Below are 72,089 nucleotides of genomic sequence, written 5' to 3'. Positions count from 1 at the left end.
TCTTGATGGAAAAGGTGGTTTTGTGTCTTTTTATGCCCTAAATTGGCAGATTTTTCACTTTTTAGCATCAGTGACCACTCTGATTTGGTCCCGGTATGTGACTGCATATGGTGAAATAAGCGTTTTCAGAGCGTAAAAAGCTCAAAAAGCACACTTTTCACAGCCAAGTGGCTGCAATCATCATCTTCTTGATGGAAAAGGTGGTTTTGTGTCTTTTTATGTCCTAAATTGGCAGATTTTTCACTTTTTAGCATCAGTGACCACTCTGATTTGGTCCCGGTATGTGACTGCATATGGTGAAATAAGCGTTTTCAGAGCGTAAAAAGCTCAAAAAGCACACTTTTCACAGCCAAGTGGCTGCAATCATCATCTTCTTGATGGAAAAGGTGGTTTTGTGTCTTTTTATGCCCTGTTTCTGCAGATTTTTCACTTTTTAGCATCAGTGACCACTCTGATTTGGTCCCGGTATGTGACTGCATATGGTGAAATAAGCGTTTTCAGAGCGTAAAAAGCTCAAAAAGCACACTTTTCACAGCCAAGTGGCTGCAATCATCATCTTCTTGATGGAAAAGGTGGTTTTGTGTCTTTTTATGTCCTAAATTGGCAGATTTTTCACTTTTTAGCATCAGTGACCACTCTGATTTGGTCCCGGTATGTGACTGCATATGGTGAAATAAGCGTTTTCAGAGCGTAAAAAGCTCAAAAAGCACACTTTTCACAGCCAAGTGGCTGTGGTGTGGCCACTTGGCTGTGGTGTATGCCCTGTTTCTGCAGATTTTTCACTTTTTAGCATCAGTGACCACTCTGATTTGGTCCCGGTATGTGACTGCATATGGTGAAATAAGCGTTTTCAGAGCGTAAAAAGCTCAAAAAGCACACTTTTCACAGCCAAGTGGCTGCAATCATCATCTTCTTGATGGAAAACGTGGTTTTGTGTCTTTTTATGCCCTGTTTGGGTAGATTTTTCACTTTTTAGCATCAGTGACCACTGTGATTTGGTCCCGGTATGTGACTGCATATGGTGAAATAAGCGTTTTCAGAGCGTAAAAAGCTCAAAAAGCACACTTTTCACAGCCAAGTGGCTGCAATCATCATCTTCTTGATGGAAAAGGTGGTTTTGTGTCTTTTTATGCCCTAAATTGGCAGATTTTTCACTTTTTAGCATCAGTGACCACTCTGATTTGGTCCCGGTATGTGACTGCATATGGTGAAATAAGCGTTTTCAGAGCGTAAAAAGCTCAAAAAGCACACTTTTCACAGCCAAGTGGCTGCAATCATCATCTTCTTGATGGAAAAGGTGGTTTTGTGTCTTTTTATGTCCTAAATTGGCAGATTTTTCACTTTTTAGCATCAGTGACCACTCTGATTTGGTCCCGGTATGTGACTGCATATGGTGAAATAAGCGTTTTCAGAGCGTAAAAAGCTCAAAAAGCACACTTTTCACAGCCAAGTGGCTGCAATCATCATCTTCTTGATGGAAAAGGTGGTTTTGTGTCTTTTTATGCCCTGTTTCTGCAGATTTTTCACTTTTTAGCATCAGTGACCACTCTGATTTGGTCCCGGTATGTGACTGCATATGGTGAAATAAGCGTTTTCAGAGCGTAAAAAGCTCAAAAAGCACACTTTTCACAGCCAAGTGGCTGCAATCATCATCTTCTTGATGGAAAAGGTGGTTTTGTGTCTTTTTATGTCCTAAATTGGCAGATTTTTCACTTTTTAGCATCAGTGACCACTCTGATTTGGTCCCGGTATGTGACTGCATATGGTGAAATAAGCGTTTTCAGAGCGTAAAAAGCTCAAAAAGCACACTTTTCACAGCCAAGTGGCTGCAATCATCATCTTCTTGATGGAAAAGGTGGTTTTGTGTCTTTTTATGCCCTGTTTTGGCAGATTTTTCACTTTTTAGCATCAGTGACCACTCTGATTTGGTCCCGGTATGTGACTGCATATGGTGAAATAAGCGTTTTCAGAGCGTAAAAAGCTTAAAAAGCACACTTTTCACAGCCAAGTGGCTGCAATCATCATCTTCTTGATGGAAAAGGTGGTTTTGTGTCTTTTTATGCCCTAAATTGCCAGATTTTTCACTTTTTAGCATCAGTGACCACTCTGATTTGGTCCCGGTATGTGACTGCATATGGTGAAATAAGCGTTTTCAGAGCGTAAAAAGGCCAAAAAGCAAACTTTTCACAGCCAAGTGGCTGCAATCATCATCTTCTTGATGGAAAAGGTGGTTTTGTGTCTTTTTATGTCCTAAATTGGCAGATTTTTCACTTTTTAGCATCAGTGACCACTGTGATTTGGTCCCGGTATGTGACTGCATATGGTGAAATAAGCGTTTTCAGAGCGTAAAAAGCTCAAAAAGCACACTTTTCACAGCCAAGTGGCTGCAATCATCATCTTCTTGATGGAAAAGGTGGTTTTGTGTCTTTTTATGTCCTAAATTGGCAGATTTTTCACTTTTTAGCATCAGTGACCACTCTGATTTGGTCCCGGTATGTGACTGCATATGGTGAAATAAGCGTTTTCAGAGCGTAAAAAGCTCAAAAAGCACACTTTTCACAGCCAAGTGGCTGCAATCATCATCTTCTTGATGGAAAAGGTGGTTTTGTGTCTTTTTATGTCCTAAATTGGCAGATTTTTCACTTTTTAGCATCAGTGACCACTCTGATTTGGTCCCGGTATGTGACTGCATATGGTGAAATAAGCGTTTTCAGAGCGTAAAAAGCTCAAAAAGCACACTTTTCACAGCCAAGTGGCTGCAATCATCATCTTCTTGATGGAAAACGTGGTTTTGTGTCTTTTTATGCCCTGTTTGGGTAGATTTTTCACTTTTTAGCATCAGTGACCACTGTGATTTGGTCCCGGTATGTGACTGCATATGGTGAAATAAGCGTTTTCAGAGCGTAAAAAGCTCAAAAAGCACACTTTTCACAGCCAAGTGGCTGCAATCATCATCTTCTTGATGGAAAAGGTGGTTTTGTGTCTTTTTATGTCCTAAATTGGCAGATTTTTCACTTTTTAGCATCAGTGACCACTCTGATTTGGTCCCGGTATGTGACTGCATATGGTGAAATAAGCGTTTTCAGAGCGTAAAAAGCTCAAAAAGCACACTTTTCACAGCCAAGTGGCTGCAATCATCATCTTCTTGATGGAAAACGTGGTTTTGTGTCTTTTTATGCCCTGTTTGGGTAGATTTTTCACTTTTTAGCATCAGTGACCACTGTGATTTGGTCCCGGTATGTGACTGCATATGGTGAAATAAGCGTTTTCAGAGCGTAAAAAGCTCAAAAAGCACACTTTTCACAGCCAAGTGGCTGCAATCATCATCTTCTTGATGGAAAACGTGGTTTTGTGTCTTTTTATGCCCTGTTTGGGTAGATTTTTCACTTTTTAGCATCAGTGACCACTGTGATTTGGTCCCGGTATGTGACTGCATATGGTGAAATAAGCGTTTTCAGAGCGTAAAAAGCTCAAAAAGCACACTTTTCACAGCCAAGTGGCTGCAATCATCATCTTCTTGATGGAAAAGGTGGTTTTGTGTCTTTTTATGCCCTGTTTCTGCAGATTTTTCACTTTTTAGCATCAGTGACCACTCTGTTTTGGTCCCGGTATGTGACTGCATATGGTGAAATAAGCGTTTTCAGAGCGTAAAAAGCTCAAAAAGCACACTTTTCACAGCCAAGTGGCTGCAATCATCATCTTCTTGATGGAAAAGGTGGTTTTGTGTCTTTTTATGTCCTAAATTGGCAGATTTTTCACTTTTTAGCATCAGTGACCACTGTGATTTGGTCCCGGTATGTGACTGCATATGGTGAAATAAGCGTTTTCAGAGCGTAAAAAGCTCAAAAAGCACACTTTTCACAGCCAAGTGGCTGCAATCATCATCTTCTTGATGGAAAAGGTGGTTTTGTGTCTTTTTATGCCCTGTTTCTGCAGATTTTTCACTTTTTAGCATCAGTGACCACTCTGATTTGGTCCCGGTATGTGACTGCATATGGTGAAATAAGCGTTTTCAGAGCGTAAAAAGCTCAAAAAGCACACTTTTCACAGCCAAGTGGCTGCAATCATCATCTTCTTGATGGAAAAGGTGGTTTTGTGTCTTTTTATGCCATGTTTTGTCAGATTTTTCACTTTTTAGCATCAGTGACCACTCTGATTTGGTACCGGTATGTGACTGCATATGGTGAAATAACCGTTTTCAGAGCGTAAAAAGCTCAAAAAGCACACTTTTCACAGCCAAGTGGCTGCAATCATCATCTTCTTGATGGAAAAGGTGGTTTTGTGTCTTTTTATGCCATGTTTTGTCAGATTTTTCACTTTTTAGCATCAGTGACCACTCTGATTTGGTCCCGGTATGTGACTGCATATGGTGAAATAAGTGTTTTCAGAGCGTAAAAAGCTCAAAAAGCACACTTTTCACAGCCAAGTGGCTGCAATCATCATCTTCTTGATGGAAAAGGTGGTTTTGTGTCTTTTTATGTCCTAAATTGGCAGATTTTTCACTTTTTAGCATCAGTGACCACTCTGATTTGGTCCCGGTATGTGACTGCATATGGTGAAATAAGCGTTTTCAGAGCGTAAAAAGATCAAAAAGCACACTTTTCACAGCCAAGTGGCTGCAATCATCATCTTCTTGATGGAAAAGGTGGTTTTGTGTCTTTTTATGTCCTAAATTGGCAGATTTTTCACTTTTTAGCATCAGTGACCACTCTGATTTGGTCCCGGTATGTGACTGCATATGGTGAAATAAGCGTTTTCAGAGCGTAAAAAGCTCAAAAAGCACACTTTTCACAGCCAAGTGGCTGCAATCATCATCTTCTTGATGGAAAAGGTGGTTTTGTGTCTTTTTATGTCCTAAATTGGCAGATTTTTCACTTTTTAGCATCAGTGACCACTCTGATTTGGTACCGGTATGTGACTGCATATGGTGAAATAAGCGTTTTCAGAGCGTAAAAAGCTCAAAAAGCACACTTTTCACAGCCAAGTGGCTGCAATCATCATCTTCTTGATGGAAAAGGTGGTTTTGTGTCTTTTTATGCCCTGTTTCTGCAGATTTTTCACTTTTTAGCATCAGTGACCACTCTGATTTGGTCCCGGTATGTGACTGCATATGGTGAAATAAGCGTTTTCAGAGCGTAAAAAGCTCAAAAAGCACACTTTTCACAGCCAAGTGGCTGCAATCATCATCTTCTTGATGGAAAAGGTGGTTTTGTGTCTTTTTATGCCATGTTTTGTCAGATTTTTCACTTTTTAGCATCAGTGACCACTCTGATTTGGTACCGGTATGTGACTGCATATGGTGAAATAACCGTTTTCAGAGCGTAAAAAGCTCAAAAAGCACACTTTTCACAGCCAAGTGGCTGCAATCATCATCTTCTTGATGGAAAAGGTGGTTTTGTGTCTTTTTATGCCATGTTTTGTCAGATTTTTCACTTTTTAGCATCAGTGACCACTCTGATTTGGTCCCGGTATGTGACTGCATATGGTGAAATAAGTGTTTTCAGAGCGTAAAAAGCTCAAAAAGCACACTTTTCACAGCCAAGTGGCTGCAATCATCATCTTCTTGATGGAAAAGGTGGTTTTGTGTCTTTTTATGTCCTAAATTGGCAGATTTTTCACTTTTTAGCATCAGTGACCACTCTGATTTGGTCCCGGTATGTGACTGCATATGGTGAAATAAGCGTTTTCAGAGCGTAAAAAGATCAAAAAGCACACTTTTCACAGCCAAGTGGCTGCAATCATCATCTTCTTGATGGAAAAGGTGGTTTTGTGTCTTTTTATGTCCTAAATTGGCAGATTTTTCACTTTTTAGCATCAGTGACCACTCTGATTTGGTCCCGGTATGTGACTGCATATGGTGAAATAAGCGTTTTCAGAGCGTAAAAAGCTCAAAAAGCACACTTTTCACAGCCAAGTGGCTGCAATCATCATCTTCTTGATGGAAAAGGTGGTTTTGTGTCTTTTTATGTCCTAAATTGGCAGATTTTTCACTTTTTAGCATCAGTGACCACTCTGATTTGGTACCGGTATGTGACTGCATATGGTGAAATAAGCGTTTTCAGAGCGTAAAAAGCTCAAAAAGCACACTTTTCACAGCCAAGTGGCTGCAATCATCATCTTCTTGATGGAAAAGGTGGTTTTGTGTCTTTTTATGTCCTAAATTGGCAGATTTTTCACTTTTTAGCATCAGTGACCACTCTGATTTGGTCCCGGTATGTGACTGCATATGGTGAAATAAGCGTTTTCAGAGCGTAAAAAGCTCAAAAAGCACACTTTTCACAGCCAAGTGGCTGCAATCATCATCTTCTTGATGGAAAACGTGGTTTTGTGTCTTTTTATGCCCTGTTTGGGTAGATTTTTCACTTTTTAGCATCAGTGACCACTGTGATTTGGTCCCGGTATGTGACTGCATATGGTGAAATAAGCGTTTTCAGAGCGTAAAAAGCTCAAAAAGCACACTTTTCACAGCCAAGTGGCTGCAATCATCATCTTCTTCATGGAAAAGGTGGTTTTGTGTCTTTTTATGCCCTAAATTGGCAGATTTTTCACTTTTTAGCATCAGTGACCACTCTGATTTGGTCCCGGTATGTGACTGCATATGGTGAAATAAGCGTTTTCAGAGCGTAAAAAGCTCAAAAAGCACACTTTTCACAGCCAAGTGGCTGCAATCATCATCTTCTTGATGGAAAAGGTGGTTTTGTGTCTTTTTATGTCCTAAATTGGCAGGTTTTTCACTTTTTAGCATCAGTGACCACTCTGATTTGGTCCCGGTATGTGACTGCATATGGTGAAATAAGCGTTTTCAGAGCGTAAAAAGCTCAAAAAGCACACTTTTCACAGCCAAGTGGCTGCAATCATCATCTTCTTGATGGAAAACGTGGTTTTGTGTCTTTTTATGCCCTGTTTGGGTAGATTTTTCACTTTTTAGCATCAGTGACCACTGTGATTTGGTCCCGGTATGTGACTGCATATGGTGAAATAAGCGTTTTCAGAGCGTAAAAAGCTCAAAAAGCACACTTTTCACAGCCAAGTGGCTGCAATCATCATCTTCTTGATGGAAAACGTGGTTTTGTGTCTTTTTATGCCCTGTTTGGGTAGATTTTTCACTTTTTAGCATCAGTGACCACTGTGATTTGGTCCCGGTATGTGACTGCATATGGTGAAATAAGCGTTTTCAGAGCGTAAAAAGCTCAAAAAGCACACTTTTCACAGCCAAGTGGCTGCAATCATCATCTTCTTGATGGAAAAGGTGGTTTTGTGTCTTTTTATGCCCTGTTTCTGCAGATTTTTCACTTTTTAGCATCAGTGACCACTCTGTTTTGGTCCCGGTATGTGACTGCATATGGTGAAATAAGCGTTTTCAGAGCGTAAAAAGCTCAAAAAGCACACTTTTCACAGCCAAGTGGCTGCAATCATCATCTTCTTGATGGAAAAGGTGGTTTTGTGTCTTTTTATGTCCTAAATTGGCAGATTTTTCACTTTTTAGCATCAGTGACCCCTCTGATTTGGTCCCGGTATGTGACTGCATATGGTGAAATAAGCGTTTTCAGAGCGTAAAAAGCTCAAAAAGCACACTTTTCACAGCCAAGTGGCTGCAATCATCATCTTCTTGATGGAAAAGGTGGTTTTGTGTCTTTTTATGTCCTAAATTGGCAGATTTTTCACTTTTTAGCATCAGTGACCACTGTGATTTGGTCCCGGTATGTGACTGCATATGGTGAAATAAGCGTTTTCAGAGCGTAAAAAGCTCAAAAAGCACACTTTTCACAGCCAAGTGGCTGCAATCATCATCTTCTTGATGGAAAAGGTGGTTTTGTGTCTTTTTATGCCCTGTTTCTGCAGATTTTTCACTTTTTAGCATCAGTGACCACTCTGATTTGGTCCCGGTATGTGACTGCATATGGTGAAATAAGCGTTTTCAGAGCGTAAAAAGCTCAAAAAGCACACTTTTCACAGCCAAGTGGCTGCAATCATCATCTTCTTGATGGAAAAGGTGGTTTTGTGTCTTTTTATGCCATGTTTTGTCAGATTTTTCACTTTTTAGCATCAGTGACCACTCTGATTTGGTACCGGTATGTGACTGCATATGGTGAAATAACCGTTTTCAGAGCGTAAAAAGCTCAAAAAGCACACTTTTCACAGCCAAGTGGCTGCAATCATCATCTTCTTGATGGAAAAGGTGGTTTTGTGTCTTTTTATGCCATGTTTTGTCAGATTTTTCACTTTTTAGCATCAGTGACCACTCTGATTTGGTCCCGGTATGTGACTGCATATGGTGAAATAAGCGTTTTCAGAGCGTAAAAAGCTCAAAAAGCACACTTTTCACAGCCAAGTGGCTGCAATCATCATCTTCTTGATGGAAAAGGTGGTTTTGTGTCTTTTTATGTCCTAAATTGGCAGATTTTTCACTTTTTAGCATCAGTGACCACTCTGATTTGGTCCCGGTATGTGACTGCATATGGTGAAATAAGCGTTTTCAGAGCGTAAAAAGATCAAAAAGCACACTTTTCACAGCCAAGTGGCTGCAATCATCATCTTCTTGATGGAAAAGGTGGTTTTGTGTCTTTTTATGTCCTAAATTGGCAGATTTTTCACTTTTTAGCATCAGTGACCACTCTGATTTGGTCCCGGTATGTGACTGCATATGGTGAAATAAGCGTTTTCAGAGCGTAAAAAGCTCAAAAAGCACACTTTTCACAGCCAAGTGGCTGCAATCATCATCTTCTTGATGGAAAAGGTGGTTTTGTGTCTTTTTATGTCCTAAATTGGCAGATTTTTCACTTTTTAGCATCAGTGACCACTCTGATTTGGTACCGGTATGTGACTGCATATGGTGAAATAAGCGTTTTCAGAGCGTAAAAAGCTCAAAAAGCACACTTTTCACAGCCAAGTGGCTGCAATCATCATCTTCTTGATGGAAAAGGTGGTTTTGTGTCTTTTTATGTCCTAAATTGGCAGATTTTTCACTTTTTAGCATCAGTGACCACTCTGATTTGGTCCCGGTATGTGACTGCATATGGTGAAATAAGCGTTTTCAGAGCGTAAAAAGCTCAAAAAGCACACTTTTCACAGCCAAGTGGCTGCAATCATCATCTTCTTGATGGAAAACGTGGTTTTGTGTCTTTTTATGCCCTGTTTGGGTAGATTTTTCACTTTTTAGCATCAGTGACCACTGTGATTTGGTCCCGGTATGTGACTGCATATGGTGAAATAAGCGTTTTCAGAGCGTAAAAAGCTCAAAAAGCACACTTTTCACAGCCAAGTGGCTGCAATCATCATCTTCTTCATGGAAAAGGTGGTTTTGTGTCTTTTTATGCCCTAAATTGGCAGATTTTTCACTTTTTAGCATCAGTGACCACTCTGATTTGGTCCCGGTATGTGACTGCATATGGTGAAATAAGCGTTTTCAGAGCGTAAAAAGCTCAAAAAGCACACTTTTCACAGCCAAGTGGCTGCAATCATCATCTTCTTGATGGAAAACGTGGTTTTGTGTCTTTTTATGCCCTGTTTGGGTAGATTTTTCACTTTTTAGCATCAGTGACCACTGTGATTTGGTCCCGGTATGTGACTGCATATGGTGAAATAAGCGTTTTCAGAGCGTAAAAAGCTCAAAAAGCACACTTTTCACAGCCAAGTGGCTGCAATCATCATCTTCTTGATGGAAAAGGTGGTTTTGTGTCTTTTTATGTCCTGTTTCTGCAGATTTTTCACTTTTTAGCATCAGTGACCACTCTGATTTGGTCCTGGTATGTGACTGCATATGGTGAAATAAGCGTTTTCAGAGCGTAAAAAGCTCAAAAAGCACACTTTTCACAGCCAAGTGGCTGCAATCATCATCTTCTTGATGGAAAAGGTGGTTTTGTGTCTTTTTATGCCCTGTTTTGGCAGATTTTTCACTTTTTAGCATCAGTGACCACTCTGATTTGGTCCCGGTATGTGACTGCATATGGTGAAATAAGCGTTTTCAGAGCGTAAAAAGCTCAAAAAGCACACTTTTCACAGCCAAGTGGCTGCAATCATCATCTTCTTGATGGAAAAGGTGGTTTTGTGTCTTTTTATGCCCTTTTTTGGCAGATTTTTCACTTTTTAGCATCAGTGACCACTCTGATTTGGTCCCGGTATGTGACTGCATATGGTGAAATAAGCGTTTTCAGAGCGTAAAAAGCTCAAAAAGCACACTTTTCACAGCCAAGTGGCTGCAATCATCATCTTCTTGATGGAAAAGGTGGTTTTGTGTCTTTTTATGCCCTGTTTCTGCAGATTTTTCACTTTTTAGCATCAGTGACCACTCTGATTTGGTCCCGGTATGTGACTGCATATGGTGAAATAAGCGTTTTCAGAGCGTAAAAAGCTCAAAAAGCACACTTTTCACAGCCAAGTGGCTGCAATCATCATCTTCTTGATGGAAAAGGTGGTTTTGTGTCTTTTTATGTCCTAAATTGGCAGATTTTTCACTTTTTAGCATCAGTGACCACTCTGATTTGGTCCCGGTATGTGACTGCATATTGGTGAAATAAGCGTTTTCAGAGCGTAAAAAGCTCAAAAAGCACACTTTTCACAGCCAAGTGGCTGCAATCATCATCTTCTTGATGGAAAACGTGGTTTTGTGTCTTTTTATGCCCTGTTTGGGTAGATTTTTCACTTTTTAGCATCAGTGACCACTGTGATTTGGTCCCGGTATGTGACTGCATATGGTGAAATAAGCGTTTTCAGAGCGTAAAAAGCTCAAAAAGCACACTTTTCACAGCCAAGTGGCTGCAATCATCATCTTCTTGATGGAAAAGGTGGTTTTGTGTCTTTTTATGCCCTAAATTGGCAGATTTTTCACTTTTTAGCATCAGTGACCACTCTGATTTGGTCCCGGTATGTGACTGCATATGGTGAAATAAGCGTTTTCAGAGCGTAAAAAGCTCAAAAAGCACACTTTTCACAGCCAAGTGGCTGCAATCATCATCTTCTTGATGGAAAAGGTGGTTTTGTGTCTTTTTATGTCCTAAATTGGCAGATTTTTCACTTTTTAGCATCAGTGACCACTCTGATTTGGTCCCGGTATGTGACTGCATATGGTGAAATAAGCGTTTTCAGAGCGTAAAAAGCTCAAAAAGCACACTTTTCACAGCCAAGTGGCTGCAATCATCATCTTCTTGATGGAAAAGGTGGTTTTGTGTCTTTTTATGCCCTGTTTCTGCAGATTTTTCACTTTTTAGCATCAGTGACCACTCTGATTTGGTCCCGGTATGTGACTGCATATGGTGAAATAAGCGTTTTCAGAGCGTAAAAAGCTCAAAAAGCACACTTTTCACAGCCAAGTGGCTGCAATCATCATCTTCTTGATGGAAAAGGTGGTTTTGTGTCTTTTTATGTCCTAAATTGGCAGATTTTTCACTTTTTAGCATCAGTGACCACTCTGATTTGGTCCCGGTATGTGACTGCATATGGTGAAATAAGCGTTTTCAGAGCGTAAAAAGCTCAAAAAGCACACTTTTCACAGCCAAGTGGCTGGAATCATCATCTTCTTGATGGAAAAGGTGATTTTGTGTCTTTTTATGCCCTGTTTTGGCAGATTTTTCACTTTTTAGCATCAGTGACCACTCTGATTTGGTACCGGTATGTGACTGCATATGGTGAAATAAGCGTTTTCAGAGCGTAAAAAGCTCAAAAAGCACACTTTTCACAGCCAAGTGGCTGCAATCATCATCTTCTTGATGGAAAAGGTGGTTTTGTGTCTTTTTATGCCCTGTTTCTGCAGATTTTTCACTTTTTAGCATCAGTGACCACTCTGATTTGGTACCGGTATGTGACTGCATATGGTGAAATAACCGTTTTCAGAGCGTAAAAAGCTCAAAAAGCACACTTTTCACAGCCAAGTGGCTGCAATCATCATCTTCTTGATGGAAAACGTGGTTTTGTGTCTTTTTATGCCCTGTTTGGGTAGATTTTTCACTTTTTAGCATCAGTGACCACTGTGATTTGGTCCCGGTATGTGACTGCATATGGTGAAATAAGCGTTTTCAGAGCGTAAAAAGCTCAAAAAGCACACTTTTCACAGCCAAGTGGCTGCAATCATCATCTTCTTGATGGAAAAGGTGGTTTTGTGTCTTTTTATGTCCTGTTTCTGCAGATTTTTCACTTTTTAGCATCAGTGACCACTCTGATTTGGTCCCGGTATGTGACTGCATATGGTGAAATAAGCGTTTTCAGAGCGTAAAAAGCTCAAAAAGCACACTTTTCACAGCCAAGTGGCTGCAATCATCATCTTCTTGATGGAAAAGGTGGTTTTGTGTCTTTTTATGCCCTGTTTTGGCAGATTTTTCACTTTTTAGCATCAGTGACCACTCTGATTTGGTCCCGGTATGTGACTGCATATGGTGAAATAAGCGTTTTCAGAGCGTAAAAAGCTCAAAAAGCACACTTTTCACAGCCAAGTGGCTGCAATCATCATCTTCTTGATGGAAAAGGTGGTTTTGTGTCTTTTTATGCCCTTTTTTGGCAGATTTTTCACTTTTTAGCATCAGTGACCACTCTGATTTGGTCCCGGTATGTGACTGCATATGGTGAAATAAGCGTTTTCAGAGCGTAAAAAGCTCAAAAAGCACACTTTTCACAGCCAAGTGGCTGCAATCATCATCTTCTTGATGGAAAAGGTGGTTTTGTGTCTTTTTATGTCCTAAATTGGCAGATTTTTCACTTTTTAGCATCAGTGACCACTCTGATTTGGTCCCGGTATGTGACTGCATATGGTGAAATAAGCGTTTTCAGAGCGTAAAAAGCTCAAAAAGCACACTTTTCACAGCCAAGTGGCTGCAATCATCATCTTCTTGATGGAAAAGGTGGTTTTGTGTCTTTTTATGTCCTAAATTGGCAGATTTTTCACTTTTTAGCATCAGTGACCACTCTGATTTGGTCCCGGTATGTGACTGCATATGGTGAAATAAGCGTTTTCAGAGCGTAAAAAGCTCAAAAAGCACACTTTTCACAGCCAAGTGGCTGGAATCATCATCTTCTTGATGGAAAAGGTGATTTTGTGTCTTTTTATGCCCTGTTTTGGCAGATTTTTCACTTTTTAGCATCAGTGACCACTCTGATTTGGTACCGGTATGTGACTGCATATGGTGAAATAAGCGTTTTCAGAGCGTAAAAAGCTCAAAAAGCACACTTTTCACAGCCAAGTGGCTGCAATCATCATCTTCTTGATGGAAAAGGTGGTTTTGTGTCTTTTTATGCCCTGTTTCTGCAGATTTTTCACTTTTTAGCATCAGTGACCACTCTGATTTGGTACCGGTATGTGACTGCATATGGTGAAATAAGCGTTTTCAGAGCGTAAAAAGCTCAAAAAGCACACTTTTCACAGCCAAGTGGCTGCAATCATCATCTTCTTGATGGAAAACGTGGTTTTGTGTCTTTTTATGCCCTGTTTGGGTAGATTTTTCACTTTTTAGCATCAGTGACCACTGTGATTTGGTCCCGGTATGTGACTGCATATGGTGAAATAAGCGTTTTCAGAGCGTAAAAAGCTCAAAAAGCACACTTTTCACAGCCAAGTGGCTGCAATCATCATCTTCTTGATGGAAAAGGTGGTTTTGTGTCTTTTTATGCCCTAAATTGGCAGATTTTTCACTTTTTAGCATCAGTGACCACTCTGATTTGGTCCCGGTATGTGACTGCATATGGTGAAATAAGCGTTTTCAGAGCGTAAAAAGCTCAAAAAGCACACTTTTCACAGCCAAGTGGCTGCAATCATCATCTTCTTGATGGAAAAGGTGGTTTTGTGTCTTTTTATGTCCTAAATTGGCAGATTTTTCACTTTTTAGCATCAGTGACCACTCTGATTTGGTCCCGGTATGTGACTGCATATGGTGAAATAAGCGTTTTCAGAGCGTAAAAAGCTCAAAAAGCACACTTTTCACAGCCAAGTGGCTGCAATCATCATCTTCTTGATGGAAAACGTGGTTTTGTGTCTTTTTATGCCCTGTTTGGGTAGATTTTTCACTTTTTAGCATCAGTGACCACTGTGATTTGGTCCCGGTATGTGACTGCATATGGTGAAATAAGCGTTTTCAGAGAGTAAAAAGCTCAAAAAGCACACTTTTCACAGCCAAGTGGCTGCAATCATCATCTTCTTGATGGAAAAGGTGGTTTTGTGTCTTTTTATGTCCTGTTTCTGCAGATTTTTCACTTTTTAGCATCAGTGACCACTCTGATTTGGTCCCGGTATGTGACTGCATATGGTGAAATAAGCGTTTTCAGAGCGTAAAAAGCTCAAAAAGCACACTTTTCACAGCCAAGTGGCTGCAATCATCATCTTCTTGATGGAAAAGGTGGTTTTGTGTCTTTTTATGCCCTGTTTTGGCAGATTTTTCACTTTTTAGCATCAGTGACCACTCTGATTTGGTCCCGGTATGTGACTGCATATGGTGAAATAAGCGTTTTCAGAGCGTAAAAAGCTCAAAAAGCACACTTTTCACAGCCAAGTGGCTGCAATCATCATCTTCTTGATGGAAAAGGTGGTTTTGTGTCTTTTTATGCCCTTTTTTGGCAGATTTTTCACTTTTTAGCATCAGTGACCACTCTGATTTGGTCCCGGTATGTGACTGCATATGGTGAAATAAGCGTTTTCAGAGCGTAAAAAGCTCAAAAAGCACACTTTTCACAGCCAAGTGGCTGCAATCATCATCTTCTTGATGGAAAAGGTGGTTTTGTGTCTTTTTATGTCCTAAATTGGCAGATTTTTCACTTTTTAGCATCAGTGACCACTCTGATTTGGTACCGGTATGTGACTGCATATGGTGAAATAAGCGTTTTCAGAGCGTAAAAAGCTCAAAAAGCACACTTTTCACAGCCAAGTGGCTGCAATCATCATCTTCTTGATGGAAAACGTGGTTTTGTGTCTTTTTATGCCCTTTTTGGGTAGATTTTTCACTTTTTAGCATCAGTGACCACTGTGATTTGGTCCCGGTATGTGACTGCATATGGTGAAATAAGCGTTTTCAGAGCGTAAAAAGCTCAAAAAGCACACTTTTCACAGCCAAGTGGCTGCAATCATCATCTTCTTGATGGAAAACGTGGTTTTGTGTCTTTTTATGCCCTGTTTCTGCAGATTTTTCACTTTTTAGCATCAGTGACCACTGTGATTTGGTCCCGGTATGTGACTGCATATGGTGAAATAAGCGTTTTCAGAGCGTAAAAAGCTCAAAAAGCACACTTTTCACAGCCAAGTGGCTGCAATCATCATCTTCTTGATGGAAAAGGTGGTTTTGTGTCTTTTTATGCCCTGTTTCTGCAGATTTTTCACTTTTTAGCATCAGTGACCACTCTGATTTGGTACCGGTATGTGACTGCATATGGTGAAATAAGCGTTTTCAGAGCGTAAAAAGCTCAAAAAGCACACTTTTCACAGCCAAGTGGCTGCAATCATCATCTACTTGATGGAAAAGGTGGTTTTGTGTCTTTTTATGCCCTGTTTTGTCAGATTTTTCACTTTTTAGCATCAGTGACCACTCTGATTTGGTCCCGGTATGTGACTGCATATGGTGAAATAAGCGTTTTCAGAGCGTAAAAAGCTCAAAAAGCACACTTTTCACAGCCAAGTGGCTGCAATCATCATCTTCTTGATGGAAAAGGTGGTTTTGTGTCTTTTTATGCCCTGTTTCTGCAGATTTTTCACTTTTTAGCATCAGTGACCACTCTGATTTGGTCCCGGTATGTGACTGCATATGGTGAAATAAGCGTTTTCAGAGCGTAAAAAGCTCAAAAAGCACACTTTTCACAGCCAAGTGGCTGCAATCATCATCTTCTTGATGGAAAAGGTGGTTTTGTGTCTTTTTATGTCCTGTTTCTGCAGATTTTTCACTTTTTAGCATCAGTGACCACTCTGATTTGGTCCCGGTATGTGACTGCATATGGTGAAATAAGCGTTTTCAGAGCGTAAAAAGCTCAAAAAGCACACTTTTCACAGCCAAGTGGCTGCAATCATCATCTTCTTGATGGAAAAGGTGGTTTTGTGTCTTTTTATGCCCTGTTTTGGCAGATTTTTCACTTTTTAGCATCAGTGACCACTCTGATTTGGTCCCGGTATGTGACTGCATATGGTGAAATAAGCGTTTTCAGAGCGTAAAAAGCTCAAAAAGCACACTTTTCACAGCCAAGTGGCTGCAATCATCATCTTCTTGATGGAAAAGGTGGTTTTGTGTCTTTTTATGTCCTAAATTGGCAGATTTTTCACTTTTTAGCATCAGTGACCACTCTGATTTGGTCCCGGTATGTGACTGCATATGGTGAAATAAGCGTTTTCAGAGCGTAAAAAGCTCAAAAAGCACACTTTTCACAGCCAAGTGGCTGGAATCATCATCTTCTTGATGGAAAAGGTGATTTTGTGTCTTTTTATGCCCTGTTTTGGCAGATTTTTCACTTTTTAGCATCAGTGACCACTCTGATTTGGTACCGGTATGTGACTGCATATGGTGAAATAAGCGTTTTCAGAGCGTAAAAAGCTCAAAAAGCACACTTTTCACAGCCAAGTGGCTGCAATCATCATCTTCTTGATGGAAAACGTGGTTTTGTGTCTTTTTATGCCCTGTTTGGGTAGATTTTTCACTTTTTAGCATCAGTGACCACTGTGATTTGGTCCCGGTATGTGACTGCATATGGTGAAATAAGCGTTTTCAGAGCGTAAAAAGCTCAAAAAGCACACTTTTCACAGCCAAGTGGCTGCAATCATCATCTTCTTGATGGAAAAGGTGGTTTTGTGTCTTTTTATGTCCTGTTTCTGCAGATTTTTCACTTTTTAGCATCAGTGACCACTCTGATTTGGTCCCGGTATGTGACTGCATATGGTGAAATAAGCGTTTTCAGAGCGTAAAAAGCTCAAAAAGCACACTTTTCACAGCCAAGTGGCTGCAATCATCATCTTCTTGATGGAAAAGGTGGTTTTGTGTCTTTTTATGCCCTGTTTTGGCAGATTTTTCACTTTTTAGCATCAGTGACCACTCTGATTTGGTCCCGGTATGTGACTGCATATGGTGAAATAAGCGTTTTCAGAGCGTAAAAAGCTCAAAAAGCACACTTTTCACAGCCAAGTGGCTGCAATCATCATCTTCTTGATGGAAAAGGTGGTTTTGTGTCTTTTTATGTCCTAAATTGGCAGATTTTTCACTTTTTAGCATCAGTGACCACTGTGATTTGGTCCCGGTATGTGACTGCATATGGTGAAATAAGCGTTTTCAGAGCGTAAAAAGCTCAAAAAGCACACTTTTCACAGCCAAGTGGCTGCAATCATCATCTTCTTGATGGAAAAGGTGGTTTTGTGTCTTTTTATGCCCTTTTTTGGCAGATTTTTCACTTTTTAGCATCAATGACCACTCTGATTTGGTCCCGGTATGTGACTGCATATTGGTGAAATAAGCGTTTTCAGAGCGTAAAAAGCTCAAAAAGCACACTTTTCACAGCCAAGTGGCTGCAATCATCATCTTCTTGATGGAAAAGGTGGTTTTGTGTCTTTTTATGCCCTGTTTCTGCAGATTTTTCACTTTTTAGCATCAGTGACCACTCTGATTTGGTACCGGTATGTGACTGCATATGGTGAAATAAGCGTTTTCAGAGCGTAAAAAGCTCAAAAAGCACACTTTTCACAGCCAAGTGGCTGCAATCATCATCTTCTTGATGGAAAAGGTGGTTTTGTGTCTTTTTATGTCCTAAATTGGCAGATTTTTCACTTTTTAGCATCAGTGACCACTCTGATTTGGTCCCGGTATGTGACTGCATATGGTGAAATAAGCGTTTTCAGAGCGTAAAAAGCTCAAAAAGCACACTTTTCACAGCCAAGTGGCTGCAATCATCATCTTCTTGATGGAAAAGGTGGTTTTGTGTCTTTTTATGTCCTAAATTGGCAGATTTTTCACTTTTTAGCATCAGTGACCACTCTGATTTGGTCCCGGTATGTGACTGCATATGGTGAAATAAGCGTTTTCAGAGCGTAAAAAGCTCAAAAAGCACACTTTTCACAGCCAAGTGGCTGCAATCATCATCTTCTTGATGGAAAAGGTGGTTTTGTGTCTTTTTATGTCCTAAATTGGCAGATTTTTCACTTTTTAGCATCAGTGACCACTGTGATTTGGTCCCGGTATGTGACTGCATATGGTGAAATAAGCGTTTTCAGAGCGTAAAAAGCTCAAAAAGCACACTTTTCACAGCCAAGTGGCTGCAATCATCATCTTCTTGATGGAAAACGTGGTTTTGTGTCTTTTTATGCCCTGTTTGGGTAGATTTTTCACTTTTTAGCATCAGTGACCACTGTGATTTGGTCCCGGTATGTGACTGCATATGGTGAAATAAGCGTTTTCAGAGCGTAAAAAGCTCAAAAAGCACACTTTTCACAGCCAAGTGGCTGCAATCATCATCTTCTTGATGGAAAAGGTGGTTTTGTGTCTTTTTATGTCCTAAATTGGCAGATTTTTCACTTTTTAGCATCAGTGACCACTCTGATTTGGTCCCGGTATGTGACTGCATATGGTGAAATAAGCGTTTTCAGAGCGTAAAAAGCTCAAAAAGCACACTTTTCACAGCCAAGTGGCTGCAATCATCATCTTCTTGATGGAAAACGTGGTTTTGTGTCTTTTTATGCCCTGTTTGGGTAGATTTTTCACTTTTTAGCATCAGTGACCACTCTGATTTGGTCCCGGTATGTGACTGCATATGGTGAAATAAGCGTTTTCAGAGCGTAAAAAGCTCAAAAAGCACACTTTTCACAGCCAAGTGGCTGCAATCATCATCTTCTTGATGGAAAAGGTGGTTTTGTGTCTTTTTATGCCCTGTTTCTGCAGATTTTTCACTTTTTAGCATCAGTGACCACTCTGATTTGGTCCCGGTATGTGACTGCATATGGTGAAATAAGCGTTTTCAGAGCGTAAAAAGCTCAAAAAGCACACTTTTCACAGCCAAGTGGCTGCAATCATCATCTTCTTGATGGAAAAGGTGGTTTTGTGTCTTTTTATGTCCTAAATTGGCAGATTTTTCACTTTTTAGCATCAGTGACCACTCTGATTTGGTCCCGGTATGTGACTGCATATGGTGAAATAAGCGTTTTCAGAGCGTAAAAAGCTCAAAAAGCACACTTTTCACAGCCAAGTGGCTGCAATCATCATCTTCTTGATGGAAAAGGTGGTTTTGTGTCTTTTTATGCCCTGTTTTGGCAGATTTTTCACTTTTTAGCATCAGTGACCACTCTGATTTGGTCCCGGTATGTGACTGCATATGGTGAAATAAGCGTTTTCAGAGCGTAAAAAGCTTAAAAAGCACACTTTTCACAGCCAAGTGGCTGCAATCATCATCTTCTTGATGGAAAAGGTGGTTTTGTGTCTTTTTATGCCCTAAATTGCCAGATTTTTCACTTTTTAGCATCAGTGACCACTCTGATTTGGTCCCGGTATGTGACTGCATATGGTGAAATAAGCGTTTTCAGAGCGTAAAAAGGCCAAAAAGCAAACTTTTCACAGCCAAGTGGCTGCAATCATCATCTTCTTGATGGAAAAGGTGGTTTTGTGTCTTTTTATGTCCTAAATTGGCAGATTTTTCACTTTTTAGCATCAGTGACCACTCTGATTTGGTCCCGGTATGTGACTGCATATGGTGAAATAAGCGTTTTCAGAGCGTAAAAAGCTCAAAAAGCACACTTTTCACAGCCAAGTGGCTGCAATCATCATCTTCTTGATGGAAAAGGTGGTTTTGTGGCTTTTTATGTCCTAAATTGGCAGATTTTTCACTTTTTAGCATCAGTGACCACTCTGATTTGGTCCCGGTATGTGACTGCATATGGTGAAATAAGCGTTTTCAGAGCGTAAAAAGCTCAAAAAGCACACTTTTCACAGCCAAGTGGCTGCAATCATCATCTTCTTGATGGAAAAGGTGGTTTTGTGTCTTTTTATGTCCTAAATTGGCAGATTTTTCACTTTTTAGCATCAGTGACCACTCTGATTTGGTCCCGGTATGTGACTGCATATGGTGAAATAAGCGTTTTCAGAGCGTAAAAAGCTCAAAAAGCACACTTTTCACAGCCAAGTGGCTGCAATCATCATCTTCTTGATGGAAAACGTGGTTTTGTGTCTTTTTATGCCCTGTTTGGGTAGATTTTTCACTTTTTAGCATCAGTGACCACTGTGATTTGGTCCCGGTATGTGACTGCATATGGTGAAATAAGCGTTTTCAGAGCGTAAAAAGCTCAAAAAGCACACTTTTCACAGCCAAGTGGCTGCAATCATCATCTTCTTGATGGAAAAGGTGGTTTTGTGTCTTTTTATGTCCTAAATTGGCAGATTTTTCACTTTTTAGCATCAGTGACCACTCTGATTTGGTCCCGGTATGTGACTGCATATGGTGAAATAAGCGTTTTCAGAGCGTAAAAAGCTCAAAAAGCACACTTTTCACAGCCAAGTGGCTGCAATCATCATCTTCTTGATGGAAAACGTGGTTTTGTGTCTTTTTATGCCCTGTTTGGGTAGATTTTTCACTTTTTAGCATCAGTGACCACTGTGATTTGGTCCCGGTATGTGACTGCATATGGTGAAATAAGCGTTTTCAGAGCGTAAAAAGCTCAAAAAGCACACTTTTCACAGCCAAGTGGCTGCAATCATCATCTTCTTGATGGAAAACGTGGTTTTGTGTCTTTTTATGCCCTGTTTGGGTAGATTTTTCACTTTTTAGCATCAGTGACCACTGTGATTTGGTCCCGGTATGTGACTGCATATGGTGAAATAAGCGTTTTCAGAGCGTAAAAAGCTCAAAAACCACACTTTTCACAGCCAAGTGGCTGCAATCATCATCTTCTTGATGGAAAAGGTGGTTTTGTGTCTTTTTATGCCCTGTTTCTGCAGATTTTTCACTTTTTAGCATCAGTGACCACTCTGTTTTGGTCCCGGTATGTGACTGCATATGGTGAAATAAGCGTTTTCAGAGCGTAAAAAGCTCAAAAAGCACACTTTTCACAGCCAAGTGGCTGCAATCATCATCTTCTTGATGGAAAAGGTGGTTTTGTGTCTTTTTATGTCCTAAATTGGCAGATTTTTCACTTTTTAGCATCAGTGACCCCTCTGATTTGGTCCCGGTATGTGACTGCATATGGTGAAATAAGCGTTTTCAGAGCGTAAAAAGCTCAAAAAGCACACTTTTCACAGCCAAGTGGCTGCAATCATCATCTTCTTGATGGAAAAGGTGGTTTTGTGTCTTTTTATGTCCTAAATTGGCAGATTTTTCACTTTTTAGCATCAGTGACCACTGTGATTTGGTCCCGGTATGTGACTGCATATGGTGAAATAAGCGTTTTCAGAGCGTAAAAAGCTCAAAAAGCACACTTTTCACAGCCAAGTGGCTGCAATCATCATCTTCTTGATGGAAAAGGTGGTTTTGTGTCTTTTTATGCCCTGTTTCTGCAGATTTTTCACTTTTTAGCATCAGTGACCACTCTGATTTGGTCCCGGTATGTGACTGCATATGGTGAAATAAGCGTTTTCAGAGCGTAAAAAGCTCAAAAAGCACACTTTTCACAGCCAAGTGGCTGCAATCATCATCTTCTTGATGGAAAAGGTGGTTTTGTGTCTTTTTATGCCATGTTTTGTCAGATTTTTCACTTTTTAGCATCAGTGACCACTCTGATTTGGTACCGGTATGTGACTGCATATGGTGAAATAACCGTTTTCAGAGCGTAAAAAGCTCAAAAAGCACACTTTTCACAGCCAAGTGGCTGCAATCATCATCTTCTTGATGGAAAAGGTGGTTTTGTGTCTTTTTATGCCATGTTTTGTCAGATTTTTCACTTTTTAGCATCAGTGACCACTCTGATTTGGTCCCGGTATGTGACTGCATATGGTGAAATAAGTGTTTTCAGAGCGTAAAAAGCTCAAAAAGCACACTTTTCACAGCCAAGTGGCTGCAATCATCATCTTCTTGATGGAAAAGGTGGTTTTGTGTCTTTTTATGTCCTAAATTGGCAGATTTTTCACTTTTTAGCATCAGTGACCACTCTGATTTGGTCCCGGTATGTGACTGCATATGGTGAAATAAGCGTTTTCAGAGCGTAAAAAGCTCAAAAAGCACACTTTTCACAGCCAAGTGGCTGCAATCATCATCTTCTTGATGGAAAAGGTGGTTTTGTGTCTTTTTTTGTCCTAAATTGGCAGATTTTTCACTTTTTAGCATCAGTGACCACTCTGATTTGGTACCGGTATGTGACTGCATATGGTGAAATAAGCGTTTTCAGAGCGTAAAAAGCTCAAAAAGCACACTTTTCACAGCCAAGTGGCTGCAATCATCATCTTCTTGATGGAAAAGGTGGTTTTGTGTCTTTTTATGTCCTAAATTGGCAGATTTTTCACTTTTTAGCATCAGTGACCACTCTGATTTGGTCCCGGTATGTGACTGCATATGGTGAAATAAGCGTTTTCAGAGCGTAAAAAGCTCAAAAAGCACACTTTTCACAGCCAAGTGGCTGCAATCATCATCTTCTTGATGGAAAACGTGGTTTTGTGTCTTTTTATGCCCTGTTTGGGTAGATTTTTCACTTTTTAGCATCAGTGACCACTGTGATTTGGTCCCGGTATGTGACTGCATATGGTGAAATAAGCGTTTTCAGAGCGTAAAAAGCTCAAAAAGCACACTTTTCACAGCCAAGTGGCTGCAATCATCATCTTCTTCATGGAAAAGGTGGTTTTGTGTCTTTTTATGCCCTAAATTGGCAGATTTTTCACTTTTTAGCATCAGTGACCACTCTGATTTGGTCCCGGTATGTGACTGCATATGGTGAAATAAGCGTTTTCAGAGCGTAAAAAGCTCAAAAAGCACACTTTTCACAGCCAAGTGGCTGCAATCATCATCTTCTTGATGGAAAAGGTGGTTTTGTGTCTTTTTATGTCCTAAATTGGCAGGTTTTTCACTTTTTAGCATCAGTGACCACTCTGATTTGGTCCCGGTATGTGACTGCATATGGTGAAATAAGCGTTTTCAGAGCGTAAAAAGCTCAAAAAGCACACTTTTCACAGCCAAGTGGCTGCAATCATCATCTTCTTGATGGAAAACGTGGTTTTGTGTCTTTTTATGCCCTGTTTGGGTAGATTTTTCACTTTTTAGCATCAGTGACCACTGTGATTTGGTCCCGGTATGTGACTGCATATGGTGAAATAAGCGTTTTCAGAGCGTAAAAAGCTCAAAAAGCACACTTTTCACAGCCAAGTGGCTGCAATCATCATCTTCTTGATGGAAAAGGTGGTTTTGTGTCTTTTTATGTCCTGTTTCTGCAGATTTTTCACTTTTTAGCATCAGTGACCACTCTGATTTGGTCCTGGTATGTGACTGCATATGGTGAAATAAGCGTTTTCAGAGCGTAAAAAGCTCAAAAAGCACACTTTTCACAGCCAAGTGGCTGCAATCATCATCTTCTTGATGGAAAAGGTGGTTTTGTGTCTTTTTATGCCCTGTTTTGGCAGATTTTTCACTTTTTAGCATCAGTGACCACTCTGATTTGGTCCCGGTATGTGACTGCATATGGTGAAATAAGCGTTTTCAGAGCGTAAAAAGCTCAAAAAGCACACTTTTCACAGCCAAGTGGCTGCAATCATCATCTTCTTGATGGAAAAGGTGGTTTTGTGTCTTTTTATGCCCTTTTTTGGCAGATTTTTCACTTTTTAGCATCAGTGACCACTCTGATTTGGTCCCGGTATGTGACTGCATATGGTGAAATAAGCGTTTTCAGAGCGTAAAAAGCTCAAAAAGCACACTTTTCACAGCCAAGTGGCTGCAATCATCATCTTCTTGATGGAAAAGGTGGTTTTGTGTCTTTTTATGCCCTGTTTCTGCAGATTTTTCACTTTTTAGCATCAGTGACCACTCTGATTTGGTCCCGGTATGTGACTGCATATGGTGAAATAAGCGTTTTCAGAGCGTAAAAAGCTCAAAAAGCACACTTTTCACAGCCAAGTGGCTGCAATCATCATCTTCTTGATGGAAAAGGTGGTTTTGTGTCTTTTTATGCCCTGTTTCTGCAGATTTTTCACTTTTTAGCATCAGTGACCACTCTGATTTGGTCCCGGTATGTGACTGCATATGGTGAAATAAGCGTTTTCAGAGCGTAAAAAGCTCAAAAAGCACACTTTTCACAGCCAAGTGGCTGCAATCATCATCTTCTTGATGGAAAAGGTGGTTTTGTGTCTTTTTATGTCCTAAATTGGCAGATTTTTCACTTTTTAGCATCAGTGACCACTCTGATTTGGTCCCGGTATGTGACTGCATATTGGTGAAATAAGCGTTTTCAGAGCGTAAAAAGCTCAAAAAGCACACTTTTCACAGCCAAGTGGCTGCAATCATCATCTTCTTGATGGAAAACGTGGTTTTGTGTCTTTTTATGCCCTGTTTGGGTAGATTTTTCACTTTTTAGCATCAGTGACCACTGTGATTTGGTCCCGGTATGTGACTGCATATGGTGAAATAAGCGTTTTCAGAGCGTAAAAAGCTCAAAAAGCACACTTTTCACAGCCAAGTGGCTGCAATCATCATCTTCTTGATGGAAAAGGTGGTTTTGTGTCTTTTTATGCCCTAAATTGGCAGATTTTTCACTTTTTAGCATCAGTGACCACTCTGATTTGGTCCCGGTATGTGACTGCATATGGTGAAATAAGCGTTTTCAGAGCGTAAAAAGCTCAAAAAGCACACTTTTCACAGCCAAGTGGCTGCAATCATCATCTTCTTGATGGAAAAGGTGGTTTTGTGTCTTTTTATGTCCTAAATTGGCAGATTTTTCACTTTTTAGCATCAGTGACCACTCTGATTTGGTCCCGGTATGTGACTGCATATGGTGAAATAAGCGTTTTCAGAGCGTAAAAAGCTCAAAAAGCACACTTTTCACAGCCAAGTGGCTGCAATCATCATCTTCTTGATGGAAAAGGTGGTTTTGTGTCTTTTTATGCCCTGTTTCTGCAGATTTTTCACTTTTTAGCATCAGTGACCACTCTGATTTGGTCCCGGTATGTGACTGCATATGGTGAAATAAGCGTTTTCAGAGCGTAAAAAGCTCAAAAAGCACACTTTTCACAGCCAAGTGGCTGCAATCATCATCTTCTTGATGGAAAAGGTGGTTTTGTGTCTTTTTATGTCCTAAATTGGCAGATTTTTCACTTTTTAGCATCAGTGACCACTCTGATTTGGTCCCGGTATGTGACTGCATATGGTGAAATAAGCGTTTTCAGAGCGTAAAAAGCTCAAAAAGCACACTTTTCACAGCCAAGTGGCTGGAATCATCATCTTCTTGATGGAAAAGGTGATTTTGTGTCTTTTTATGCCCTGTTTTGGCAGATTTTTCACTTTTTAGCATCAGTGACCACTCTGATTTGGTACCGGTATGTGACTGCATATGGTGAAATAAGCGTTTTCAGAGCGTAAAAAGCTCAAAAAGCACACTTTTCACAGCCAAGTGGCTGCAATCATCATCTTCTTGATGGAAAAGGTGGTTTTGTGTCTTTTTATGCCCTGTTTCTGCAGATTTTTCACTTTTTAGCATCAGTGACCACTCTGATTTGGTACCGGTATGTGACTGCATATGGTGAAATAACCGTTTTCAGAGCGTAAAAAGCTCAAAAAGCACACTTTTCACAGCCAAGTGGCTGCAATCATCATCTTCTTGATGGAAAACGTGGTTTTGTGTCTTTTTATGCCCTGTTTGGGTAGATTTTTCACTTTTTAGCATCAGTGACCACTGTGATTTGGTCCCGGTATGTGACTGCATATGGTGAAATAAGCGTTTTCAGAGCGTAAAAAGCTCAAAAAGCACACTTTTCACAGCCAAGTGGCTGCAATCATCATCTTCTTGATGGAAAAGGTGGTTTTGTGTCTTTTTATGCCCTAAATTGGCAGATTTTTCACTTTTTAGCATCAGTGACCACTCTGATTTGGTCCCGGTATGTGACTGCATATGGTGAAATAAGCGTTTTCAGAGCGTAAAAAGCTCAAAAAGCACACTTTTCACAGCCAAGTGGCTGCAATCATCATCTTCTTGATGGAAAAGGTGGTTTTGTGTCTTTTTATGCCCTGTTTTGGCAGATTTTTCACTTTTTAGCATCAGTGACCACTCTGATTTGGTCCCGGTATGTGACTGCATATGGTGAAATAAGCGTTTTCAGAGCGTAAAAAGCTCAAAAAGCACACTTTTCACAGCCAAGTGGCTGCAATCATCATCTTCTTGATGGAAAAGGTGGTTTTGTGTCTTTTTATGCCCTTTTTTGGCAGATTTTTCACTTTTTAGCATCAGTGACCACTCTGATTTGGTCCCGGTATGTGACTGCATATGGTGAAATAAGCGTTTTCAGAGCGTAAAAAGCTCAAAAAGCACACTTTTCACAGCCAAGTGGCTGCAATCATCATCTTCTTGATGGAAAAGGTGGTTTTGTGTCTTTTTATGTCCTAAATTGGCAGATTTTTCACTTTTTAGCATCAGTGACCACTCTGATTTGGTCCCGGTATGTGACTGCATATGGTGAAATAAGCGTTTTCAGAGCGTAAAAAGCTCAAAAAGCACACTTTTCACAGCCAAGTGGCTGCAATCATCATCTTCTTGATGGAAAAGGTGGTTTTGTGTCTTTTTATGTCCTAAATTGGCAGATTTTTCACTTTTTAGCATCAGTGACCACTCTGATTTGGTCCCGGTATGTGACTGCATATGGTGAAATAAGCGTTTTCAGAGCGTAAAAAGCTCAAAAAGCACACTTTTCACAGCCAAGTGGCTGGAATCATCATCTTCTTGATGGAAAAGGTGATTTTGTGTCTTTTTATGCCCTGTTTTGGCAGATTTTTCACTTTTTAGCATCAGTGACCACTCTGATTTGGTACCGGTATGTGACTGCATATGGTGAAATAAGCGTTTTCAGAGCGTAAAAAGCTCAAAAAGCACACTTTTCACAGCCAAGTGGCTGCAATCATCATCTTCTTGATGGAAAAGGTGGTTTTGTGTCTTTTTATGCCCTGTTTCTGCAGATTTTTCACTTTTTAGCATCAGTGACCACTCTGATTTGGTACCGGTATGTGACTGCATATGGTGAAATAACCGTTTTCAGAGCGTAAAAAGCTCAAAAAGCACACTTTTCACAGCCAAGTGGCTGCAATCATCATCTTCTTGATGGAAAACGTGGTTTTGTGTCTTTTTATGCCCTGTTTGGGTAGATTTTTCACTTTTTAGCATCAGTGACCACTGTGATTTGGTCCCGGTATGTGACTGCATATGGTGAAATAAGCGTTTTCAGAGCGTAAAAAGCTCAAAAAGCACACTTTTCACAGCCAAGTGGCTGCAATCATCATCTTCTTGATGGAAAAGGTGGTTTTGTGTCTTTTTATGCCCTAAATTGGCAGATTTTTCACTTTTTAGCATCAGTGACCACTCTGATTTGGTCCCGGTATGTGACTGCATATGGTGAAATAAGCGTTTTCAGAGCGTAAAAAGCTCAAAAAGCACACTTTTCACAGCCAAGTGGCTGCAATCATCATCTTCTTGATGGAAAAGGTGGTTTTGTGTCTTTTTATGTCCTAAATTGGCAGATTTTTCACTTTTTAGCATCAGTGACCACTCTGATTTGGTCCCGGTATGTGACTGCATATGGTGAAATAAGCGTTTTCAGAGCGTAAAAAGCTCAAAAAGCACACTTTTCACAGCCAAGTGGCTGCAATCATCATCTTCTTGATGGAAAACGTGGTTTTGTGTCTTTTTATGCCCTGTTTGGGTAGATTTTTCACTTTTTAGCATCAGTGACCACTGTGATTTGGTCCCGGTATGTGACTGCATATGGTGAAATAAGCGTTTTCAGAGAGTAAAAAGCTCAAAAAGCACACTTTTCACAGCCAAGTGGCTGCAATCATCATCTTCTTGATGGAAAAGGTGGTTTTGTGTCTTTTTATGTCCTGTTTCTGCAGATTTTTCACTTTTTAGCATCAGTGACCACTCTGATTTGGTCCCGGTATGTGACTGCATATGGTGAAATAAGCGTTTTCAGAGCGTAAAAAGCTCAAAAAGCACACTTTTCACAGCCAAGTGGCTGCAATCATCATCTTCTTGATGGAAAAGGTGGTTTTGTGTCTTTTTATGCCCTGTTTTGGCAGATTTTTCACTTTTTAGCATCAGTGACCACTCTGATTTGGTCCCGGTATGTGACTGCATATGGTGAAATAAGCGTTTTCAGAGCGTAAAAAGCTCAAAAAGCACACTTTTCACAGCCAAGTGGCTGCAATCATCATCTTCTTGATGGAAAAGGTGGTTTTGTGTCTTTTTATGCCCTTTTTTGGCAGATTTTTCACTTTTTAGCATCAGTGACCACTCTGATTTGGTCCCGGTATGTGACTGCATATGGTGAAATAAGCGTTTTCAGAGCGTAAAAAGCTCAAAAAGCACACTTTTCACAGCCAAGTGGCTGCAATCATCATCTTCTTGATGGAAAAGGTGGTTTTGTGTCTTTTTATGTCCTAAATTGGCAGATTTTTCACTTTTTAGCATCAGTGACCACTCTGATTTGGTACCGGTATGTGACTGCATATGGTGAAATAAGCGTTTTCAGAGCGTAAAAAGCTCAAAAAGCACACTTTTCACAGCCAAGTGGCTGCAATCATCATCTTCTTGATGGAAAACGTGGTTTTGTGTCTTTTTATGCCCTTTTTGGGTAGATTTTTCACTTTTTAGCATCAGTGACCACTGTGATTTGGTCCCGGTATGTGACTGCATATGGTGAAATAAGCGTTTTCAGAGCGTAAAAAGCTCAAAAAGCACACTTTTCACAGCCAAGTGGCTGCAATCATCATCTTCTTGATGGAAAACGTGGTTTTGTGTCTTTTTATGCCCTGTTTCTGCAGATTTTTCACTTTTTAGCATCAGTGACCACTGTGATTTGGTCCCGGTATGTGACTGCATATGGTGAAATAAGCGTTTTCAGAGCCTAAAAAGCTCAAAAAGCACACTTTTCACAGCCAAGTGGCTGCAATCATCATCTTCTTGATGGAAAAGGTGGTTTTGTGTCTTTTTATGCCCTGTTTCTGCAGATTTTTCACTTTTTAGCATCAGTGACCACTCTGATTTGGTACCGGTATGTGACTGCATATGGTGAAATAAGCGTTTTCAGAGCGTAAAAAGCTCAAAAAGCACACTTTTCACAGCCAAGTGGCTGCAATCATCATCTACTTGATGGAAAAGGTGGTTTTGTGTCTTTTTATGCCCTGTTTTGTCAGATTTTTCACTTTTTAGCATCAGTGACCACTCTGATTTGGTCCCGGTATGTGACTGCATATGGTGAAATAAGCGTTTTCAGAGCGTAAAAAGCTCAAAAAGCACACTTTTCACAGCCAAGTGGCTGCAATCATCATCTTCTTGATGGAAAAGGTGGTTTTGTGTCTTTTTATGCCCTGTTTCTGCAGATTTTTCACTTTTTAGCATCAGTGACCACTCTGATTTGGTCCCGGTATGTGACTGCATATGGTGAAATAAGCGTTTTCAGAGCGTAAAAAGCTCAAAAAGCACACTTTTCACAGCCAAGTGGCTGCAATCATCATCTTCTTGATGGAAAAGGTGGTTTTGTGTCTTTTTATGTCCTGTTTCTGCAGATTTTTCACTTTTTAGCATCAGTGACCACTCTGATTTGGTCCCGGTATGTGACTGCATATGGTGAAATAAGCGTTTTCAGAGCGTAAAAAGCTCAAAAAGCACACTTTTCACAGCCAAGTGGCTGCAATCATCATCTTCTTGATGGAAAAGGTGGTTTTGTGTCTTTTTATGCCCTGTTTTGGCAGATTTTTCACTTTTTAGCATCAGTGACCACTCTGATTTGGTCCCGGTATGTGACTGCATATGGTGAAATAAGCGTTTTCAGAGCGTAAAAAGCTCAAAAAGCACACTTTTCACAGCCAAGTGGCTGCAATCATCATCTTCTTGATGGAAAAGGTGGTTTTGTGTCTTTTTATGCCCTAAATTGGCAGATTTTTCACTTTTTAGCATCAGTGACCACTCTGATTTGGTCCCGGTATGTGACTGCATATGGTGAAATAAGCGTTTTCAGAGCGTAAAAAGCTCAAAAAGCACACTTTTCACAGCCAAGTGGCTGCAATCATCATCTTCTTGATGGAAAAGGTGGTTTTGTGTCTTTTTATGTCCTAAATTGGCAGATTTTTCACTTTTTAGCATCAGTGACCACTCTGATTTGGTCCCGGTATGTGACTGCATATGGTGAAATAAGCGTTTTCAGAGCGTAAAAAGCTCAAAAAGCACACTTTTCACAGCCAAGTGGCTGCAATCATCATCTTCTTGATGGAAAACGTGGTTTTGTGTCTTTTTATGCCCTGTTTGGGTAGATTTTTCACTTTTTAGCATCAGTGACCACTGTGATTTGGTCCCGGTATGTGACTGCATATGGTGAAATAAGCGTTTTCAGAGCGTAAAAAGCTCAAAAAGCACACTTTTCACAGCCAAGTGGCTGCAATCATCATCTTCTTGATGGAAAAGGTGGTTTTGTGTCTTTTTATGTCCTGTTTCTGCAGATTTTTCACTTTTTAGCATCAGTGACCACTCTGATTTGGTCCCGGTATGTGACTGCATATGGTGAAATAAGCGTTTTCAGAGCGTAAAAAGCTCAAAAAGCACACTTTTCACAGCCAAGTGGCTGCAATCATCATCTTCTTGATGGAAAAGGTGGTTTTGTGTCTTTTTATGCCCTGTTTTGGCAGATTTTTCACTTTTTAGCATCAGTGACCACTCTGATTTGGTCCCGGTATGTGACTGCATATGGTGAAATAAGCGTTTTCAGAGCGTAAAAAGCTCAAAAAGCACACTTTTCACAGCCAAGTGGCTGCAATCATCATCTTCTTGATGGAAAAGGTGGTTTTGTGTCTTTTTATGCCCTTTTTTGGCAGATTTTTCACTTTTTAGCATCAGTGACCACTCTGATTTGGTCCCGGTATGTGACTGCATATGGTGAAATAAGCGTTTTCAGAGCGTAAAAAGCTCAAAAAGCACACTTTTCACAGCCAAGTGGCTGCAATCATCATCTTCTTGATGGAAAAGGTGGTTTTGTGTCTTTTTATGTCCTAAATTGGCAGATTTTTCACTTTTTAGCATCAGTGACCACTCTGATTTGGTCCCGGTATGTGACTGCATATGGTGAAATAAGCGTTTTCAGAGCGTAAAAAGCTCAAAAAGCACACTTTTCACAGCCAAGTGGCTGCAATCATCATCTTCTTGATGGAAAAGGTGGTTTTGTGTCTTTTTATGCCCTGTTTAGTTAGATTTTTCACTTTTTAGCATCAGTGACCACTCTGATTTGGTCCCGGTATGTGACTGCATATGGTGAAATAAGCGTTTTCAGAGCGTAAAAAGCTCAAAAAGCACACTTTTCACAGCCAAGTGGCTGCAATCATCATCTTCTTGATGGAAAACGTGGTTTTGTGTCTTTTTATGCCCTGTTTGGGTAGATTTTTCACTTTTTAGCATCAGTGACCACTGTGATTTGGTCCCGGTATGTGACTGCATATGGTGAAATAAGCGTTTTCAGAGCGTAAAAAGCTCAAAAAGCACACTTTTCACAGCCAAGTGGCTGCAATCATCATCTTCTTGATGGAAAAGGTGGTTTTGTGTCTTTTTATGTCCTAAATTGGCAGATTTTTCACTTTTTAGCATCAGTGACCACTCTGATTTGGTCCCGGTATGTGACTGCATATGGTGAAATAAGCGTTTTCAGAGCGTAAAAAGCTCAAAAAGCACACTTTTCACAGCCAAGTGGCTGCAATCATCATCTTCTTGATGGAAAACGTGGTTTTGTGTCTTTTTATGCCCTGTTTGGGTAGATTTTTCACTTTTTAGCATCAGTGACCACTCTGATTTGGTCCCGGTATGTGACTGCATATGGTGAAATAAGCGTTTTCAGAGCGTAAAAAGCTCAAAAAGCACACTTTTCACAGCCAAGTGGCTGCAATCATCATCTTCTTGATGGAAAAGGTGGTTTTGTGTCTTTTTATGCCCTGTTTCTGCAGATTTTTCACTTTTTAGCATCAGTGACCACTCTGATTTGGTCCCGGTATGTGACTGCATATGGTGAAATAAGCGTTTTCAGAGCGTAAAAAGCTCAAAAAGCACACTTTTCACAGCCAAGTGGCTGCAATCATCATCTTCTTGATGGAAAAGGTGGTTTTGTGTCTTTTTATGTCCTAAATTGGCAGATTTTTCACTTTTTAGCATCAGTGACCACTCTGATTTGGTCCCGGTATGTGACTGCATATGGTGAAATAAGCGTTTTCAGAGCGTAAAAAGCTCAAAAAGCACACTTTTCACAGCCAAGTGGCTGCAATCATCATCTTCTTGATGGAAAAGGTGGTTTTGTGTCTTTTTATGTCCTAAATTGGCAGATTTTTCACTTTTTAGCATCAGTGACCACTCTGATTTGGTCCCGGTATGTGACTGCATATGGTGAAATAAGCGTTTTCAGAGCGTAAAAAGCTCAAAAAGCACACTTTTCACAGCCAAGTGGCTGCAATCATCATCTTCTTGATGGAAAACGTGGTTTTGTGTCTTTTTATGCCCTGTTTGGGTAGATTTTTCACTTTTTAGCATCAGTGACCACTGTGATTTGGTCCCGGTAAGTGACTGCATATGGTGAAATAAGCGTTTTCAGAGCGTAAAAAGCTCAAAAAGCACACTTTTCACAGCCAAGTGGCTGCAATCATCATCTTCTTGATGGAAAAGGTGGTTTTGTGTCTTTTTATGCCCTGTTTCTGCAGATTTTTCACTTTTTAGCATCAGTGACCACTCTGATTTGGTCCCGGTATGTGACTGCATATGGTGAAATAAGCGTTTTCAGAGCGTAAAAAGCTCAAAAAGCACACTTTTCACAGCCAAGTGGCTGCAATCATCATCTTCTTGATGGAAAAGGTGGTTTTGTGTCTTTTTATGCCCTGTTTCTGCAGATTTTTCACTTTTTAGCATCAGTGACCACTCTGATTTGGTCCCGGTATGTGACTGCATATGGTGAAATAAGCGTTTTCAGAGCGTAAAAAGCTCAAAAAGCACACTTTTCACAGCCAAGTGGCTGCAATCATCAACTTCTTGATGGAAAAGGTGGTTTTGTGTCTTTTTATGTCCTAAATTGGCAGATTTTTCACTTTTTAGCATCAGTGACCACTCTGATTTGGTCCCGGTATGTGACTGCATATGGTGAAATAAGCGTTTTCAGAGCGTAAAAAGCTCAAAAAGCACACTTTTCACAGCCAAGTGGCTGCAATCATCATCTTCTTGATGGAAAAGGTGGTTTTGTGTCTTTTTATGCCCTGTTTCTGCAGATTTTTCACTTTTTAGCATCAGTGACCACTCTGATTTGGTACCGGTATGTGACTGCATATGGTGAAATAAGCGTTTTCAGAGCGTAAAAAGCTCAAAAAGCACACTTTTCACAGCCAAGTGGCTGCAATCATCATCTTCTTGATGGAAACGGTGGTTTTGTGTCTTTTTATGCCCTGTTTCTGCAGATTTTTCACTTTTTAGCATCAGTGACCACTCTGATTTGGTCCCGGTATGTGACTGCATATGGTGAAAGAAGCGTTTTCAGAGCGTAAAAAGCTCAAAAAGCACACTTTTCACAGCCAAGTGGCTGCAATCATCATCTTCTTGATGGAAAAGGTGGTTTTGTGTCTTTTTATGTCCTAAATTGGCAGATTTTTCACTTTTTAGCATCAGTGACCACTCTGATTTGGTCCCGGTATGTGACTGCATATGGTGAAATAAGCGTTTTCAGAGCGTAAAAAGCTCAAAAAGCACACTTTTCACAGCCAAGTGGCTGCAATCATCATCTTCTTGATGGAAAAGGTGGTTTTGTGTCTTTTTATGCCCTAAATTGGCAGATGTTTCACTTTTTAGCATCAGTGACCACTCTGATTTGGTCCCGGTATGTGACTGCATATGGTGAAATAAGCGTTTTCAGAGCGTAAAAAGCTCAAAAAGCACACTTTTCACAGCCAAGTGGCTGCAATCATCATCTTCTTGATGGAAAAGGTGGTTTTGTGTCTTTTTATGCCCTGTTTCTGCAGATTTTTCACTTTTTAGCATCAGTGACCACTCTGATTTGGTCCCGGTATGTGACTGCATATGGTGAAATAAGCGTTTTCAGAGCGTAAAAAGCTCAAAAAGCACACTTTTCACAGCCAAGTGGCTGCAATCATCATCTTCTTGATGGAAAACGTGGTTTTGTGTCTTTTTATGCCCTGTTTGGGTAGATTTTTCACTTTTTAGCATCAGTGACCACTCTGATTTGGTCCCGGTATGTGACTGCATATGGTGAAATAAGCGTTTTCAGAGCGTAAAAAGCTCAAAAAGCACACTTTTCACAGCCAAGTGGCTGCAATCATCATCTTCTTGATGGAAAAGGTGGTTTTGTGTCTTTTTATGCCCTGTTTCTGCAGATTTTTCACTTTTTAGCATCAGTGACCACTCTGATTTGGTCCCGGTATGTGACTGCATATGGTGAAATAAGCGTTTTCAGAGCGTAAAAAGCTCAAAAAGCACACTTTTCACAGCCAAGTGGCTGCAATCATCATCTTCTTGATGGAAAAGGTGGTTTTGTGTCTTTTTATGTCCTAAATTGGCAGATTTTTCACTTTTTAGCATCAGTGACCACTCTGATTTGGTCCCGGTATGTGACTGCATATGGTGAAATAAGCGTTTTCAGAGCGTAAAAAGCTCAAAAAGCACACTTTTCACAGCCAAGTGGCTGCAATCATCATCTTCTTGATGGAAAAGGTGGTTTTGTGTCTTTTTATGTCCTAAATTGGCAGATTTTTCACTTTTTAGCATCAGTGACCACTCTGATTTGGTCCCGGTATGTGACTGCATATGGTGAAATAAGCGTTTTCAGAGCGTAAAAAGCTCAAAAAGCACACTTTTCACAGCCAAGTGGCTGCAATCATCATCTTCTTGATGGAAAAGGTGGTTTTGTGTCTTTTTATGCCCTGTTTTGGCAGATTTTTCACTTTTTAGCATCAGTGACCACTCTGATTTGGTCCCGGTATGTGACTGCATATGGTGAAATAAGCGTTTTCAGAGCGTAAAAAGCTTAAAAAGCACACTTTTCACAGCCAAGTGGCTGCAATCATCATCTTCTTGATGGAAAAGGTGGTTTTGTGTCTTTTTATGCCCTAAATTGCCAGATTTTTCACTTTTTAGCATCAGTGACCACTCTGATTTGGTCCCGGTATGTGACTGCATATGGTGAAATAAGCGTTTTCAGAGCGTAAAAAGGCCAAAAAGCAAACTTTTCACAGCCAAGTGGCTGCAATCATCATCTTCTTGATGGAAAAGGTGGTTTTGTGTCTTTTTATGTCCTAAATTGGCAGATTTTTCACTTTTTAGCATCAGTGACCACTCTGATTTGGTCCCGGTATGTGACTGCATATGGTGAAATAAGCGTTTTCAGAGCGTAAAAAGCTCAAAAAGCACACTTTTCACAGCCAAGTGGCTGCAATCATCATCTTCTTGATGGAAAAGGTGGTTTTGTGTCTTTTTATGTCCTAAATTGGCAGATTTTTCACTTTTTAGCATCAGTGACCACTCTGATTTGGTCCCGGTATGTGACTGCATATGGTGAAATAAGCGTTTTCAGAGCGTAAAAAGCTCAAAAAGCACACTTTTCACAGCCAAGTGGCTGCAATCATCATCTTCTTGATGGAAAAGGTGGTTTTGTGTCTTTTTATGTCCTAAATTGGCAGATTTTTCACTTTTTAGCATCAGTGACCACTCTGATTTGGTCCCGGTATGTGACTGCATATGGTGAAATAAGCGTTTTCAGAGCGTAAAAAGCTCAAAAAGCACACTTTTCACAGCCAAGTGGCTGCAATCATCATCTTCTTGATGGAAAACGTGGTTTTGTGTCTTTTTATGCCCTGTTTGGGTAGATTTTTCACTTTTTAGCATCAGTGACCACTGTGATTTGGTCCCGGTATGTGACTGCATATGGTGAAATAAGCGTTTTCAGAGCGTAAAAAGCTCAAAAAGCACACTTTTCACAGCCAAGTGGCTGCAATCATCATCTTCTTGATGGAAAAGGTGGTTTTGTGTCTTTTTATGCCCTGTTTCTGCAGATTTTTCACTTTTTAGCATCAGTGACCACTCTGATTTGGTCCCGGTATGTGACTGCATATGGTGAAATAAGCGTTTTCAGAGCGTAAAAAGCTCAAAAAGCACACTTTTCACAGCCAAGTGGCTGCAATCATCATCTTCTTGATGGAAAAGGTGGTTTTGTGTCTTTTTATGCCCTGTTTCTGCAGATTTTTCACTTTTTAGCATCAGTGACCACTCTGATTTGGTCCCGGTATGTGACTGCATATGGTGAAATAAGCGTTTTCAGAGCGTAAAAAGCTCAAAAAGCACACTTTTCACAGCCAAGTGGCTGCAATCATCAACTTCTTGATGGAAAAGGTGGTTTTGTGTCTTTTTATGTCCTAAATTGGCAGATTTTTCACTTTTTAGCATCAGTGACCACTCTGATTTGGTCCCGGTATGTGACTGCATATGGTGAAATAAGCGTTTTCAGAGCGTAAAAAGCTCAAAAAGCACACTTTTCACAGCCAAGTGGCTGCAATCATCATCTTCTTGATGGAAAAGGTGGTTTTGTGTCTTTTTATGCCCTGTTTCTGCAGATTTTTCACTTTTTCGCATCAGTGACCACTCTGATTTGGTACCGGTATGTGACTGCATATGGTGAAATAAGCGTTTTCAGAGCGTAAAAAGCTCAAAAAGCACACTTTTCACAGCCAAGTGGCTGCAATCATCATCTTCTTGATGGAAACGGTGGTTTTGTGTCTTTTTATGCCCTGTTTCTGCAGATTTTTCACTTTTTAGCATCAGTGACCACTCTGATTTGGTCCCGGTATGTGACTGCATATGGTGAAAGAAGCGTTTTCAGAGCGTAAAAAGCTCAAAAAGCACACTTTTCACAGCCAAGTGGCTGCAATCATCATCTTCTTGATGGAAAACGTGGTTTTGTGTCTTTTTATGCCCTGTTTGGGTAGATTTTTCACTTTTTAGCATCAGTGACCACTGTGATTTGGTCCCGGTATGTGACTGCATATGGTGAAATAAGCGTTTTCAGAGCGTAAAAAGCTCAAAAAGCACACTTTTCACAGCCAAGTGGCTGCAATCATCATCTTCTTGATGGAAAAGGTGGTTTTGTGTCTTTTTATGTCCTAAATTGGCAGATTTTTCACTTTTTAGCATCAGTGACCACTCTGATTTGGTCCCGGTATGTGACTGCATATGGTGAAATAAGCGTTTTCAGAGCGTAAAAAGCTCAAAAAGCACACTTTTCACAGCCAAGTGGCTGCAATCATCATCTTCTTGATGGAAAAGGTGGTTTTGTGTCTTTTTATGTCCTAAATTGGCAGATTTTTCACTTTTTAGCATCAGTGACCACTCTGATTTGGTCCCGGTATGTGACTGCATATGGTGAAATAAGCGTTTTCAGAGCGTAAAAAGCTCAAAAAGCACACTTTTCACAGCCAAGTGGCTGCAATCATCATCTTCTTGATGGAAAAGGTGGTTTTGTGTCTTTTTATGTCCTAAATTGGCAGATTTTTCACTTTTTAGCATCAGTGACCACTCTGATTTGGTCCCGGTATGTGACTGCATATGGTGAAATAAGCGTTTTCAGAGCGTAAAAAGCTCAAAAAGCACACTTTTCACAGCCAAGTGGCTGCAATCATCATCTTCTTGATGGAAAACGTGGTTTTGTGTCTTTTTATGCCCTGTTTGGGTAGATTTTTCACTTTTTAGCATCAGTGACCACTCTGATTTGGTCCCGGTATGTGACTGCATATGGTGAAATAAGCGTTTTCAGAGCGTAAAAAGCTCAAAAAGCACACTTTTCACAGCCAAGTGGCTGCAATCATCATCTTCTTGATGGAAAAGGTGGTTTTGTGTCTTTTTATGCCCTGTTTCTGCAGATTTTTCACTTTTTAGCATCAGTGACCACTCTGATTTGGTCCCGGTATGTGACTGCATATGGTGAAATAAGCGTTTTCAGAGCGTAAAAAGCTCAAAAAGCACACTTTTCACAGCCAAGTGGCTGCAATCATCATCTTCTTGATGGAAAAGGTGGTTTTGTGTCTTTTTATGTCCTAAATTGGCAGATTTTTCACTTTTTAGCATCAGTGACCACTCTGATTTGGTCCCGGTATGTGACTGCATATGGTGAAATAAGCGTTTTCAGAGCGTAAAAAGCTCAAAAAGCACACTTTTCACAGCCAAGTGGCTGCAATCATCATCTTCTTGATGGAAAAGGTGGTTTTGTGTCTTTTTATGTCCTAAATTGGCAGATTTTTCACTTTTTAGCATCAGTGACCACTCTGATTTGGTCCCGGTATGTGACTGCATATGGTGAAATAAGCGTTTTCAGAGCGTAAAAAGCTCAAAAAGCACACTTTTCACAGCCAAGTGGCTGGAATCATCATCTTCTTGATGGAAAAGGTGATTTTGTGTCTTTTTATGCCCTGTTTTGGCAGATTTTTCACTTTTTAGCATCAGTGACCACTCTGATTTGGTACCGGTATGTGACTGCATATGGTGAAATAAGCGTTTTCAGAGCGTAAAAAGCTCAAAAAGCACACTTTTCACAGCCAAGTGGCTGCAATCATCATCTTCTTGATGGAAAAGGTGGTTTTGTGTCTTTTTATGCCCTGTTTCTGCAGATTTTTCACTTTTTAGCATCAGTGACCACTCTGATTTGGTACCGGTATGTGACTGCATATGGTGAAATAACCGTTTTCAGAGCGTAAAAAGCTCAAAAAGCACACTTTTCACAGCCAAGTGGCTGCAATCATCATCTTCTTGATGGAAAAGGTGGTTTTGTGTCTTTTTATGCCCTGTTTTGTCAGATTTTTCACTTTTTAGCATCAGTGACCACTCTGATTTGGTACCGGTATGTGACTGCATATGGTGAAATAAGCGTTTTCAGAGCGTAAAAAGCTCAAAAAGCACACTTTTCACAGCCAAGTGGCTGCAATCATCATCTTCTTGATGGAAAAGGTGGTTTTGTGTCTTTTTATGTCCTAAATTGGCAGATTTTTCACTTTTTAGCATCAGTGACCACTCTGATTTGGTCCCGGTATGTGACTGCATATGGTGAAATAAGCGTTTTCAGAGCGTAAAAAGCTCAAAAAGCACACTTTTCACAGCCAAGTGGCTGCAATCATCATCTTCTTGATGGAAAAGGTGGTTTTGTGTCTTTTTATGCCCTAAATTGGCAGATGTTTCACTTTTTAGCATCAGTGACCACTCTGATTTGGTCCCGGTATGTGACTGCATATGGTGAAATAAGCGTTTTCAGAGCGTAAAAAGCTCAAAAAGCACACTTTTCACAGCCAAGTGGCTGCAATCATCATCTTCTTGATGGAAAAGGTGGTTTTGTGTCTTTTTATGTCCTAAATTGGCAGATTTTTCACTTTTTAGCATCAGTGACCACTCTGATTTGGTCCCGGTATGTGACTGCATATGGTGAAATAAGCGTTTTCAGAGCGTAAAAAGCTCAAAAAGCACACTTTTCACAGCCAAGTGGCTGCAATCATCATCTTCTTGATGGAAAACGTGGTTTTGTGTCTTTTTATGCCCTGTTTGGGTAGATTTTTCACTTTTTAGCATCAGTGACCACTGTGATTTGGTCCCGGTATGTGACTGCATATGGTGAAATAAGCGTTTTCAGAGCGTAAAAAGCTCAAAAAGCACACTTTTCACAGCCAAGTGGCTGCAATCATCATCTTCTTGATGGAAAAGGTGGTTTTGTGTCTTTTTATGCCCTGTTTCTGCAGATTTTTCACTTTTTAGCATCAGTGACCACTCTGATTTGGTACCGGTATTTGACTGCATATGGTGAAATAACCGTTTTCAGAGCGTAAAAAGCTCAAAAAGCACACTTTTCACAGCCAAGTGGCTGCAATCATCATCTTCTTGATGGAAAAGGTGGTTTTGTGTCTTTTTATGCCCTGTTTTGTCAGATTTTTCACTTTTTAGCATCAGTGACCACTCTGATTTGGTCCCGGTATGTGACTGCATATGGTGAAATAAGCGTTTTCAGAGCGTAAAAAGCTCAAAAAGCACACTTTTCACAGCCAAGTGGCTGCAATCATCATCTTCTTGATGGAAAAGGTGGTTTTGTCTCTTTTTATGTCCTAAATTGGCAGATTTTTCACTTTTTAGCATCAGTGACCACTCTGATTTGGTCCCGGTATGTGACTGCATATGGTGAAATAAGCGTTTTCAGAGCGTAAAAAGCTCAAAAAGCACACTTTTCACAGCCAAGTGGCTGCAATCATCATCTTCTTGATGGAAAAGGTGGTTTTGTGTCTTTTTATGGCCTAAATTGGCAGATTTTTCACTTTTTAGCATCAGTGACCACTCTGATTTGGTCCCGGTATGTGACTGCATATGGTGAAATAAGCGTTTTCAGAGCGTAAAAAGCTCAAAAAGCACACTTTTCACAGCCAAGTGGCTGCAATCATCATCTTCTTGATGGAAAAGGTGGTTTTGTGTCTTTTTATGCCCTTTTTTGGCAGATTTTTCACTTTTTAGCATCAGTGACCACTCTGATTTGGTCCCGGTATGTGACTGCATATTGGTGAAATAAGCGTTTTCAGAGCGTAAAAAGCTCAAAAAGCACACTTTTCACAGCCAAGTGGCTGCAATCATCATCTTCTTGATGGAAAAGGTGGTTTTGTGTCTTTTTATGCCCTGTTTCTGCAGATTTTTCACTTTTTAGCATCAGTGACCACTCTGATTTGGTACCGGTATGTGACTGCATATGGTGAAATAAGCGTTTTCAGAGCGTAAAAAGCTCAAAAAGCACACTTTTCACAGCCAAGTGGCTGCAATCATCATCTTCTTGATGGAAAAGGTGGTTTTGTGTCTTTTTATGTCCTAAATTGGCAGATTTTTCACTTTTTAGCATCAGTGACCACTCTGATTTGGTCCCGGTATGTGACTGCATATGGTGAAATAAGCGTTTTCAGAGCGTAAAAAGCTCAAAAAGCACACTTTTCACAGCCAAGTGGCTGCAATCATCATCTTCTTGATGGAAAAGGTGGTTTTGTGTCTTTTTATGTCCTAAATTGGCAGATTTTTCACTTTTTAGCATCAGTGACCACTCTGATTTGGTCCCGGTATGTGACTGCATATGGTGAAATAAGCGTTTTCAGAGCGTAAAAAGCTCAAAAAGCACACTTTTCACAGCCAAGTGGCTGCAATCATCATCTTCTTGATGGAAAACGTGGTTTTGTGTCTTTTTATGCCCTGTTTGGGTAGATTTTTCACTTTTTAGCATCAGTGACCACTGTGATTTGGTCCCGGTATGTGACTGCATATGGTGAAATAAGCGTTTTCAGAGCGTAAAAAGCTCAAAAAGCACACTTTTCACAGCCAAGTGGCTGCAATCATCATCTTCTTGATGGAAAAGGTGGTTTTGTGTCTTTTTATGCCCTGTTTCTGCAGATTTTTCACTTTTTAGCATCAGTGACCACTCTGATTTGGTCCCGGTATGTGACTGCATATGGTGAAATAAGCGTTTTCAGAGCGTAAAAAGCTCAAAAAGCACACTTTTCACAGCCAAGTGGCTGCAATCATCATCTTCTTGATGGAAAAGGTGGTTTTGTGTCTTTTTATGTCCTAAATTGGCAGATTTTTCACTTTTTAGCATCAGTGACCACTCTGATTTGGTCCCGGTATGTGACTGCATATGGTGAAATAAGCGTTTTCAGAGCGTAAAAAGCTCAAAAAGCACACTTTTCACAGCCAAGTGGCTGCAATCATCATCTTCTTGATGGAAAAGGTGGTTTTGTGTCTTTTTATGTCCTAAATTGGCAGATTTTTCACTTTTTAGCATCAGTGACCACTCTGATTTGGTCCCGGTATGTGACTGCATATGGTGAAATAAGCGTTTTCAGAGCGTAAAAAGCTCAAAAAGCACACTTTTCACAGCCAAGTGGCTGCAATCATCATCTTCTTGATGGAAAAGGTGGTTTTGTGTCTTTTTATGTCCTAAATTGGCAGATTTTTCACTTTTTAGCATCAGTGACCACTCTGATTTGGTCCCGGTATGTGACTGCATATGGTGAAATAAGCGTTTTCAGAGCGTAAAAAGCTCAAAAAGCACACTTTTCACAGCCAAGTGGCTGCAATCATCATCTTCTTGATGGAAAAGGTGGTTTTGTGTCTTTTTATGCCCTGTTTTGGCAGATTTTTCACTTTTTAGCATCAGTGACCACTCTGATTTGGTCCCGGTATGTGACTGCATATGGTGAAATAAGCGTTTTCAGAGCGTAAAAAGCTTAAAAAGCACACTTTTCACAGCCAAGTGGCTGCAATCATCATCTTCTTGATGGAAAAGGTGGTTTTGTGTCTTTTTATGCCCTAAATTGGCAGATTTTTCACTTTTTAGCATCAATGACCACTCTGATTTGGTCCCGGTATGTGACTGCATATGGTGAAATAAGCGTTTTCAGAGCGTAAAAAGGCCAAAAAGCAAACTTTTCACAGCCAAGTGGCTGCAATCATCATCTTCTTGATGGAAAAGGTGGTTTTGTGTCTTTTTATGTCCTAAATTGGCAGATTTTTCACTTTTTAGCATCAGTGACCACTCTGATTTGGTCCCGGTATGTGACTGCATATGGTGAAATAAGCGTTTTCAGAGCGTAAAAAGCTCAAAAAGCACACTTTTCACAGCCAAGTGGCTGCAATCATCATCTTCTTGATGGAAAAGGTGGTTTTGTGTCTTTTTATGTCCTAAATTGGCAGATTTTTCACTTTTTAGCATCAGTGACCACTCTGATTTGGTCCCGGTATGTGACTGCATATGGTGAAATAAGCGTTTTCAGAGCGTAAAAAGCTCAAAAAGCACACTTTTCACAGCCAAGTGGCTGCAATCATCATCTTCTTGATGGAAAAGGTGGTTTTGTGTCTTTTTATGTCCTAAATTGGCAGATTTTTCACTTTTTAGCATCAGTGACCACTCTGATTTGGTCCCGGTATGTGACTGCATATGGTGAAATAAGCGTTTTCAGAGCGTAAAAAGCTCAAAAAGCACACTTTTCACAGCCAAGTGGCTGCAATCATCATCTTCTTGATGGAAAACGTGGTTTTGTGTCTTTTTATGCCCTGTTTGGGTAGATTTTTCACTTTTTAGCATCAGTGACCACTGTGATTTGGTCCCGGTATGTGACTGCATATGGTGAAATAACCGTTTTCAGAGCGTAAAAAGCTCAAAAAGCACACTTTTCACAGCCAAGTGGCTGCAATCATCATCTTCTTGATGGAAAAGGTGGTTTTGTGTCTTTTTATGCCCTGTTTTGTCAGATTTTTCACTTTTTAGCATCAGTGACCACTCTGATTTGGTACCGGTATGTGACTGCATATGGTGAAATAAGCGTTTTCAGAGCGTAAAAAGCTCAAAAAGCACACTTTTCACAGCCAAGTGGCTGCAATCATCATCTTCTTGATGGAAAAGGTGGTTTTGTGTCTTTTTATGTCCTAAATTGGCAGATTTTTCACTTTTTAGCATCAGTGACCACTCTGATTTGGTCCCGGTATGTGACTGCATATGGTGAAATAAGCGTTTTCAGAGCGTAAAAAGCTCAAAAAGCACACTTTTCACAGCCAAGTGGCTGCAATCATCATCTTCTTGATGGAAAAGGTGGTTTTGTGTCTTTTTATGCCCTGTTTGGGTAGATTTTTCACTTTTTAGCATCAGTGACCACTGGGATTTGGTCCCGGTATGTGACTGCATATGGTGAAATAAGCGTTTTCAGAGCGTAAAAAGCTCAAAAAGCACACTTTTCACAGCCAAGTGGCTGCAATCATCATCTTCTTGATGGAAAAGGTGGTTTTGTGTCTTTTTATGTCCTAAATTGGCAGATTTTTCACTTTTTAGCATCAGTGACCACTCTGATTTGGTCCCGGTATGTGACTGCATATGGTGAAATAAGCGTTTTCAGAGCGTAAAAAGCTCAAAAAGCACACTTTTCACAGCCAAGTGGCTGCAATCATCATCTTCTTGATGGAAAAGGTGGTTTTGTGTCTTTTTATGTCCTAAATTGGCAGATTTTTCACTTTTTAGCATCAGTGACCACTCTGATTTGGTCCCGGTATGTGACTGCATATGGTGAAATAAGCGTTTTCAGAGCGTAAAAAGCTCAAAAAGCACACTTTTCACAGCCAAGTGGCTGCAATCATCATCTTCTTGATGGAAAACGTGGTTTTGTGTCTTTTTATGCCCTGTTTGGGTAGATTTTTCACTTTTTAGCATCAGTGACCACTGTGATTTGGTCCCGGTATGTGACTGCATATGGTGAAATAAGCGTTTTCAGAGCGTAAAAAGCTCAAAAAGCACACTTTTCACAGCCAAGTGGCTGCAATCATCATCTTCTTGATGGAAAAGGTGGTTTTGTGTCTTTTTATGCCCTGTTTCTGCAGATTTTTCACTTTTTAGCATCAGTGACCACTCTGATTTGGTACCGGTATTTGACTGCATATGGTGAAATAACCGTTTTCAGAGCGTAAAAAGCTCAAAAAGCACACTTTTCACAGCCAAGTGGCTGCAATCATCATCTTCTTGATGGAAAAGGTGGTTTTGTGTCTTTTTATGCCCTGTTTTGTCAGATTTTTCACTTTTTAGCATCAGTGACCACTCTGATTTGGTCCCGGTATGTGACTGCATATGGTGAAATAAGCGTTTTCAGAGCGTAAAAAGCTCAAAAAGCACACTTTTCACAGCCAAGTGGCTGCAATCATCATCTTCTTGATGGAAAAGGTGGTTTTGTCTCTTTTTATGTCCTAAATTGGCAGATTTTTCACTTTTTAGCATCAGTGACCACTCTGATTTGGTCCCGGTATGTGACTGCATATGGTGAAATAAGCGTTTTCAGAGCGTAAAAAGCTCAAAAAGCACACTTTTCACAGCCAAGTGGCTGCAATCATCATCTTCTTGATGGAAAAGGTGGTTTTGTGTCTTTTTATGGCCTAAATTGGCAGATTTTTCACTTTTTAGCATCAGTGACCACTCTGATTTGGTCCCGGTATGTGACTGCATATGGTGAAATAAGCGTTTTCAGAGCGTAAAAAGCTCAAAAAGCACACTTTTCACAGCCAAGTGGCTGCAATCATCATCTTCTTGATGGAAAAGGTGGTTTTGTGTCTTTTTATGCCCTTTTTTGGCAGATTTTTCACTTTTTAGCATCAGTGACCACTCTGATTTGGTCCCGGTATGTGACTGCATATTGGTGAAATAAGCGTTTTCAGAGCGTAAAAAGCTCAAAAAGCACACTTTTCACAGCCAAGTGGCTGCAATCATCATCTTCTTGATGGAAAAGGTGGTTTTGTGTCTTTTTATGCCCTGTTTCTGCAGATTTTTCACTTTTTAGCATCAGTGACCACTCTGATTTGGTACCGGTATGTGACTGCATATGGTGAAATAAGCGTTTTCAGAGCGTAAAAAGCTCAAAAAGCACACTTTTCACAGCCAAGTGGCTGCAATCATCATCTTCTTGATGGAAAAGGTGGTTTTGTGTCTTTTTATGTCCTAAATTGGCAGATTTTTCACTTTTTAGCATCAGTGACCACTCTGATTTGGTCCCGGTATGTGACTGCATATGGTGAAATAAGCGTTTTCAGAGCGTAAAAAGCTCAAAAAGCACACTTTTCACAGCCAAGTGGCTGCAATCATCATCTTCTTGATGGAAAAGGTGGTTTTGTGTCTTTTTATGTCCTAAATTGGCAGATTTTTCACTTTTTAGCATCAGTGACCACTCTGATTTGGTCCCGGTATGTGACTGCATATGGTGAAATAAGCGTTTTCAGAGCGTAAAAAGCTCAAAAAGCACACTTTTCACAGCCAAGTGGCTGCAATCATCATCTTCTTGATGGAAAACGTGGTTTTGTGTCTTTTTATGCCCTGTTTGGGTAGATTTTTCACTTTTTAGCATCAGTGACCACTGTGATTTGGTCCCGGTATGTGACTGCATATGGTGAAATAAGCGTTTTCAGAGCGTAAAAAGCTCAAAAAGCACACTTTTCACAGCCAAGTGGCTGCAATCATCATCTTCTTGATGGAAAAGGTGGTTTTGTGTCTTTTTATGCCCTGTTTCTGCAGATTTTTCACTTTTTAGCATCAGTGACCACTCTGATTTGGTCCCGGTATGTGACTGCATATGGTGAAATAAGCGTTTTCAGAGCGTAAAAAGCTCAAAAAGCACACTTTTCACAGCCAAGTGGCTGCAATCATCATCTTCTTGATGGAAAAGGTGGTTTTGTGTCTTTTTATGTCCTAAATTGGCAGATTTTTCACTTTTTAGCATCAGTGACCACTCTGATTTGGTCCCGGTATGTGACTGCATATGGTGAAATAAGCGTTTTCAGAGCGTAAAAAGCTCAAAAAGCACACTTTTCACAGCCAAGTGGCTGCAATCATCATCTTCTTGATGGAAAAGGTGGTTTTGTGTCTTTTTATGTCCTAAATTGGCAGATTTTTCACTTTTTAGCATCAGTGACCACTCTGATTTGGTCCCGGTATGTGACTGCATATGGTGAAATAAGCGTTTTCAGAGCGTAAAAAGCTCAAAAAGCACACTTTTCACAGCCAAGTGGCTGCAATCATCATCTTCTTGATGGAAAAGGTGGTTTTGTGTCTTTTTATGTCCTAAATTGGCAGATTTTTCACTTTTTAGCATCAGTGACCACTCTGATTTGGTCCCGGTATGTGACTGCATATGGTGAAATAAGCGTTTTCAGAGCGTAAAAAGCTCAAAAAGCACACTTTTCACAGCCAAGTGGCTGCAATCATCATCTTCTTGATGGAAAAGGTGGTTTTGTGTCTTTTTATGCCCTGTTTTGGCAGATTTTTCACTTTTTAGCATCAGTGACCACTCTGATTTGGTCCCCGTATGTGACTGCATATGGTGAAATAAGCGTTTTCAGAGCGTAAAAAGCTTAAAAAGCACACTTTTCACAGCCAAGTGGCTGCAATCATCATCTTCTTGATGGAAAAGGTGGTTTTGTGTCTTTTTATGCCCTAAATTGGCAGATTTTTCACTTTTTAGCATCAATGACCACTCTGATTTGGTCCCGGTATGTGACTGCATATGGTGAAATAAGCGTTTTCAGAGCGTAAAAAGGCCAAAAAGCAAACTTTTCACAGCCAAGTGGCTGCAATCATCATCTTCTTGATGGAAAAGGTGGTTTTGTGTCTTTTTATGTCCTAAATTGGCAGATTTTTCACTTTTTAGCATCAGTGACCACTCTGATTTGGTCCCGGTATGTGACTGCATATGGTGAAATAAGCGTTTTCAGAGCGTAAAAAGCTCAAAAAGCACACTTTTCACAGCCAAGTGGCTGCAATCATCATCTTCTTGATGGAAAAGGTGGTTTTGTGTCTTTTTATGTCCTAAATTGGCAGATTTTTCACTTTTTAGCATCAGTGACCACTCTGATTTGGTCCCGGTATGTGACTGCATATGGTGAAATAAGCGTTTTCAGAGCGTAAAAAGCTCAAAAAGCACACTTTTCACAGCCAAGTGGCTGCAATCATCATCTTCTTGATGGAAAAGGTGGTTTTGTGTCTTTTTATGTCCTAAATTGGCAGATTTTTCACTTTTTAGCATCAGTGACCACTCTGATTTGGTCCCGGTATGTGACTGCATATGGTGAAATAAGCGTTTTCAGAGCGTAAAAAGCTCAAAAAGCACACTTTTCACAGCCAAGTGGCTGCAATCATCATCTTCTTGATGGAAAACGTGGTTTTGTGTCTTTTTATGCCCTGTTTGGGTAGATTTTTCACTTTTTAGCATCAGTGACCACTGTGATTTGGTCCCGGTATGTGACTGCATATGGTGAAATAACCGTTTTCAGAGCGTAAAAAGCTCAAAAAGCACACTTTTCACAGCCAAGTGGCTGCAATCATCATCTTCTTGATGGAAAAGGTGGTTTTGTGTCTTTTTATGCCCTGTTTTGTCAGATTTTTCACTTTTTAGCATCAGTGACCACTCTGATTTGGTACCGGTATGTGACTGCATATGGTGAAATAAGCGTTTTCAGAGCGTAAAAAGCTCAAAAAGCACACTTTTCACAGCCAAGTGGCTGCAATCATCATCTTCTTGATGGAAAAGGTGGTTTTGTGTCTTTTTATGTCCTAAATTGGCAGATTTTTCACTTTTTAGCATCAGTGACCACTCTGATTTGGTCCCGGTATGTGACTGCATATGGTGAAATAAGCGTTTTCAGAGCGTAAAAAGCTCAAAAAGCACACTTTTCACAGCCAAGTGGCTGCAATCATCATCTTCTTGATGGAAAAGGTGGTTTTGTGTCTTTTTATGCCCTGTTTGGGTAGATTTTTCACTTTTTAGCATCAGTGACCACTGGGATTTGGTCCCGGTATGTGACTGCATATGGTGAAATAAGCGTTTTCAGAGCGTAAAAAGCTCAAAAAGCACACTTTTCACAGCCAAGTGGCTGCAATCATCATCTTCTTGATGGAAAAGGTGGTTTTGTGTCTTTTTATGCCCTGTTTCTGCAGATTTTTCACTTTTTAGCATCAGTGACCACTCTGATTTGGTCCCGGTATGTGACTGCATATGGTGAAATAAGCGTTTTCAGAGCGTAAAAAGCTCAAAAAGCACACTTTTCACAGCCAAGTGGCTGCAATCATCATCTTCTTGATGGAAAAGGTGGTTTTGTGTCTTTTTATGTCCTAAATTGGCAGATTTTTCACTTTTTAGCATCAGTGACCACTCTGATTTGGTCCCGGTATGTGACTGCATATGGTGAAATAAGCGTTTTCAGAGCGTAAAAAGCTCAAAAAGCACACTTTTCACAGCCAAGTGGCTGCAATCATCATCTTCTTGATGGAAAAGGTGGTTTTGTGTCTTTTTATGTCCTAAATTGGCAGATTTTTCACTTTTTAGCATCAGTGACCACTCTGATTTGGTCCCGGTATGTGACTGCATATGGTGAAATAAGCGTTTTCAGAGCGTAAAAAGCTCAAAAAGCACACTTTTCACAGCCAAGTGGCTGCAATCATCATCTTCTTGATGGAAAAGGTGGTTTTGTGTCTTTTTATGCCCTGTTTAGTTAGATTTTTCACTTTTTAGCATCAGTGACCACTCTGATTTGGTCCCGGTATGTGACTGCATATGGTGAAATAAGCGTTTTCAGAGCGTAAAAAGCTCAAAAAGCACACTTTTCACAGCCAAGTGGCTGGAATCATCATCTTCTTGATGGAAAAGGTGATTTTGTGTCTTTTTATGCCCTGTTTTGGCAGATTTTTCACTTTTTAGCATCAGTGACCACTCTGATTTGGTACCGGTATGTGACTGCATATGGTGAAATAAGCGTTTTCAGAGCGTAAAAAGCTCAAAAAGCACACTTTTCACAGCCAAGTGGCTGCAATCATCATCTTCTTGATGGAAAAGGTGGTTTTGTGTCTTTTTATGCCCTGTTTCTGCAGATTTTTCACTTTTTAGCATCAGTGACCACTCTGATTTGGTACCGGTATGTGACTGCATATGGTGAAATAACCGTTTTCAGAGCGTAAAAAGCTCAAAAAGCACACTTTTCACAGCCAAGTGGCTGCAATCATCATCTTCTTGATGGAAAACGTGGTTTTGTGTCTTTTTATGCCCTGTTTGGGTAGATTTTTCACTTTTTAGCATCAGTGACCACTGTGATTTGGTCCCGGTATGTGACTGCATATGGTGAAATAAGCGTTTTCAGAGCGTAAAAAGCTCAAAAAGCACACTTTTCACAGCCAAGTGGCTGCAATCATCATCTTCTTGATGGAAAAGGTGGTTTTGTGTCTTTTTATGTCCTAAATTGGCAGATTTTTCACTTTTTAGCATCAGTGACCACTCTGATTTGGTCCCGGTATGTGACTGCATATGGTGAAATAAGCGTTTTCAGAGCGTAAAAAGCTCAAAAAGCACACTTTTCACAGCCAAGTGGCTGCAATCATCATCTTCTTGATGGAAAAGGTGGTTTTGTGTCTTTTTATGCCCTGTTTTGGCAGATTTTTCACTTTTTAGCATCAGTGACCACTCTGATTTGGTCCCGGTATGTGACTGCATATGGTGAAATAAGCGTTTTCAGAGCGTAAAAAGCTCAAAAAGCACACTTTTCACAGCCAAGTGGCTGCAATCATCATCTTCTTGATGGAAAAGGTGGTTTTGTGTCTTTTTATGCCCTGTTTTGGCAGATTTTTCACTTTTTAGCATCAGTGACCACTCTGATTTGGTCCCGGTATGTGACTGCATATGGTGAAATAAGCGTTTTCAGAGCGTAAAAAGCTCAAAAAGCACACTTTTCACAGCCAAGTGGCTGCAATCATCATCTTCTTGATGGAAAAGGTGGTTTTGTGTCTTTTTATGCCCTTTTTTGGCAGATTTTTCACTTTTTAGCATCAGTGACCACTCTGATTTGGTACCGGTATGTGACTGCATATGGTGAAATAAGCGTTTTCAGAGCGTAAAAAGCTCAAAAAGCACACTTTTCACAGCCAAGTGGCTGCAATCATCATCTTCTTGATGGAAAAGGTGGTTTTGTGTCTTTTTATGCCCTGTTTCTGCAGATTTTTCACTTTTTAGCATCAGTGACCACTCTGATTTGGTACCGGTATGTGACTGCATATGGTGAAATAACCGTTTTCAGAGCGTAAAAAGCTCAAAAAGCACACTTTTCACAGCCAAGTGGCTGCAATCATCATCTTCTTGATGGAAAAGGTGGTTTTGTGTCTTTTTATGTCCTAAATTGGCAGATTTTTCACTTTTTAGCATCAGTGACCACTCTGATTTGGTCCCGGTATGTGACTGCATATGGTGAAATAAGCGTTTTCAGAGCGTAAAAAGCTCAAAAAGCACACTTTTCACAGCCAAGTGGCTGCAATCATCATCTTCTTGATGGAAAAGGTGGTTTTGTGTCTTTTTATGTCCTAAATTGGCAGATTTTTCACTTTTTAGCATCAGTGACCACTCTGATTTGGTCCCGGTATGTGACTGCATATGGTGAAATAAGCGTTTTCAGAGCGTAAAAAGCTCAAAAAGCACACTTTTCACAGCCAAGTGGCTGCAATCATCATCTTCTTGATGGAAAACGTGGTTTTGTGTCTTTTTATGCCCTGTTTGGGTAGATTTTTCACTTTTTAGCATCAGTGACCACTGTGATTTGGTCCCGGTATGTGACTGCATATGGTGAAATAAGCGTTTTCAGAGCGTAAAAAGCTCAAAAAGCACACTTTTCACAGCCAAGTGGCTGCAATCATCATCTTCTTGATGGAAAAGGTGGTTTTGTGTCTTTTTATGCCCTGTTTTGGCAGATTTTTCACTTTTTAGCATCAGTGACCACTCTGATTTGGTCCCGGTATGTGACTGCATATGGTGAAATAAGCGTTTTCAGAGCGTAAAAAGCTTAAAAAGCACACTTTTCACAGCCAAGTGGCTGCAATCATCATCTTCTTGATGGAAAAGGTGGTTTTGTGTCTTTTTATGCCCTAAATTGGCAGATTTTTCACTTTTTAGCATCAATGACCACTCTGATTTGGTCCCGGTATGTGACTGCATATGGTGAAATAAGCGTTTTCAGAGCGTAAAAAGGCCAAAAAGCAAACTTTTCACAGCCAAGTGGCTGCAATCATCATCTTCTTGATGGAAAAGGTGGTTTTGTGTCTTTTTATGTCCTAAATTGGCAGATTTTTCACTTTTTAGCATCAGTGACCACTCTGATTTGGTCCCGGTATGTGACTGCATATGGTGAAATAAGCGTTTTCAGAGCGTAAAAAGCTCAAAAAGCACACTTTTCACAGCCAAGTGGCTGCAATCATCATCTTCTTGATGGAAAAGGTGGTTTTGTGTCTTTTTATGTCCTAAATTGGCAGATTTTTCACTTTTTAGCATCAGTGACCACTCTGATTTGGTCCCGGTATGTGACTGCATATGGTGAAATAAGCGTTTTCAGAGCGTAAAAAGCTCAAAAAGCACACTTTTCACAGCCAAGTGGCTGCAATCATCATCTTCTTGATGGAAAAGGTGGTTTTGTGTCTTTTTATGTCCTAAATTGGCAGATTTTTCACTTTTTAGCATCAGTGACCACTCTGATTTGGTCCCGGTATGTGACTGCATATGGTGAAATAAGCGTTTTCAGAGCGTAAAAAGCTCAAAAAGCACACTTTTCACAGCCAAGTGGCTGCAATCATCATCTTCTTGATGGAAAAGGTGGTTTTGTGTCTTTTTATGCCCTGTTTCTGCAGATTTTTCACTTTTTAGCATCAGTGACCACTCTGATTTGGTCCCGGTATGTGACTGCATATGGTGAAATAAGCGTTTTCAGAGCGTAAAAAGCTCAAAAAGCACACTTTTCACAGCCAAGTGGCTGCAATCATCATCTTCTTGATGGAAAAGGTGGTTTTGTGTCTTTTTATGCCCTGTTTCTGCAGATTTTTCACTTTTTAGCATCAGTGACCACTCTGATTTGGTCCCGGTATGTGACAGCATATGGTGAAATAAGCGTTTTCAGAGCGTAAAAAGCTCAAAAAGCACACTTTTCACAGCCAAGTGGCTACAATCATCATCTTCTTGATGGAAAAGGTGGTTTTGTGTCTTTTTATGTCCTAAATTGGCAGATTTTTCACTTTTTAGCATCAGTGACCACTCTGATTTGGTCCCGGTATGTGACTGCATATGGTGAAATAAGCGTTTTCAGAGCGTAAAAAGCTCAAAAAGCACACTTTTCACAGCCAAGTGGCTGCAATCATCATCTTCTTGATGGAAAACGTGGTTTTGTGTCTTTTTATGCCCTGTTTGGGTAGATTTTTCACTTTTTAGCATCAGTGACCACTCTGATTTGGTCCCGGTATGTGACTGCATATGGTGAAATAAGCGTTTTCAGAGCGTAAAAAGCTCAAAAAGCACACTTTTCACAGCCAAGTGGCTGCAATCATCATCTTCTTGATGGAAAAGGTGGTTTTGTGTCTTTTTATGCCCTGTTTCTGCAGATTTTTCACTTTTTAGCATCAGTGACCACTCTGATTTGGTCCCGGTATGTGACTGCATATGGTGAAATAAGCGTTTTCAGAGCGTAAAAAGCTCAAAAAGCACACTTTTCACAGCCAAGTGGCTGCAATCATCATCTTCTTGATGGAAAAGGTGGTTTTGTGTCTTTTTATGTCCTAAATTGGCAGATTTTTCACTTTTTAGCATCAGTGACCACTCTGATTTGGTCCCGGTATGTGACTGCATATGGTGAAATAAGCGTTTTCAGAGCGTAAAAAGCTCAAAAAGCACACTTTTCACAGCCAAGTGGCTGCAATCATCATCTTCTTGATGGAAAAGGTGGTTTTGTGTCTTTTTATGTCCTAAATTGGCAGATTTTTCACTTTTTAGCATCAGTGACCACTCTGATTTGGTCCCGGTATGTGACTGCATATGGTGAAATAAGCGTTTTCAGAGCGTAAAAAGCTCAAAAAGCACACTTTTCACAGCCAAGTGGCTGGAATCATCATCTTCTTGATGGAAAAGGTGATTTTGTGTCTTTTTATGCCCTGTTTTGGCAGATTTTTCACTTTTTAGCATCAGTGACCACTCTGATTTGGTACCGGTATGTGACTGCATATGGTGAAATAAGCGTTTTCAGAGCGTAAAAAGCTCAAAAAGCACACTTTTCACAGCCAAGTGGCTGCAATCATCATCTTCTTGATGGAAAAGGTGGTTTTGTGTCTTTTTATGCCCTGTTTCTGCAGATTTTTCACTTTTTAGCATCAGTGACCACTCTGATTTGGTACCGGTATGTGACTGCATATGGTGAAATAACCGTTTTCAGAGCGTAAAATGCTCAAAAAGCACACTTTTCACAGCCAAGTGGCTGCAATCATCATCTTCTTGATGGAAAAGGTGGTTTTGTGTCTTTTTATGCCCTGTTTTGTCAGATTTTTCACTTTTTAGCATCAGTGACCACTCTGATTTGGTACCGGTATGTGACTGCATATGGTGAAATAAGCGTTTTCAGAGCGTAAAAAGCTCAAAAAGCACACTTTTCACAGCCAAGTGGCTGCAATCATCATCTTCTTGATGGAAAAGGTGGTTTTGTGTCTTTTTATGTCCTAAATTGGCAGATTTTTCACTTTTTAGCATCAGTGACCACTCTGATTTGGTCCCGGTATGTGACTGCATATGGTGAAATAAGCGTTTTCAGAGCGTAAAAAGCTCAAAAAGCACACTTTTCACAGCCAAGTGGCTGCAATCATCATCTTCTTGATGGAAAAGGTGGTTTTGTGTCTTTTTATGCCCTAAATTGGCAGATGTTTCACTTTTTAGCATCAGTGACCACTCTGATTTGGTCCCGGTATGTGACTGCATATGGTGAAATAAGCGTTTTCAGAGCGTAAAAAGCTCAAAAAGCACACTTTTCACAGCCAAGTGGCTGCAATCATCATCTTCTTGATGGAAAAGGTGGTTTTGTGTCTTTTTATGTCCTAAATTGGCAGATTTTTCACTTTTTAGCATCAGTGACCACTCTGATTTGGTCCCGGTATGTGACTGCATATGGTGAAATAAGCGTTTTCAGAGCGTAAAAAGCTCAAAAAGCACACTTTTCACAGCCAAGTGGCTGCAATCATCATCTTCTTGATGGAAAACGTGGTTTTGTGTCTTTTTATGCCCTGTTTGGGTAGATTTTTCACTTTTTAGCATCAGTGACCACTGTGATTTGGTCCCGGTATGTGACTGCATATGGTGAAATAAGCGTTTTCAGAGCGTAAAAAGCTCAAAAAGCACACTTTTCACAGCCAAGTGGCTGCAATCATCATCTTCTTGATGGAAAAGGTGGTTTTGTGTCTTTTTATGCCCTGTTTCTGCAGATTTTTCACTTTTTAGCATCAGTGACCACTCTGATTTGGTACCGGTATTTGACTGCATATGGTGAAATAACCGTTTTCAGAGCGTAAAAAGCTCAAAAAGCACACTTTTCACAGCCAAGTGGCTGCAATCATCATCTTCTTGATGGAAAAGGTGGTTTTGTGTCTTTTTATGCCCTGTTTTGTCAGATTTTTCACTTTTTAGCATCAGTGACCACTCTGATTTGGTCCCGGTATGTGACTGCATATGGTGAAATAAGCGTTTTCAGAGCGTAAAAAGCTCAAAAAGCACACTTTTCACAGCCAAGTGGCTGCAATCATCATCTTCTTGATGGAAAAGGTGGTTTTGTCTCTTTTTATGTCCTAAATTGGCAGATTTTTCACTTTTTAGCATCAGTGACCACTCTGATTTGGTCCCGGTATGTGACTGCATATGGTGAAATAAGCGTTTTCAGAGCGTAAAAAGCTCAAAAAGCACACTTTTCACAGCCAAGTGGCTGCAATCATCATCTTCTTGATGGAAAAGGTGGTTTTGTGTCTTTTTATGGCCTAAATTGGCAGATTTTTCACTTTTTAGCATCAGTGACCACTCTGATTTGGTCCCGGTATGTGACTGCATATGGTGAAATAAGCGTTTTCAGAGCGTAAAAAGCTCAAAAAGCACACTTTTCACAGCCAAGTGGCTGCAATCATCATCTTCTTGATGGAAAAGGTGGTTTTGTGTCTTTTTATGCCCTTTTTTGGCAGATTTTTCACTTTTTAGCATCAGTGACCACTCTGATTTGGTCCCGGTATGTGACTGCATATTGGTGAAATAAGCGTTTTCAGAGCGTAAAAAGCTCAAAAAGCACACTTTTCACAGCCAAGTGGCTGCAATCATCATCTTCTTGATGGAAAAGGTGGTTTTGTGTCTTTTTATGCCCTGTTTCTGCAGATTTTTCACTTTTTAGCATCAGTGACCACTCTGATTTGGTACCGGTATGTGACTGCATATGGTGAAATAAGCGTTTTCAGAGCGTAAAAAGCTCAAAAAGCACACTTTTCACAGCCAAGTGGCTGCAATCATCATCTTCTTGATGGAAAAGGTGGTTTTGTGTCTTTTTATGTCCTAAATTGGCAGATTTTTCACTTTTTAGCATCAGTGACCACTCTGATTTGGTCCCGGTATGTGACTGCATATGGTGAAATAAGCGTTTTCAGAGCGTAAAAAGCTCAAAAAGCACACTTTTCACAGCCAAGTGGCTGCAATCATCATCTTCTTGATGGAAAAGGTGGTTTTGTGTCTTTTTATGTCCTAAATTGGCAGATTTTTCACTTTTTAGCATCAGTGACCACTCTGATTTGGTCCCGGTATGTGACTGCATATGGTGAAATAAGCGTTTTCAGAGCGTAAAAAGCTCAAAAAGCACACTTTTCACAGCCAAGTGGCTGCAATCATCATCTTCTTGATGGAAAACGTGGTTTTGTGTCTTTTTATGCCCTGTTTGGGTAGATTTTTCACTTTTTAGCATCAGTGACCACTGTGATTTGGTCCCGGTATGTGACTGCATATGGTGAAATAAGCGTTTTCAGAGCGTAAAAAGCTCAAAAAGCACACTTTTCACAGCCAAGTGGCTGCAATCATCATCTTCTTGATGGAAAAGGTGGTTTTGTGTCTTTTTATGCCCTGTTTCTGCAGATTTTTCACTTTTTAGCATCAGTGACCACTCTGATTTGGTCCCGGTATGTGACTGCATATGGTGAAATAAGCGTTTTCAGAGCGTAAAAAGCTCAAAAAGCACACTTTTCACAGCCAAGTGGCTGCAATCATCATCTTCTTGATGGAAAAGGTGGTTTTGTGTCTTTTTATGCCCTGTTTCTGCAGATTTTTCACTTTTTAGCATCAGTGACCACTCTGATTTGGTACCGGTATGTGACTGCATATGGTGAAATAACCGTTTTCAGAGCGTAAAATGCTCAAAAAGCACACTTTTCACAGCCAAGTGGCTGCAATCATCATCTTCTTGATGGAAAAGGTGGTTTTGTGTCTTTTTATGCCCTGTTTTGTCAGATTTTTCACTTTTTAGCATCAGTGACCACTCTGATTTGGTACCGGTATGTGACTGCATATGGTGAAATAAGCGTTTTCAGAGCGTAAAAAGCTCAAAAAGCACACTTTTCACAGCCAAGTGGCTGCAATCATCATCTTCTTGATGGAAAAGGTGGTTTTGTGTCTTTTTATGTCCTAAATTGGCAGATTTTTCACTTTTTAGCATCAGTGACCACTCTGATTTGGTCCCGGTATGTGACTGCATATGGTGAAATAAGCGTTTTCAGAGCGTAAAAAGCTCAAAAAGCACACTTTTCACAGCCAAGTGGCTGCAATCATCATCTTCTTGATGGAAAAGGTGGTTTTGTGTCTTTTTATGCCCTAAATTGGCAGATGTTTCACTTTTTAGCATCAGTGACCACTCTGATTTGGTCCCGGTATGTGACTGCATATGGTGAAATAAGCGTTTTCAGAGCGTAAAAAGCTCAAAAAGCACACTTTTCACAGCCAAGTGGCTGCAATCATCATCTTCTTGATGGAAAAGGTGGTTTTGTGTCTTTTTATGTCCTAAATTGGCAGATTTTTCACTTTTTAGCATCAGTGACCACTCTGATTTGGTCCCGGTATGTGACTGCATATGGTGAAATAAGCGTTTTCAGAGCGTAAAAAGCTCAAAAAGCACACTTTTCACAGCCAAGTGGCTGCAATCATCATCTTCTTGATGGAAAACGTGGTTTTGTGTCTTTTTATGCCCTGTTTGGGTAGATTTTTCACTTTTTAGCATCAGTGACCACTGTGATTTGGTCCCGGTATGTGACTGCATATGGTGAAATAAGCGTTTTCAGAGCGTAAAAAGCTCAAAAAGCACACTTTTCACAGCCAAGTGGCTGCAATCATCATCTTCTTGATGGAAAAGGTGGTTTTGTGTCTTTTTATGCCCTGTTTCTGCAGATTTTTCACTTTTTAGCATCAGTGACCACTCTGATTTGGTACCGGTATTTGACTGCATATGGTGAAATAACCGTTTTCAGAGCGTAAAAAGCTCAAAAAGCACACTTTTCACAGCCAAGTGGCTGCAATCATCATCTTCTTGATGGAAAAGGTGGTTTTGTGTCTTTTTATGCCCTGTTTTGTCAGATTTTTCACTTTTTAGCATCAGTGACCACTCTGATTTGGTCCCGGTATGTGACTGCATATGGTGAAATAAGCGTTTTCAGAGCGTAAAAAGCTCAAAAAGCACACTTTTCACAGCCAAGTGGCTGCAATCATCATCTTCTTGATGGAAAAGGTGGTTTTGTCTCTTTTTATGTCCTAAATTGGCAGATTTTTCACTTTTTAGCATCAGTGACCACTCTGATTTGGTCCCGGTATGTGACTGCATATGGTGAAATAAGCGTTTTCAGAGCGTAAAAAGCTCAAAAAGCACACTTTTCACAGCCAAGTGGCTGCAATCATCATCTTCTTGATGGAAAAGGTGGTTTTGTGTCTTTTTATGGCCTAAATTGGCAGATTTTTCACTTTTTAGCATCAGTGACCACTCTGATTTGGTCCCGGTATGTGACTGCATATGGTGAAATAAGCGTTTTCAGAGCGTAAAAAGCTCAAAAAGCACACTTTTCACAGCCAAGTGGCTGCAATCATCATCTTCTTGATGGAAAAGGTGGTTTTGTGTCTTTTTATGTCCTAAATTGGCAGATTTTTCACTTTTTAGCATCAGTGACCACTCTGATTTGGTCCCGGTATGTGACTGCATATGGTGAAATAAGCGTTTTCAGAGCGTAAAAAGCTCAAAAAGCACACTTTTCACAGCCAAGTGGCTGCAATCATCATCTTCTTGATGGAAAAGGTGGTTTTGTGTCTTTTTATGTCCTAAATTGGCAGATTTTTCACTTTTTAGCATCAGTGACCACTCTGATTTGGTCCCGGTATGTGACTGCATATGGTGAAATAAGCGTTTTCAGAGCGTAAAAAGCTCAAAAAGCACACTTTTCACAGCCAAGTGGCTGCAATCATCATCTTCTTGATGGAAAACGTGGTTTTGTGTCTTTTTATGCCCTGTTTGGGTAGATTTTTCACTTTTTAGCATCAGTGACCACTGTGATTTGGTCCCGGTATGTGACTGCATATGGTGAAATAAGCGTTTTCAGAGCGTAAAAAGCTCAAAAAGCACACTTTTCACAGCCAAGTGGCTGCAATCATCATCTTCTTGATGGAAAAGGTGGTTTTGTGTCTTTTTATGCCCTGTTTCTGCAGATTTTTCACTTTTTAGCATCAGTGACCACTCTGATTTGGTCCCGGTATGTGACTGCATATGGTGAAATAAGCGTTTTCAGAGCGTAAAAAGCTCAAAAAGCACACTTTTCACAGCCAAGTGGCTGCAATCATCATCTTCTTGATGGAAAAGGTGGTTTTGTGTCTTTTTATGTCCTAAATTGGCAGATTTTTCACTTTTTAGCATCAGTGACCACTCTGATTTGGTCCCGGTATGTGACTGCATATGGTGAAATAAGCGTTTTCAGAGCGTAAAAAGCTCAAAAAGCACACTTTTCACAGCCAAGTGGCTGCAATCATCATCTTCTTGATGGAAAAGGTGGTTTTGTGTCTTTTTATGTCCTAAATTGGCAGATTTTTCACTTTTTAGCATCAGTGACCACTCTGATTTGGTCCCGGTATGTGACTGCATATGGTGAAATAAGCGTTTTCAGAGCGTAAAAAGCTCAAAAAGCACACTTTTCACAGCCAAGTGGCTGCAATCATCATCTTCTTGATGGAAAAGGTGGTTTTGTGTCTTTTTATGCCCTGTTTCTGCAGATTTTTCACTTTTTAGCATCAGTGACCACTCTGATTTGGTCCCGGTATGTGACTGCATATGGTGAAATAAGCGTTTTCAGAGCGTAAAAAGCTCAAAAAGCACACTTTTCACAGCCAAGTGGCTGCAATCATCATCTTCTTGATGGAAAAGGTGGTTTTGTGTCTTTTTATGTCCTAAATTGGCAGATTTTTCACTTTTTAGCATCAGTGACCACTCTGATTTGGTCCCGGTATGTGACTGCATATGGTGAAATAAGCGTTTTCAGAGCGTAAAAAGCTCAAAAAGCACACTTTTCACAGCCAAGTGGCTGCAATCATCATCTTCTTGATGGAAAAGGTGGTTTTGTGTCTTTTTATGGCCTAAATTGGCAGATTTTTCACTTTTTAGCATCAGTGACCACTCTGATTTGGTCCCGGTATGTGACTGCATATGGTGAAATAAGCGTTTTCAGAGCGTAAAAAGCTCAAAAAGCACACTTTTCACAGCCAAGTGGCTGCAATCATCATCTTCTTGATGGAAAAGGTGGTTTTGTGTCTTTTTATGCCCTTTTTTGGCAGATTTTTCACTTTTTAGCATCAGTGACCACTCTGATTTGGTCCCGGTATGTGACTGCATATTGGTGAAATAAGCGTTTTCAGAGCGTAAAAAGCTCAAAAAGCACACTTTTCACAGCCAAGTGGCTGCAATCATCATCTTCTTGATGGAAAAGGTGGTTTTGTGTCTTTTTATGCCCTGTTTCTGCAGATTTTTCACTTTTTAGCATCAGTGACCACTCTGATTTGGTACCGGTATGTGACTGCATATGGTGAAATAAGCGTTTTCAGAGCGTAAAAAGCTCAAAAAGCACACTTTTCACAGCCAAGTGGCTGCAATCATCATCTTCTTGATGGAAAAGGTGGTTTTGTGTCTTTTTATGTCCTAAATTGGCAGATTTTTCACTTTTTAGCATCAGTGACCACTCTGATTTGGTCCCGGTATGTGACTGCATATGGTGAAATAAGCGTTTTCAGAGCGTAAAAAGCTCAAAAAGCACACTTTTCACAGCCAAGTGGCTGCAATCATCATCTTCTTGATGGAAAAGGTGGTTTTGTGTCTTTTTATGTCCTAAATTGGCAGATTTTTCACTTTTTAGCATCAGTGACCACTCTGATTTGGTCCCGGTATGTGACTGCATATGGTGAAATAAGCGTTTTCAGAGCGTAAAAAGCTCAAAAAGCACACTTTTCACAGCCAAGTGGCTGCAATCATCATCTTCTTGATGGAAAACGTGGTTTTGTGTCTTTTTATGCCCTGTTTGGGTAGATTTTTCACTTTTTAGCATCAGTGACCACTGTGATTTGGTCCCGGTATGTGACTGCATATGGTGAAATAAGCGTTTTCAGAGCGTAAAAAGCTCAAAAAGCACACTTTTCACAGCCAAGTGGCTGCAATCATCATCTTCTTGATGGAAAAGGTGGTTTTGTGTCTTTTTATGCCCTGTTTCTGCAGATTTTTCACTTTTTAGCATCAGTGACCACTCTGATTTGGTCCCGGTATGTGACTGCATATGGTGAAATAAGCGTTTTCAGAGCGTAAAAAGCTCAAAAAGCACACTTTTCACAGCCAAGTGGCTGCAATCATCATCTTCTTGATGGAAAAGGTGGTTTTGTGTCTTTTTATGTCCTAAATTGGCAGATTTTTCACTTTTTAGCATCAGTGACCACTCTGATTTGGTCCCGGTATGTGACTGCATATGGTGAAATAAGCGTTTTCAGAGCGTAAAAAGCTCAAAAAGCACACTTTTCACAGCCAAGTGGCTGCAATCATCATCTTCTTGATGGAAAAGGTGGTTTTGTGTCTTTTTATGTCCTAAATTGGCAGATTTTTCACTTTTTAGCATCAGTGACCACTCTGATTTGGTCCCGGTATGTGACTGCATATGGTGAAATAAGCGTTTTCAGAGCGTAAAAAGCTCAAAAAGCACACTTTTCACAGCCAAGTGGCTGCAATCATCATCTTCTTGATGGAAAAGGTGGTTTTGTGTCTTTTTATGCCCTGTTTCTGCAGATTTTTCACTTTTTAGCATCAGTGACCACTCTGATTTGGTCCCGGTATGTGACTGCATATGGTGAAATAAGCGTTTTCAGAGCGTAAAAAGCTCAAAAAGCACACTTTTCACAGCCAAGTGGCTGCAATCATCATCTTCTTGATGGAAAAGGTGGTTTTGTGTCTTTTTATGTCCTAAATTGGCAGATTTTTCACTTTTTAGCATCAGTGACCACTCTGATTTGGTCCCGGTATGTGACTGCATATGGTGAAATAAGCGTTTTCAGAGCGTAAAAAGCTCAAAAAGCACACTTTTCACAGCCAAGTGGCTGCAATCATCATCTTCTTGATGGAAAACGTGGTTTTGTGTCTTTTTATGCCCTGTTTGGGTAGATTTTTCACTTTTTAGCATCAGTGACCACTGTGATTTGGTCCCGGTATGTGACTGCATATGGTGAAATAAGCGTTTTCAGAGCGTAAAAAGCTCAAAAAGCACACTTTTCACAGCCAAGTGGCTGCAATCATCATCTTCTTGATGGAAAAGGTGGTTTTGTGTCTTTTTATGCCCTGTTTCTGCAGATTTTTCACTTTTTAGCATCAGTGACCACTCTGATTTGGTCCCGGTATGTGACTGCATATGGTGAAATAAGCGTTTTCAGAGCGTAAAAAGCTCAAAAAGCACACTTTTCACAGCCAAGTGGCTGCAATCATCATCTTCTTGATGGAAAAGGTGGTTTTGTGTCTTTTTATGTCCTAAATTGGCAGATTTTTCACTTTTTAGCATCAGTGACCACTCTGATTTGGTCCCGGTATGTGACTGCATATGGTGAAATAAGCGTTTTCAGAGCGTAAAAAGCTCAAAAAGCACACTTTTCACAGCCAAGTGGCTGCAATCATCATCTTCTTGATGGAAAAGGTGGTTTTGTGTCTTTTTATGTCCTAAATTGGCAGATTTTTCACTTTTTAGCATCAGTGACCACTCTGATTTGGTCCCGGTATGTGACTGCATATGGTGAAATAAGCGTTTTCAGAGCGTAAAAAGCTCAAAAAGCACACTTTTCACAGCCAAGTGGCTGCAATCATCATCTTCTTGATGGAAAAGGTGGTTTTGTGTCTTTTTATGCCCTGTTTAGTTAGATTTTTCACTTTTTAGCATCAGTGACCACTCTGATTTGGTCCCGGTATGTGACTGCATATGGTGAAATAAGCGTTTTCAGAGCGTAAAAAGCTCAAAAAGCACACTTTTCACAGCCAAGTGGCTGGAATCATCATCTTCTTGATGGAAAAGGTGATTTTGTGTCTTTTTATGCCCTGTTTTGGCAGATTTTTCACTTTTTAGCATCAGTGACCACTCTGATTTGGTACCGGTATGTGACTGCATATGGTGAAATAAGCGTTTTCAGAGCGTAAAAAGCTCAAAAAGCACACTTTTCACAGCCAAGTGGCTGCAATCATCATCTTCTTGATGGAAAAGGTGGTTTTGTGTCTTTTTATGCCCTGTTTCTGCAGATTTTTCACTTTTTAGCATCAGTGACCACTCTGATTTGGTACCGGTATGTGACTGCATATGGTGAAATAACCGTTTTCAGAGCGTAAAAAGCTCAAAAAGCACACTTTTCACAGCCAAGTGGCTGCAATCATCATCTTCTTGATGGAAAAGGTGGTTTTGTGTCTTTTTATGCCCTGTTTCTGCAGATTTTTCACTTTTTAGCATCAGTGACCACTCTGATTTGGTCCCGGTATGTGACTGCATATGGTGAAATAAGCGTTTTCAGAGCGTAAAAAGCTCAAAAAGCACACTTTTCACAGCCAAGTGGCTGCAATCATCATCTTCTTGATGGAAAAGGTGGTTTTGTGTCTTTTTATGTCCTAAATTGGCAGATTTTTCACTTTTTAGCATCAGTGACCACTCTGATTTGGTACCGGTATGTGACTGCATATGGTGAAATAAGCGTTTTCAGAGCGTAAAAAGCTCAAAAAGCACACTTTTCACAGCCAAGTGGCTGCAATCATCATCTTCTTGATGGAAAAGGTGGTTTTGTGTCTTTTTATGCCCTGTTTCTGCAGATTTTTCACTTTTTAGCATCAGTGACCACTCTGATTTGGTACCGGTATGTGACTGCATATGGTGAAATAACCGTTTTCAGAGCGTAAAAAGCTCAAAAAGCACACTTTTCACAGCCAAGTGGCTGCAATCATCATCTTCTTGATGGAAAAGGTGGTTTTGTGTCTTTTTATGCCCTGTTTTGGCAGATTTTTCACTTTTTAGCATCAGTGACCACTCTGATTTGGTCCCGGTATGTGACTGCATATGGTGAAATAAGCGTTTTCAGAGCGTAAAAAGCTCAAAAAGCACACTTTTCACAGCCAAGTGGCTGCAATCATCATCTTCTTGATGGAAAAGGTGGTTTTGTGTCTTTTTATGTCCTAAATTGGCAGATTTTTCACTTTTTAGCATCAGTGACCACTCTGATTTGGTCCCGGTATGTGACTGCATATGGTGAAATAAGCGTTTTCAGAGCGTAAAAAGCTCAAAAAGCACACTTTTCACAGCCAAGTGGCTGCAATCATCATCTTCTTGATGGAAAACGTGGTTTTGTGTCTTTTTATGCCCTGTTTGGGTAGATTTTTCACTTTTTAGCATCAGTGACCACTCTGATTTGGTCCCGGTATGTGACTGCATATGGTGAAATAAGCGTTTTCAGAGCGTAAAAAGCTCAAAAAGCACACTTTTCACAGCCAAGTGGCTGCAATCATCATCTTCTTGATGGAAAAGGTGGTTTTGTGTCTTTTTATGCCCTGTTTCTGCAGATTTTTCACTTTTTAGCATCAGTGACCACTCTGATTTGGTCCCGGTATGTGACTGCATATGGTGAAATAAGCGTTTTCAGAGCGTAAAAAGCTCAAAAAGCACACTTTTCACAGCCAAGTGGCTGCAATCATCATCTTCTTGATGGAAAAGGTGGTTTTGTGTCTTTTTATGTCCTAAATTGGCAGATTTTTCACTTTTTAGCATCAGTGACCACTCTGATTTGGTCCCGGTATGTGACTGCATATGGTGAAATAAGCGTTTTCAGAGCGTAAAAAGCTCAAAAAGCACACTTTTCACAGCCAAGTGGCTGCAATCATCATCTTCTTGATGGAAAAGGTGGTTTTGTGTCTTTTTATGCCCTAAATTGGCAGATGTTTCACTTTTTAGCATCAGTGACCACTCTGATTTGGTCCCGGTATGTGACTGCATATGGTGAAATAAGCGTTTTCAGAGCGTAAAAAGCTCAAAAAGCACACTTTTCACAGCCAAGTGGCTGCAATCATCATCTTCTTGATGGAAAAGGTGGTTTTGTGTCTTTTTATGCCCTGTTTCTGCAGATTTTTCACTTTTTAGCATCAGTGACCACTCTGATTTGGTCCCGGTATGTGACTGCATATGGTGAAATAAGCGTTTTCAGAGCGTAAAAAGCTCAAAAAGCACACTTTTCACAGCCAAGTGGCTGCAATCATCATCTTCTTGATGGAAAAGGTGGTTTTGTGTCTTTTTATGTCCTAAATTGGCAGATTTTTCACTTTTTAGCATCAGTGACCACTCTGATTTGGTCCCGGTATGTGACTGCATATGGTGAAATAAGCGTTTTCAGAGCGTAAAAAGCTCAAAAAGCACACTTTTCACAGCCAAGTGGCTGCAATCATCATCTTCTTGATGGAAAACGTGGTTTTGTGTCTTTTTATGCCCTGTTTGGGTAGATTTTTCACTTTTTAGCATCAGTGACCACTGTGATTTGGTCCCGGTATGTGACTGCATATGGTGAAATAAGCGTTTTCAGAGCGTAAAAAGCTCAAAAAGCACACTTTTCACAGCCAAGTGGCTGCAATCATCATCTTCTTGATGGAAAAGGTGGTTTTGTGTCTTTTTATGCCCTGTTTCTGCAGATTTTTCACTTTTTAGCATCAGTGACCACTCTGATTTGGTCCCGGTATGTGACTGCATATGGTGAAATAAGCGTTTTCAGAGCGTAAAAAGCTCAAAAAGCACACTTTTCACAGCCAAGTGGCTGCAATCATCATCTTCTTGATGGAAAAGGTGGTTTTGTGTCTTTTTATGTCCTAAATTGGCAGATTTTTCACTTTTTAGCATCAGTGACCACTCTGATTTGGTCCCGGTATGTGACTGCATATGGTGAAATAAGCGTTTTCAGAGCGTAAAAAGCTCAAAAAGCACACTTTTCACAGCCAAGTGGCTGCAATCATCATCTTCTTGATGGAAAAGGTGGTTTTGTGTCTTTTTATGTCCTAAATTGGCAGATTTTTCACTTTTTAGCATCAGTGACCACTCTGATTTGGTCCCGGTATGTGACTGCATATGGTGAAATAAGCGTTTTCAGAGCGTAAAAAGCTCAAAAAGCACACTTTTCACAGCCAAGTGGCTGCAATCATCATCTTCTTGATGGAAAAGGTGGTTTTGTGTCTTTTTATGCCCTGTTTAGTTAGATTTTTCACTTTTTAGCATCAGTGACCACTCTGATTTGGTCCCGGTATGTGACTGCATATGGTGAAATAAGCGTTTTCAGAGCGTAAAAAGCTCAAAAAGCACACTTTTCACAGCCAAGTGGCTGGAATCATCATCTTCTTGATGGAAAAGGTGATTTTGTGTCTTTTTATGCCCTGTTTTGGCAGATTTTTCACTTTTTAGCATCAGTGACCACTCTGATTTGGTACCGGTATGTGACTGCATATGGTGAAATAAGCGTTTTCAGAGCGTAAAAAGCTCAAAAAGCACACTTTTCACAGCCAAGTGGCTGCAATCATCATCTTCTTGATGGAAAAGGTGGTTTTGTGTCTTTTTATGCCCTGTTTCTGCAGATTTTTCACTTTTTAGCATCAGTGACCACTCTGATTTGGTACCGGTATGTGACTGCATATGGTGAAATAACCGTTTTCAGAGCGTAAAAAGCTCAAAAAGCACACTTTTCACAGCCAAGTGGCTGCAATCATCATCTTCTTGATGGAAAAGGTGGTTTTGTGTCTTTTTATGCCCTGTTTTGTCAGATTTTTCACTTTTTAGCATCAGTGACCACTCTGATTTGGTCCCGGTATGTGACTGCATATGGTGAAATAAGCGTTTTCAGAGCGTAAAAAGCTCAAAAAGCACACTTTTCACAGCCAAGTGGCTGCAATCATCATCTTCTTGATGGAAAAGGTGGTTTTGTGTCTTTTTATGCCCTGTTTTGTCAGATTTTTCACTTTTTAGCATCAGTGACCACTCTGATTTGGTCCCGGTATGTGACTGCATATGGTGAAATAAGCGTTTTCAGAGCGTAAAAAGCTCAAAAAGCACACTTTTCACAGCCAAGTGGCTGCAATCATCATCTTCTTGATGGAAAAGGTGGTTTTGTGTCTTTTTATGTCCTAAATTGGCAGATTTTTCACTTTTTAGCATCAGTGACCACTCTGATTTGGTCCCGGTATGTGACTGCATATGGTGAAATAAGCGTTTTCAGAGCGTAAAAAGCTCAAAAAGCACACTTTTCACAGCCAAGTGGCTGCAATCATCATCTTCTTGATGGAAAAGGTGGTTTTGTGTCTTTTTATGTCCTAAATTGGCAGATTTTTCACTTTTTAGCATCAGTGACCACTGTGATTTGGTCCCGGTATGTGACTGCATATGGTGAAATAAGCGTTTTCAGAGCGTAAAAAGCTCAAAAAGCACACTTTTCACAGCCAAGTGGCTGCAATCATCATCTTCTTGATGGAAAACGTGGTTTTGTGTCTTTTTATGCCCTGTTTGGGTAGATTTTTCACTTTTTAGCATCAGTGACCACTGTGATTTGGTCCCGGTATGTGACTGCATATGGTGAAATAAGCGTTTTCAGAGCGTAAAAAGCTCAAAAAGCACACTTTTCACAGCCAAGTGGCTGCAATCATCATCTTCTTGATGGAAAACGTGGGTTTGTGTCTTTTTATGTCCTAAATTGGCAGATTTTTCACTTTTTAGCATCAGTGACCACTGTGATTTGGTCCCGGTATGTGACTGCATATGGTGAAATAAGCGTTTTCAGAGCGTAAAAAGCTCAAAAAGCACACTTTTCACAGCCAAGTGGCTGGAATCATCATCTTCTTGATGGAAAAGGTGATTTTGTGTCTTTTTATGCCCTGTTTCTGCAGATTTTTCACTTTTTAGCATCAGTGACCACTCTGATTTGGTCCCGGTATGTGACTGCATATGGTGAAATAAGCGTTTTCATAGCGTAAAAAGCTCAAAAAGCACACTTTTCACAGCCAAGTGGCTGCAATCATCATCTTCTTGATGGAAAAGGTGGTTTTGTGTCTTTTTATGTCCTAAATTGGCAGATTTTTCACTTTTTAGCATCAGTGACCACTCTGATTTGGTCCCGGTATGTGACTGCATATGGTGAAATAAGCGTTTTCAGAGCGTAAAAAGCTCAAAAAGCACACTTTTCACAGCCAAGTGGCTGCAATCATCATCTTCTTGATGGAAAAGGTGGTTTTGTGTCTTTTTATGTCCTAAATTGGCAGATTTTTCACTTTTTAGCATCAGTGACCACTCTGATTTGGTCCCGGTATGTGACTGCATATGGTGAAATAAGCGTTTTCAGAGCGTAAAAAGCTCAAAAAGCACACTTTTCACAGCCAAGTGGCTGCAATCATCATCTTCTTGATGGAAAAGGTGGTTTTGTGTCTTTTTATGCCCTGTTTCTGCAGATTTTTCACTTTTTAGCATCAGTGACCACTCTGATTTGGTCCCGGTATGTGACTGCATATGGTGAAATAAGCGTTTTCAGAGCGTAAAAAGCTCAAAAAGCACACTTTTCACAGCCAAGTGGCTGCAATCATCATCTTCTTGATGGAAAAGGTGGTTTTGTGTCTTTTTATGTCCTAAATTGGCAGATTTTTCACTTTTTAGCATCAGTGACCACTCTGATTTGGTCCCGGTATGTGACTGCATATGGTGAAATAAGCGTTTTCAGAGCGTAAAAAGCTCAAAAAGCACACTTTTCATAGCCAAGTGGCTGCAATCATCATCTTCTTGATGGAAAACGTGGTTTTGTGTCTTTTTATGCCCTGTTTTGTCAGATTTTTCACTTTTTAGCATCAGTGACCACTCTGATTTGGTCCCGGTATGTGACTGCATATGGTGAAATAAGCGTTTTCAGAGCGTAAAAAGCTCAAAAAGCACACTTTTCACAGCCAAGTGGCTGCAATCATCATCTTCTTGATGGAAAAGGTGGTTTTGTGTCTTTTTATGCCCTGTTTTGTCAGATTTTTCACTTTTTAGCATCAGTGACCACTCTGAGTTGGTCCCGGTATGTGACTGCATATGGTGAAATAAGCGTTTTCAGAGCGTAAAAAGCTCAAAAAGCACACTTTTCACAGCCAAGTGGCTGCAATCATCATCTTCTTGATGGAAAAGGTGGTTTTGTGTCTTTTTATGCCCTGTTTTGTCAGATTTTTCACTTTTTAGCATCAGTGACCACTCTGAGTTGGTCCCGGTATGTGACTGCATATGGTGAAATAAGCGTTTTCAGAGCGTAAAAAGCTCAAAAAGCACACTTTTCACAGCCAAGTGGCTGCAATCATCATCTTCTTGATGGAAAAGGTGGTTTTGTGTCTTCTCATGTCCTAAATTGGCAGATTTTTCACTTTTTAGCATCAGTGACCACTCTGATTTGGTCCCGGTATGTGACTGCATATGGTGAAATAAGCGTTTTCAGAGCGTAAAAAGCTCAAAAAGCACACTTTTCACAGCCAAGTGGCTGCAATCATCATCTTCTTGATGGAAAAGGTGCTTTTGTGTCTTTTTATGCCCTGTTTCTGCAGATTTTTCACTTTTTAGCATCAGTGACCACTCTGATTTGGTCCCGGTATGTGACTACATATGGTGAAATAAGCGTTTTCAGAGCGTAAAAAGCTCAAAAAGCACACTTTTCACAGCCAAGTGGCTGCAATCATCATCTTCTTGATGGAAAAGGTGGTTTTGTGTCTTTTTATGCCCTGTTTTGGCAGATTTTTCACTTTTTAGCATCAGTGACCACTCTGATTTGGTCCCGGTATGTGACTGCATATGGTGAAATAAGCGTTTTCAGAGCGTAAAAAGCTCAAAAAGCACACTTTTCACAGCCAAGTGGCTGCAATCATCATCTTCTTGATGGAAAAGGTGGTTTTGTGTCTTTTTATGCCCTAAATTGGCAGATTTTTCACTTTTTAGCATCAGTGACCACTCTGATTTGGTCCCGGTATGTGACTGCATATGGTGAAATAAGCGTTTTCAGAGCGTAAAAAGCTCAAAAAGCACACTTTTCACAGCCAAGTGGCTGCAATCATCATCTTCTTGATGGAAAAGGTGGTTTTGTGTCTTTTTATGCCCTGTTTCTGCAGATTTTTCACTTTTTAGCATCAGTGACCACTCTGATTTGGTCCCGGTATGTGACTGCATATGGTGAAATAAGCGTTTTCAGAGCGTAAAAAGCTCAAAAAGCACACTTTTCACAGCCAAGTGGCTGCAATCATCATCTTCTTGATGGAAAAGGTGGTTTTGTGTCTTTTTATGCCCTAAATTGGCAGATGTTTCACTTTTTAGCATCAGTGACCACTCTGATTTGGTCCCGGTATGTGACTGCATATGGTGAAATAAGCGTTTTCAGAGCGTAAAAAGCTCAAAAAGCACACTTTTCACAGCCAAGTGGCTGCAATCATCATCTTCTTGATGGAAAAGGTGGTTTTGTGTCTTTTTATGCCCTGTTTCTGCAGATTTTTCACTTTTTAGCATCAGTGACCACTCTGATTTGGTCCCGGTATGTGACTGCATATGGTGAAATAAGCGTTTTCAGAGCGTAAAAAGCTCAAAAAGCACACTTTTCACAGCCAAGTGGCTGCAATCATCATCTTCTTGATGGAAAAGGTGGTTTTGTGTCTTTTTATGTCCTAAATTGGCAGATTTTTCACTTTTTAGCATCAGTGACCACTCTGATTTGGTCCCGGTATGTGACTGCATATGGTGAAATAAGCGTTTTCAGAGCGTAAAAAGCTCAAAAAGCACACTTTTCACAGCCAAGTGGCTGCAATCATCATCTTCTTGATGGAAAACGTGGTTTTGTGTCTTTTTATGCCCTGTTTGGGTAGATTTTTCACTTTTTAGCATCAGTGACCACTGTGATTTGGTCCCGGTATGTGACTGCATATGGTGAAATAAGCGTTTTCAGAGCGTAAAAAGCTCAAAAAGCACACTTTTCACAGCCAAGTGGCTGCAATCATCATCTTCTTGATGGAAAAGGTGGTTTTGTGTCTTTTTATGCCCTGTTTCTGCAGATTTTTCACTTTTTAGCATCAGTGACCACTCTGATTTGGTCCCGGTATGTGACTGCATATGGTGAAATAAGCGTTTTCAGAGCGTAAAAAGCTCAAAAAGCACACTTTTCACAGCCAAGTGGCTGCAATCATCATCTTCTTGATGGAAAAGGTGGTTTTGTGTCTTTTTATGTCCTAAATTGGCAGATTTTTCACTTTTTAGCATCAGTGACCACTCTGATTTGGTCCCGGTATGTGACTGCATATGGTGAAATAAGCGTTTTCAGAGCGTAAAAAGCTCAAAAAGCACACTTTTCACAGCCAAGTGGCTGCAATCATCATCTTCTTGATGGAAAAGGTGGTTTTGTGTCTTTTTATGTCCTAAATTGGCAGATTTTTCACTTTTTAGCATCAGTGACCACTCTGATTTGGTCCCGGTATGTGACTGCATATGGTGAAATAAGCGTTTTCAGAGCGTAAAAAGCTCAAAAAGCACACTTTTCACAGCCAAGTGGCTGCAATCATCATCTTCTTGATGGAAAAGGTGGTTTTGTGTCTTTTTATGCCCTGTTTAGTTAGATTTTTCACTTTTTAGCATCAGTGACCACTCTAATTTGGTCCCGGTATGTGACTGCATATGGTGAAATAAGCGTTTTCAGAGCGTAAAAAGCTCAAAAAGCACACTTTTCACAGCCAAGTGGCTGGAATCATCATCTTCTTGATGGAAAAGGTGATTTTGTGTCTTTTTATGCCCTGTTTTGGCAGATTTTTCACTTTTTAGCATCAGTGACCACTCTGATTTGGTACCGGTATGTGACTGCATATGGTGAAATAAGCGTTTTCAGAGCGTAAAAAGCTCAAAAAGCACACTTTTCACAGCCAAGTGGCTGCAATCATCATCTTCTTGATGGAAAAGGTGGTTTTGTGTCTTTTTATGCCCTGTTTCTGCAGATTTTTCACTTTTTAGCATCAGTGACCACTCTGATTTGGTACCGGTATGTGACTGCATATGGTGAAATAA

The sequence above is a fragment of the Lutjanus erythropterus genome, chromosome 21, assembly GCF_056507025.1.
Source record: "Lutjanus erythropterus isolate fLutEry1 chromosome 21, fLutEry1.hap2, whole genome shotgun sequence".
Taxonomy (NCBI): Eukaryota; Metazoa; Chordata; class Actinopteri; order Lutjaniformes; family Lutjanidae; genus Lutjanus; species Lutjanus erythropterus.
This window is presented reverse-complemented; position numbering follows the sequence as displayed.